The 58932-nt window shown below is 39.6% G+C and overlaps 1 protein-coding gene across 2 annotated transcripts; it reads left to right on the top strand.

Annotated features, from left to right (window-relative positions):
* Positions 1-1268: 1268 nt before the first annotated feature.
* On the top strand, positions 1269-58652 carry srgap3 (SLIT-ROBO Rho GTPase activating protein 3). 2 transcript variants are annotated; one of them, XM_084928412.1, is made up of 22 exons: positions 1269-1882; positions 17964-18159; positions 27075-27237; positions 30834-30896; positions 37851-38036; positions 40245-40373; positions 42639-42860; positions 42938-43039; positions 43665-43862; positions 44002-44086; positions 45876-45903; positions 47060-47162; positions 47939-47999; positions 48590-48667; positions 48770-48904; positions 49306-49411; positions 50109-50336; positions 50519-50592; positions 52998-53178; positions 53302-53451; positions 53545-53854; positions 55026-58652. In XM_084928412.1, exons 1-22 carry the CDS (start codon positions 1819-1821, stop codon positions 55470-55472), a joined length of 3309 nt encoding a protein of 1102 aa, XP_084784538.1. In that variant the 5' UTR covers positions 1269-1818; the 3' UTR covers positions 55473-58652. The 2 variants fall into 2 exon arrangements, with proteins under 2 accessions (XP_084784538.1, XP_084784539.1); XM_084928413.1 differs by lacking the exon at positions 47060-47162 and adding an exon at positions 47638-47668 and having other exon boundaries at positions 1270-1882.
* Positions 58653-58932: the final 280 nt, after the last annotated feature.

The raw sequence follows: 58932 nt of genomic DNA, 5'->3' as shown, positions 1-58932 counted from the left end.
TATGCCATTTCAATGTGAGTCACGTAGCCTGGTTCTTCTGAACCGAGAATAGCTAAGGTGACAACAATCTGAGTTCCCAGAACTGTTAAAAACAGTGACAGATCCAAATGACAGTGTCTGTCAGAAACACACTCAGTCTCTGTCACAATGCTTATCTTCATGACACAAATGCAAGGAACAGGCTGCAACACTGTCATGGCACAGGGATCTGTACAAGCATTACTTACTTAAAAACAGAAACTGAATAAATTTGGACCATATTTGTTTGTTCCTTTACAAAAAATTAACAGTTCTTCTCCCCTATTTTATTTATTCTTGCTTCTACTGATGTTTCAAAGGCTTACTGTAGGAGACTAAATATATTGTTGTGACTGATGCCATTATTGTCAAAGTTATCTTTAATTATCAGAAAGAAGAGGTTAAACGTGACTAACATGGACGGGAGGATGCATCCTGGCAACACAGTTTTGCTTTCACCAGCTAATGGCTTGTGTTCATTTATAGGTACCACATCAGTGCCATCCTGATGTGTTATTGAGCCCTTAAAAGACCAGGCTTCTCACATTTCAAAGATTAACTCTTACAATCTCTGAAACAGTAGCCATGGTGAAAGTAGTGCAGAGATAAAAATATGAGGTTTCCATGCCAATGGCGAATAATTGGGGGATGATTGCTTGGTTAGGTTAGCACTGAAGCTGTGAGAACAACTGAAACAGGAGCCTGAAGGTGGTGGTGGGACACCTTTAGTGTTGATAATGATGCTCTGTGTGCATGCAAATGTTTGAGCAATAAGAACAGAACAACAATAACTGACTGTAAAAAAAAAATGAAGGTGCGGATTACAAATGTGGTTGAATGAGGCTGCTCATGCTCTGAGGATATAAACCATTGTGTGGTTGCAGGGTTGGAAGTAGGCGAGAAGTAGTTATAGTGAGGTCTCCAGGAAATAAAGATTTGAATTTATAGAAACGTTGCTTTGTGCGCGCGCGTGTGTGTGCACAGCTCCACGTATTACTGATATTATGGTCAGTACTACACAGTCACATTATGGGGGTAGCGCCATTCTTCTTAAGGAGAAGACATGCTTTAAAGCAAAGAGGTAATGGTTAAAACTATAGTTTTTGTTTTCCGAACATTAATGTGTGCCAATGTGTGTCCCCTGAAGTCGTGGATAAACGCGTGTGTGTGAAAGAGAGAGAGCGAGAGAGAGGGGGCGGGTGGAAGAGGAAGGAGGGATGGTTGATAATGTGAAGGGGGCTCACGTGACAAGCTTTTAAATTCCTGTTTCCCTGCAGCGCAATTTGTCAGTCTGAATTGTGTGTGGCTGCTTCGCTCTTGGTACGCATGCCTGCTTATTTTGGACACAGGAGGTACTAGGACTTTCCTGTTGGAAACCTTCAGGCGTCTCCTTGCCCCCTTCATCATGTTGTTATTATAGTTTTCAGTCCGTTTGTGTGTGTGTGTGTGTTTTTCCCTCACCCTGCTGAAGGCTTTGGGTTTTTGAGCAGCAGGAGAAGGAGGACTCCTGGCAGCAGAGAAAGCAGTCAGAGAGAAGAATGCAACACCGGACTGCTGCTCAACTGTCATTTCTGCGATAGGGTGATTAAACAGCTGGAGGAATACAACTGCGGGATACAATAGCACTCAGCCTCATTATTACTGTTTTTTTTTTTCACCCTTACCGATGCATGGTCACTAGAAAACAAAGGAGAAAAAAACGGAGGATCGCGTTGCAACGTTGCAAGTCGGAGATCAACTGCAGAGACCCCCCCAAAAGTCGTCGACGGACAGGGGCTCAACCCCATAACCCGAGGAACCATGTCATCCACGAGATTCAGAAAGGACAAGGAGATCATAGCGGAATATGAGACCCAAGTGAAAGGTGCGGTGTGAATCTGATGCCTGTGTCCGCTCTGTGCGGATCGTCTGTCCGCCGATTCTGTTCTCTCCACGGGCCAGTTTTAATTGGCTCGAGCCCTGCCCCCCTTTCCTCCTTTATTTGTATTTTTAAAATAGAAAAAATTCAAAGCAATATCCTTTATATTGCAAACCTTATAGCACAGATTGACCTCTCCCTCGAGATAACAAGCAAACCGTGACAGTCAAGTAAATGACAAGAGCAGCAGACTATAGTCTTCTCTCCCGTGTGCAAAGGCTTCTGTCATTAATTCACCATCAGCCAGTGGGATGTCTGTAAGCTGAATGTTAATTTGTCATCATGTGGTTAGGGTCCAGGTTCTGCACGCTTTGTTGTTGCTGGGTAAAATGATCCCTGTGCAAAGGATGGAGGTTGGACTGCTTTTATTATTGCACCTCATTCTTTCAGATTCTTGAGGGGGAAGCCTGTGTTTGGCTTGCTGTGGTTTGTGGTTGGATGATAGACTAATATTTAGGAATAGTAGGTTATATATTATAAATCCATATTCGGTGTGTTATAGGCTAATCTCATATGATGACATGGTGGCTTAGACTGAATGCACATAAGTACCTGCTCACCCTCCCCATGCTTTGCCTTTGATTCCTTGATGGTGCCTGTGGTTTGACTCACTGCTTTCACCTGACAACATGGGTAACACACGCTCTTTGATTGCATGCCAGCCTTTATCTAAAACTCATCCGGCACTCTTTAACTATAACACGAGCCTATTAGCATTGGCAGTGCAGTGTTTCTCTCACTGTATGACACCTAGGCTCAGATGGACTCTGCTGGTTTTGGAGTGGTTCTGTACCATTTAATCCCGATTTAATAATTTAAAAGAAAAAATCAGAGGATAACCAGGGCAAATAGCTGAGGAATGAAGACATCAATTGAACACACAAGCATAGGGTGCTGACCATGATTGACTCTGGGGTTCAGTTTCAAGGCCGTAGGCTCACGACTGGCACTCTCACTCTCTGTGGTTCCACTGGTGCTAAATGTCTGATGATCACCCTTTCAGTCGTGTACCTGTCTGGACCACTGGATGCTAAGTGTGAGAATCTACACTTGTCACATGGTGTTGAAAGTGGATCAGCGGATTCATTTATTTATTTTGTTACTTTCAACCATTTTCTAACTCTTTTTTACTGTTATTATGTTTTTTATTCTTTTGTCTTGTGGCCTTGGCTGATCATTGAAAAAAAACTGCCTGTAAACAACTGAGCACTTATCTGATTCTCTTGCTTTCCTCTTTACCCAAGACATTTTCTGATAATTCAGGCGTCAGTTTAGTACTGTGACAGAATTGCTGCTGTTTCTTAGATCCAGGCCCTGTCTGCTGCCTCTTTGAATTAGACGGGGCCTTTCAGCTGCGTGAGAAGGAAGGATGTTAATTTATGATGAATGCTGCTTGTTTCTCATTCACAGCTGGTGTGTATCATAGCCTGCAGACAGAGAGGGCTCTGCTCTTGACACACACCGCCTCACAACAATGGTAATGTTATGAGCTGAACCTGGCAGTGAGCGCACGGTAATGAAATTCAGATTGAAAATCGCTCCTGTCTTACTCTGAGTTATTGCTTAATGGCTAATGTGTACATGGCAGAAGGGGCCAGATCATCAGAGTGTCAGTGATGGGTTAATAACACGATGGCGGGGTTGCTTTATTATGTATGAGGGCTTATAGATGGGTGACAAAAAGATCATTTGGCTTCAGAAACAAAGAAGAAACCCCATCAGTAGGTTCACTGTGGATCAGTACTGGGGTTGCTTAAATGTGACCGGTGCAGGGAGCTGGCATGTCATATCAAAAGTTAATCTGTTAGAGTGCAACAAACTACTTTGCTAAAATCTTAACTCCTGCTATTAATGAATTCTTGACAACCCTTGAGGCCGGCTGCCAAAGCTGAGGCCTCTGAAGGACCTCTGTGAGACGGGGTTCACTTTGTTCAAGCTGTTCAGCTGGTAGATCTTGCATTAGCATGTCAATAGAGACGGTTCATACACTGCATTTACTGAGGAGTTTGGACTTTTGTAACTAACTGCCGTGTGGTTACTGGACTGCAGCTATTCTTCCTCCTGTTTGCCAGTTTTATAGGCAGTTTGTGAAGTGGGCTAAATCACCAGCAGCTGTCTTGACATTTACAATGGCAGCTTTAGGGATAAACCCATGCTCGTCTGTTATTATGTACACATAGAGGCTACTTTTGGCTGCTCCGTTATTCACAATGGGTCGCTGCAGCGGATAGCTCTGCACCTTTGATTTGGCAGCTTTTTTTTTTTTTTTACGCCCTTCCCAAGGCAACCCCCAAAGGGTTTGTGTCTCCTCCCAAGATGAAACTGGGATATTTTGCTTGTTAAGCAAACATGTGAACAACTACACTTTTGAGCCACCGTTATTTTATATACATGTATGTTTTAAAAGCTTTGCAGTCATGACAATCATGAGTTAATTAGCTGGCTTACCAGAGAGAAGGTGGTGATGAAATTGCTTTGAAGCCAAAAATTGAAAGTCAACAGCTGAGCACTGTTTTCACCGTGACTCATTTTTATTTAACTAGTCTGGTGTTTTCTCTCTCTCTCTCTCTCTCTCTTTCTCTCTCTCTCTCTCTCTCTCTCTCTCTCTCGCTCTCTCTTTTTTGTGTGCTTTGACTGAAGTGGTAGCAGGTCCTGTGTCTCCCAAAATCCAGCAATGTAATAAATCACTAATTGGATGTCATGCAGTGCATTTTACCGTGTTGCCTTTATTTATCAAACTGTGCATTTAAATAATGCTGTCTTCTTGTATTTAACAGCTTAAACTCATGCATGGACAGTCTCTGAATGTCTGCAATGGTGACAGTATTGTTTTTTGTTTGTTCTTTTTGGTCGGCCCGTCCATCCATCAAATAGTTTTGAACACAATGTCTCTGAAATGGTTTAAAGGATTTTCTTCAAATTTGGTTAATATTCTCATGCACTCGAGGATTAACTGATTTGTAGTTTGGTGGTTTGACCTTTTTGGTCATAACCTGAGAAAGAATTAATTATGAAAAAGATTCACTTGCATGTTGAGTAATATGGGGCTACAACTTTGTATTCTGCCATCTTCAGCTTCACTGAGCAAACATGAATTCACTTACTGCCTTTAATGAGGTTCTTTCAGTGTCTTCTCTTATATGCCGTGTTAGTCTGGACGGGCATGAATGTAAACTGAAACCTGACTGGTTTGCGGAGGCAAAGAAACGTGATGCCTTAATTCTAGTTTCATTTGATTTCTCAGTCTGGTAGCTTATATCCAAAGCTTCATATTTAACCTTTTAATGGTATGATGGTAGTCACTTCCAAGAAGTAACTAATGCCTTGCTCTTACACAAGCATCCGATTCATTACTGACAATACATCCACACACTGAACGGGCATTTAGACACTGACACACTCACCAATGCTGAGATGATAAAGTGTTATTGAGAGGAAGTATGGAGCTTACCAAAGATTGGAACTGGTACCATTTGGTTCTAGTTGTTTAGTTTCCCTTGTCATGAACAGAGGAATTAATGCAAGCATGGTCTCATGGAAAACTTTAGTGGTCTACAGATGTACACAAGGTATGACAGCTCATGTTCATGCGGTACGTTTCAGGTGATTCTGAAAAGGAAGCATGGTTTACCACCTCTCGCTTCAAGTTTCTCTTTGCCGTTTGTTGCTAGCCTCTGCTAGTTTCATTCTACCTGACTGAACACAGTCAAGTTTAGACTCCCAAGCAGAACCTAATGAATACCTGAAAAGAATTTGACCAACATTCGCTACATCGTTTGTTACACAATGTGTTATGAAATATTTTTCTGTGTTTTTTGCAGAGCACAAACCTGTGTGCCTCATTTACAAATCAAGCACTGCATTGCAGTATACGGCAAGGTAATCACACACCTATATGTGTGTAATTGTGAGGTGTTATGACATATTATTGGCAGTTTAAGGTCAACAATTAGCTTCCAGATTAACACATGTGCTGTTACAAAACACAGTTTTCACTGCTTGTGTGAAAATAAGACTTCAGTATGCCATGTGTTATGAAGCACCTTCTAATGAACCCCGAAGTGTTGCTTTGGTTAAACGCTGATGAGAATTATGTGAGACACTAGGTGTGTCTCTGTTTGTTATTGCCCCAGGCCACAGACAGCTCTCTGCTGAGTGAGATACAAATCACTGTTCTGGTTGCAGTAGCTGAATTTGTTGCATTTGTGTATTGTTTTTGTCAGTCTGAAGATCAGAGTGTATTGTCATCATGCTTAGATTTGGTTAGTTACCTCTCAGCACCCTGCTGAGTAGCAAGAGTGTGGCAGGGTGGAAACACACATGTAGGGAGATGAAGAAATGGCTTCACTGAGTCACTGGCTGAGGATCCTCCAGCTGCCCACTTGTTTGGCAAACCTGCTGAGCATTTGCAGAGCAAAAAGCATCCACTAGATATTAAGGCTGAATAAAATTTGTGTGGGACAGCTTGTTTGTTGTGTGGTCCAATAAATCTTGGACTTCATTCAGGGTTGGTTTGTTTGCATGGAGTGGCAGTGAATAGTCAAACACACAGCTCATTCGCTTTCTTGTTTAGAGTTAGATAAGATGGTTTGTACAACTCTGTGTATGCTGGTGTAGTGTTAAGATCCCCAGACCAACAGGAGATCACAAACCCAGCTTCAGGGAGGTCACAAGCTCCTAGTGTGGGTTACAAGCCTGGCTTATTGGGCAGGTTATGTGAGGAAGTCTGCCAAATCAAACATGCAGGTCCATGCTCTGGGATGTGGTGACCCTTTGGGAAATGAGGGAGCACCTGAAAGTACCCTCTTCTCTATTTCTAAGTATAAAGCTAGTTTAGATTAGCACATAAACTGGAAACAGCTTGGTTCTGTTCAAAACTAACAAAATATACACACTTGTGTCACTACTCATTAATTAACACATCAGATATTCTCTGGGAGGACAGTTTAGCTAAGAGAAGTTAGCGTGGTGCTAATTTTAGTTTACATTTACAGCACAGATTTCCAAAACACCGCACTACTCCTTAAACTAATCTTCCAACATTCTTTTATGGCAGGCCACCAAGCCAATCTTAGCCATAATTATAGAATCAGCTAATCTCAGTGTCAGGCCATGTTAGCTAAATGAGCTATCTCATTAAAGGCACTCTCTTTAAGCTGCTTTTGCTGTGCACCTGCAAGCTGCTTGGCAACCCACATCCACCTACTACTTCACATGTGCTCGTGGAAGAACAAAGCCACGCTGCCACATATATAAATAACTGCAGATGGAAACAAAATCATTTGTAAATAGTGCATCTGACTGAAATGTGTTTTTTCCTTTCAACATTTTATTGAATAAACCTGAAAAGAAAGCTGAGATTTTCTTTATTTGTTGCATTACTTATGGCAATGACACTAGTAACATTTAAGTATCATTTTTATCATTGCAAAATGTATGTGAAATGCATGAAGTTAGGCATATGATTATTATGTGTTGTGAGATTCTATTGCACATTGTGGGTGTCAAAACAATATAGAAAGTGAGAATGCAAAACAATAACTGTTTTACATAATGAAAAAAAAACACGCTATTGTAGCAGTTGAACTCTGACAATGACAGACTGTTGAAGTCAGTAATTGTATATAACCCTGTGAATTTGAATCAATGCATAATTTTGGTTGTTCACTCTATTTGTGTCCATAAGTAAGAAGTACAATATTCAGCACAAACTGTCCACTTGTGTTGCGTTCAGTGAACAGTATAATCATGTCATATTGAAGTTTTATCGTGCTCGCTGTCGCCAGAGTTTTGCTATAGAGCTTCCTCTTTGTTGACTCTTCTCTCGTCTCTATAAGCTCAGTATGATGAATGCAGCTGCCACTCGTTTAGCTGAGAGTTTGCTCTGTTCGTTTCACAGAAGACATAATCAGCCTTTCATAAAATGCTTAATGTCCTGAGCAAAGATTATCATTCACTACTGTCCCACAGTTTTTCAGTTCACGATGGTGTTGATGAACCAGACAAAGGTCCATTTAAACATGAAAAAGGTTTAATTCCCTTGTTAATGTGATGCAAGTCAGTGCATGATTTCATTTCTCAATTGATTCAGCTCTGAGAAGTATTTCTCAGTTAACACAGTATTACGAGTCCAGCAATGCACAACTGTTGCTTTTGGGAGATAAAAGCATACTGTAGTTGCAGTTTGTCCTCTATTTTCTGTCATGCCGGTCGCCCCCCTCAGAAAGACACAAACATGTCTTAGAGATCTTTGACGATTGCGTGCAGAATTTCAATGCTCTTATTTTTCTATTTTAAAAATTCCGATTTGTCTAACTCAGGCAGTCAGAAGGGTGTGAATGCTGAGTGTGTTTGGGTCACTTTGTAAACTCGCATTGCTGTTCCAGAGGTGAGTTATTGCTGATAGCAGTAGTCTTTACAAGAAAAATTTCAACATGCACTTCCTGCCAAGAGACGGTAACCTTAGAAACAGGCAGAAACAAGTTTGTGTAAAAATAACAAGTTTGAAAAAGTCACTAATGAAGTAATTAGTTCGGTTCTTGCCATTGCAGGTTTGGGACCTGTTAGATAACCTTATTCCATATTGGTGAAGCACATGTCCCACAGCAGACTTGAGATAATTAAACAGTGCACCTATTTCCAGCTAACAGATTGTAGCAGCATAAGTGGCACAGTTTCACGTGCTAACAGAAGCACAAAACTGTGGCTGCAACTACTGGTATTATATTTTTCTAGTACTAATTAACCTGGTAACCTAAAGTATAATTAAACTAAACTATCTTTAAATAGTTTGTTTTGTTTGACCACCAGTCCCAAACTCAGACATTAAGTTTAGAGCTTGGTTTTATGTGCAGACCCTTACTAATTTCAACCTATTTCTTAGTAGGTCATGAGTACATATTGATCTTTTTTTCATGATAGCCAGCAAGACAATGAAACTCATGTGTTTCAGTTCTCATGAAATGAATGTTTTCGAGACCTCTGAGAGGGGACTAGTCCCCCCAGACCACCTTGGAAATTTATTTTTAAAGCAAATATAATATTATTTCTGTGTTTTAATCTATCATCCATGCCCAGTTGTAGTTTGTTATAGTTTGTACAGTTCCTTAAGCCTTTCTGTAACTTATATTTTTCTTATTTCTTGTCTTCTCCTCATATTTATGTGCTCCTTGTGTATAAATGGGTATTTAGAACCGCAAAGTGAACAAAGTGAACCAGAGTCAAATTCCTTGTATGTGTGTGCAAACTTGGCCAAATACAGATGATTCTGATTCTTATTCTTGTTGCCTAAACCTAACCAAACCGCAACAGAAAGTGAAAATAATCATTTATAGGGTAAAAAGTCATACATTGCTGCAGATTGCAATTTGAATTATGGTGATTCACCGCCGATAGTACCAGAAACTTTTACAGCTTTGATCAGTGTGTGACAGCTCTTCTTCACATGCATACACATAATGAACACAAGGAAAATTCATGTGCTGAACTCAAATCAAGTGATTAAATTGTGTGATTATTCCAGGAACTGTCTTAAGATGGTTTTGTTATTTGCTGTGTCACTTTAGACAAATAGAGAGCAAAAAATAAAAATGCAGGTATTGCTTGATGTTTTTCTGTGATTGTAGCATGTTTGATGTCTTGACAGTGAAACACCAAAATAACTCAAGAACTTTGACCTGAAAGTTGCAAAAAAAATAAGGGACTTATTTGGTTGTGGCTCACCAGAGAGTCTAGTTAAAGGCCAAACTAGATGACACATCTCCTCTCAAGTTCTGCCTTTTTTTTTTTTGTCTTCCACTCTCAGTTTCAGCCAGTAAAGAAATGCAATACTCTCATGTGTTTGCCTCAGAAGTCCACACCATCCAACAAAAGCTCGGTAATGTTGGAAGATTCCAATCAGTTAAGTTGCCCATTGTCTCAACTGTATTTAGAAATACTCTTTGAAATTGCCTCATCAACTTCATTTTCAGATTTTCTCCACTTGTCAGTGCACACAGCTCGCACGTGTCTCTTCATTCAATGCTGCCACCTATTCACACCCATCAGATCCCACCTTTCCTCCAATAAGCATCTCCCCAGGGAATGGAACACGCCCATGTTGCCATGGCGACACCTCTCAGCCTGGTCCTGCAGAGCTGGATCATGGATACAGCAGATGATAGACAGCTCGACTCTGAGAGGGCGTGTGTCTCAAGCTTTCAGTTTCCCTGAAGTCTTTAATGATTTCCAGAAGTCTTTAGAGCGTGATCAGGAAGCCAGGGATGGTTTTCTTTGCTCCTTTTATAAAGCAACAGTTATAGTCTTTTTTTTAAATTGTTATCGTGTGTTTTCTTCAGTTTCAGAAGGGTTAAAAAAGACATTCTGCCCATTCAAATACAAAGTTATTATATCTAGTAATTGTTGCATAGAAAACGTTGATTTCCACAGAGGAGCATTTGACTGTAATAATGCAATGTAGTGAAAAAAAAAAAGCACGACACGAGGTAATTTGATAGATTTTTTTTCTTTAGAGCTGGATTGATTTTTAGTTTACTAGACAAAACATCCGGTGGAAAATACTATAAACCAGCAGATAATCAGGAAGGACGACTGACAAGTGACATCTTGCTGTAGGATACACCATCAGTTCCTCAGCCATTGATTGGACTCAGCTCCTGTTGTCTTATCTTTGTGGACATGTGCTGCAGCTTGTCTGTGCCGGAGACGAATCAGACGAGATAGAGACATACAGAGAAGAACCTGTGCTGACACTGGGAGCATGGCCTTGTGAATCCAAAATTGTGTTAATCATTAGAGGATTAAAACAGAACAGAAAAAAGGGGGATTAGTTCAACGACTGTAACTTGTATTATGAGACTCTGTGTGTGGGACAGATAGAGTGAAATAAGGTCTGTATAAGGGTTGCATTTGTCTGTTCTTTTCACACAAATTTGTCTCTGTTGTGTAGAGCCCAGATACTGCGGCGCTGAGTTGGGGATTAGAGAAATTTGGCTCAGAGTTGCCTTTGTGTGATGTCTATGTGTGTGTGTCTCATTTTTGTGTGTGTTTTACTGCATGGTGATCTGAACACCCAGGGACATTATTTTCAAAGCGTTTAATAGCTTCTGAGGCTCATTAAAATCTATAATTTATCCAAATTACGTTAGGAGACTCATAGTTCTTGCATCCTCAGACATTTTACCACTGCCTCATGTACTCGCCTGTAATTAACGACAAATAGAACATGTTCACTTTCAAACTTTTTATATGTGGGATTACGTTTTAGTTGTTATATTGCTCTTTAGGGAAATGACCAGTCTTTCCTGCTTCTCCTCAGTCACTTGGCTGCCCTGTGCAGCCCATCCTTCCCTGCTGCCCTCAGGATGCTCTGCAGAAAATCCCTCTCATTCACTGCACTCCTATTTTATCTCCGCTTCATTGCGTCAAGGCGTCACGTGGCCCTCCCAAACGGCAGACTTGCAGTAAAATGCTCTGCCAATGCATCACCCCTGATGTCCTGTACTGGTTCTGGGAAGAGATGCAGGTTTTATTTATTGATTCATTTTATGTGGAAAAGGGTGATGTCTTGTTCTCAGCTTAGCATACAGAGGGAATGATGCCTTAAAAGAAATGTCAAAGTCCATTAAATGTGGATCAGCTTTACACTCATGCATATGTTTAGGACATTTTTGTCATTGTTTTGCACTGAGTTGTGTTTTGGCTTTTGGTGACAGACATATTTAAGTTGCATCAGAAACCATGATTTCTGATCAGAGGGACTTTGAGATATGTGGATAAAAATGTAAATCTTTGACAGAGCAGCCAGTTGTTTTGGCTAACTAAGCCTGCTGGAACAACACATTGGAACTGATGTGCAGTCAATGTGGATGAACTGGCCACAGTCAGTGACCAGGTTATGTGACAAGATTTGCCCATTATTGAATCATTGAAAAAAAAAAATTCATTATTCCTTATTGATTACTTTACTTCTGAGTACTACAAATCAGAAACTGGAATCTTTATGGAGCTAAGCCGGTGATTTTAAAAGTATCAAATTGCTGTCTTTGAATAGATTTTTTGTAATCTGTGTGCAGGGAGTCAACAGGAAGTCAAGTGGGTCAACTAGAGGATGTCTCTAATGCAGATGTTATTAAAAATATATGTAATCTGGGCTTTAAATACATGTCATGCTCAGAACTATGTCACCAGAACCTTTAAACGCCACCCAAAATAGTCACAAATCAAATTTGTGTAATATAGCCATAGCACAAGCTGGTGGACATAAAAAGCTTGAAAGGTGCAGATCATTTCATACACATTTTATTTGAACCAAACTTTTTACAGACATGCCACAATTCTGTTCATAGATGGTCAGTTTGGGATTCATTTTTTCTGTGCGGCTAAGAGTGATTACTAGAAAGATGCCCTTACTGTGTTGTTGCATAGCTGCCAGCACAGGATTTTGTCTGTAAGGGGCCAAAGTTCAGGGATCTCCAACATCCTACTATTGTTTTTTGAAGATTTCCTGTTCTGTGAAGAGTTGAGTGTTCACTGTGCTTCAGTTCCCTTCCCTAAATGGTGTATAACAAGTTTCAGTGTCGAGAAGGTGCTATTCTGAAGGGCCTGAGCTTAAAATCATGAAGTCGGGAACATAAAGTATCTGTTGCTTCTATGTGCAAGTAGCAACTTTAGGAAATACAAAACAATTGCTCAAATGACTGCTAGAAGCTGCTACAAAAGGTAACTCAGTCCTGTGTTAAATCTCTAATTCCGAAGCAGAATTCAACATTTTTTTTAGAATCAACTTTTACGAGGGTGAATTTTTATGTATGTCAAACATCTAAAAATGTGCAACGACGTGAATTTATGCATGCAGGAATTTTTAATGACAGGTGGATGCTGGCTGTGTCAGCATCCACGTATCTGTTAACTTCACTTCAGCTCATTTGAATCATTGAAGTGGCTCTCTCAACTGTTTGTAGTGTTGGTGCCTTTTGGAGCATTTTTATGAAATTATCTGTAATAACCTGACTTGATGTGTAGTTAACTGTACTAAAAATGGCTCAAGGAGTTGGAAATTTGTGTGCTATTTTAGTCATATTATCACTATTCACGGATGTGTGACCGAATCTGTGGATGGCACGGAGCTAAGCTAGCTAGTGCTATTTTGCCATTTTGCGCTAGCAAATATGCTACATCTCTAGTTCCTATACATTGTTACTGTGCTATCAAATAACTGTATAATTGGACGCCTAAAATGGATTTGTATTTTGTCACACCAACTATGGTATGAATGGATCTTGGTACATGCTCATATATCCAGGTAAACAAGTCCCAGACTGCAGCTACTCCCCAGCTGTATAGTATTCATAGCCACTGAATAACAGTCATGACATTTTGCATATCATATCATGTCTCAGTGTTATGCTATGGTTCTGGTTTCAAATGTCATGCAACTTTACTGTTTATAAGGTTGTGGAAAATGTTGTGTCCAGCTGAACTGAATCAGTGTTATAGGATACATGAATCTGCACATATGAAAACGTTCTCATTCCAACATGCTTTAAGTTAATGTATTTAATTTTAGTACAGCTAGAACTGAATATCAAATGTCAGAAAAGTAACTGGTTAGAACTATTGAATGGAGCTTTTGGAATTTGTATTTCTTGTTGCAAAACATCAAAAGGAAGCATTTAAAAGGAATAAGTAGTCCTGATTATAGCTGTTATAGCTCTCTGGTAATGGGAGGCAAGTGGACAAATAGCAGGAGGAATATTTGCATAACAGAGAAAAATAATTTTTTGTCACTTGTTATTGAAATGGGTCAAAAGGTCCAAATTACACTTGTTTTCCCAAGAAAAAAAATAGTTATGCAATCATATATTCTGTCATCAAATCATTAGCTGTCATGAAGCTTACAGTGACTAAATTATCCTTAAGAAACCCACAGCCATTGTTTGTATTATCCAAACATAGTTTGACAATTACATTTAGGTGCTTCAGTCCATCATCAGCATTTCTGTCTGAAGAAGAGCCCCACCTCAGTTTCTAAAAGCAAAAGCAGAAATACTGCTGGAAATGATTAGGAAAAGAAAGCTTTCCCTATTTACAGTCATATTTTTGCTATAAAAAGAATTATGCTTTGAAAACCAGAGCAGCTAAACTGAATTTGGGGCATCTATATTTAACACTTTTACACCAAAGTGTGTGGGTTATAAGCCTGTTTACATACACGCCAGAAAGGAAAATACATTTGAGGTGGTCGTTACAGCTCAAAATACATTTATGCAATATTATTCTGATGAAACAGTACAAATGTGACTTCTACGTGAATCGTTTGACAACTGTAGAAGTATTTGATTTATTGACAGTTTCGTTGTGGTCCAACTCATGAACCGTGACAAAACCTAAAGTAACCAGGGTGAAGCCAGCCAAACAAATAGCATGGTGGAGGCTGATGGGATGAGCAAAGTCTGAAATAACCAACTCTTAAATGCGCCAGAGAAACAGGCCATGTACTCCCATTTGAACTGATTAACTCCACCTACTGGGAACTTGCAAGACAACACAGAAGGAGAAATGGGGAAGAACACAGGGCAGCTGGGTGTACTGTGAAGTGAGATTAATGGGTTGGTGATCTATGTTGAACTTAAAGTCAGACTTAAACATGTTACAAACGTTTCTCTCCTCTTACCTGGCTAAATCACCATGGTAATTTATGGTACACATAATCTGGTAAGGAGCAGGTTAATGTTCAGAGGTTTGTTTTGCAAGAAGAGCCACGTTTTATCACAACTGAAACCCAGCTCTAAAGTTACAGCAGTGCAAACTGTGTATCCCATCATCACTAAAATTTGCATAAATGCAGCTGGCAATCCAAAAAACAAAAAAAATGTGTAAATGTTTTTATTCTTAATTCTAACCTGCTGCTAAGTCTGTTCTACACTGCTGGAAGTGGTAGAACACACACGAGGAACATCTGTTCAATCAATCATTTCACATTGATCTGCCTTTGGGCTAGTAACCTTTAATCTTTAAGTTTATCCAGTTTAGTTTTTCACAGTTCTAATTAGCAGCTGCCACATTACAAATAAACTATAGGTCTGCGGGATAGATCGCCAGATTAGTGATTTTCTGCAGCATTTATCTCTTGTCTTATTTGCAACAGTGCTGCAGTTTTAATAATGATGATAATAATAATAATGTAAACTTTATTGATCCTCGTGGGGAAATTCCTCTCTGCATTTAACCCATTCACTCAGTGAAGCAATGAATGGGTTAAATGTTTTTTAAAGATATTTTTATGTTCTTTAAAGATTTTTCTCACTGTTTTATCATCATTGATAACATGTCAGCTGATGTGACACTCGAAGGTGTCATTTAGTGTGGAAGAGTCACATGATGAGTGAGCACACAGAGCTTGAAGCAGAAAGCCCGGCTTAACAGAGACTTCTGAGAACCACCATCTGATCCCTGTTATCTCCGACTAGCATTTGAACTCTGTCAAGCCAGCTAACGCAGACACAGTCTGGTTGTGTTGAACTTCCTTCATGGTGTACCCCTCAGGTTCAGCCAAGCCAGGAGGGCCATCACGGTTCGAGTATATAAATGTTCTTGAAAGCATTAGGGTTTGTGTGCCATACTAGTCACAGAGTATTTCATCTGGGCAATCAATAGTCTTTCAACAATTACATGGTAGAAAGACAAAGGATATCAGATATTACAGAAATGTATCTATCTAGCAAAAATATTAATGTGTTGTCTTCAAAACTGTAAGAAGGCATCTTTAAATTTACTGCACACACATATTCACAGAATTTTGCCAACCTCACAGACGGAAGCGAACTAAAGAAGGGTCCTTCTCTTTGAAGAAACCACAGCAAATCAAGCCATACTCAATGTGCTGGAAATACTTAGGGAATAATTCTTCAATTGCTCATGGTTTCTCAGAGGGAAGGGCACACTTCTGGTGTGACCTATTTTTCCAATCTCATCTGTCAAAAGCAAGGCTGCAGCTGGTGGTTCCCTTTCTGTAAAAGAATGTTTTTAAAAGTCCTCCATGTCACTCACGCACATTGCTGTCACATTTTCCTCTGGCTTCTTTTTTCTTGCCTTGAATTCTTCTGCACTGTTTCTGTCTTCTGAAAGTAATATATATATATATATATATATATATATATATATATATATATATATATATATATATATATATATATATATATATATATATATATATATATGATCCAAAAAACATAACTGAATGTTTGGCAAAGCATTCCTGACAGAAGTGAAGTAGTAAAATACTGTATATCCCTGAGCTCTGATTCAGTTCCCACTAAAAACAGAGCTTTAAGCCCTGCTGAGAGAGAGAGAGGGAGGCCCCCTGGATAAAGGGGAGGGCTGGGACAATGGTTAACCACAGAGTGAAGCATGCCGCTTGAGGCTGAAGCCAGGCGGCACGACATCACAGGGAGAGCAAAGGCTCCCTGTGCACAGCGTTACGGTTTCCCCAGCAGTCAGAGCCAACATATATCCATGATGAGGGCTTTGCTGTCCAAATTACACCCTCAGCAGCATGAAAACACAGTCTGTGTCACTGCTGTGGTTTCACCATTCAGCTAGCAGTTCGTCTGCCTGCAGAGTGTCACTGACACGGCTTTGATACTGTACGCGTGCGATTCATCCTGCCTTCATTTTAAAGGTTATAACTTGCAGTGACTCATATTGTAAATAAGGGATGTTGCAACATGACATGACTTGCATTAGGAAGTTCTTCTTCTTCTTCTTCTTCTTCTTCTTCTTCTTTTTTTTTTTTAGCACATTTTCATGCAGAAAAAAATAAAAGATCCTTTTGATTGGTGGAAAATCTTAATTGCCAAAAGTTAGCACAATGTGGCTCTTGGCTTTATTTAGTCATTATAGGTTAGGATGAAGTATTCACAAGAGAAACCTTGAAAGCTTAAAAATCTGTGGCAGCAGTACTGGTAGCTGTCATTTCATCATGTTTTTCATCTTCTTGAATCACACTGAGGGAAAAATAAAGTTAATCGAGAATATAGACTCATCAACAAAACTGGGATTTCTAGTAAAGGTTTCACATGGGTTCGTGGTGTTTTCTTCCTCTTTTCAAGTGAGATTCATCCTGTTTACTTGAGCTCCTTCCTTAACAGTATAATTCTACAGAATAGGCATCTTTCTGTTCCTGAGCTGAGGCGTCATTGTTGCTGATGACAGCACTACAAAGGGGAATTGAGTTTTGCTTGTGGCTCCCACCGGCATGAAGGGTCTGTAGTCTGGTCGCTAACATCGTGTTCCTCTTGAGGCGAAATGTTGCTACTTTGTCCAAGTGGGGGAGTGAAGCGTTTCTCATTAAATCAGTTTTATTTAGGTGTACATGAGAGGTCATAAACATAGGTCAACTTACTGGCTTCTCTCTCGCAGCTGACTCTCTTTACCGCTGCTCTGCTGCTTTCAATTATTACGAGCAGATTTCTCTAGGTTCCAGAAATGCTGTAGTTTGTTCATTTGCAACTTTGTAAACCAAAGCTATACTGCCACGTCCTTTTTAGAGAGAAGAGGCTTTCTCCTGGAAACCCTTATAAACAAGACATACTTGTTTAATCTTCCTCTAAAGGTACTGTCAGGAAATGTTAGCATGCTAACATTTAGCATGCTAACTGAGGTCTGTAGAGTATGAGATATAGCTCTTAGTTTCCTCAGTTTCTTTGAGCACTGCACTGTCTGACATTAGGGTGAATTTCTTGGCACACCCACTCTGGGGAAGATTGTGTTAACTCACACCTCAATGCTCCAGACCAACAAACTGCCAAAACATATTATTTATAGAGGTGGTTACTCCTGCTGATAATCAGTTAATCAGCATCGTTTACTTACTCTATTAATTCCTATGGAAGCAGTAATGGTTCACTTAGTTTTTTACAGTACTGCCTAGAGTCATATTAACATCTTATTTTTCACATTACTGTGCTTTAATTTTGTGTGTAAAAAGTCAATTAAACTCCTTTTTGTTTGGTGTTTTCTTGTACAGAGATCCGTAACCAGCTGGTGGAGCAGTTTAAATGCCTGGAGCAACAGTCTGAATCACGTATCCAGCTCCTGCAGGATCTGCAGGAGTTCTTCCGTCGCAAAGCAGAGATTGAACTGGAATACTCCCGCAGCTTGGAGAAACTGGCTGAGAGGTTCTCCTCGAAGATCCGCAGCTCCAGAGAACACCAACAGTTTAAGTGAGTTGAAGCATTTATAGCTGGTACTGTTTAATGTATATTCTTCCGTGCATTGGAGTATTTGTGTGTTGTTGATTGGAAGCAGGTGCACTGTCATATTTTCTTTCCTTAATGTTGTCTAAGTTTTTGGCTTCTTGTTAGATTTGAATTTAAATGGAATTTCATGACCTACTTGCTTTATTTCCTTTATCATACGAATGTCAAGTCACTTTTTCTCCTCACTAAACACTTCCTTCCTTGATGCTAATCACATTGCAGCATTATATAACAGAATGCTCCCATTTGTTTACGTGCTGTCAGGGAATGTCTCTTATTACAATCTTCGCCTTTATGACAGCTTCAAAGGTCAGATTATTCTAGCTTCACAATGACTGCTCAGTTCATTAGAGGTTTCAACTCTTGAATGTTGGACATACTACATGTAGTTCACTCTTGCCACTATAAATGAGAACTTAGCTTCCTAACTTTTTATCAAAAATGTAAATTAAATGTGCATAAATGTGCTGAGTAGCAATAAATTAAAAGCCATTACATTTTTACCCTCATTGTGTATTGTTGTTACCCCATTGGCTCGGTGGGCAGGCGGACACCAGAGTTTGTGAATGCGATAATATGAGAACAAGACGATGTAGGAGTTTTAAATTGATATCACCATACCATCTATGAGTTTGAATCCCAGTGACCATGACCTCAAGGTCAGAGGTTAACTTTTCTAAAAGTCACCTAGGATTTTCAAATCAATACCATAGATGCATCTACTAGGAGTGGAGGCACTGGTGACTGCCAGTGTTTTTTAAAGACGGGTCACAGGAGGGAACATTATAAATCCTGTAGCCAAGTAGAAAAGCAAAAAAGGCAAATATCGCTAAATGTCATCAGATCAAAATCAGACCTCACGTAGCTTTGACGTATTTAGATTTGAAGTTCTGAAAATACTGAAATGGATGCCAGTGAGGAAATAAGGAATCGTCTGGCCAGAGATTACCACAACACATTGGTGCATGACTCACGCAGGGCATGAAATTGAGTTCTGCCGCTCCCAAAATCAAGCACCTCAGGCGAGCAGGCAAGCTTAGTTCAGTTTGGTAATGGGAGCACTAACCCAGCTGTGATCTGGCAGCAGATCTCAGACATAAATCTGTACCAACATACGCAGTATGTAGTCAAATTCTAGCTTCTGATTCTTGCAAATGGGAACAACACAAATGGATTTCCAATATTTCCATAAGAAGGTCTGTTTAATTCTCAAAAGTTGATAAAGAAATATTAGTGTTTTGCCTGATTCTTAAAAATAAAACTGATTATTTTGTTCAGGTGTCAAAACCTTTTCGAGAGAGGTGTGTAAATATCCTGCATTTGACACATTAAGTGCAGCAGGCTATTAGTAATAACAGAATCAGTAGGTAAAGTACTGATTTCACACAGTTAATACTGGTAGGGTTATGCTTTGATGTATTATTTATTGCATGTCATTGATGCATTACTGTGTAAGCAGCATTTGAATAATATAACTGGTCGTGGTAGCTGCAATGTAGTTGCACTAAAACTATTTCCTGTTTTGCTTTTTTTATCCTCTGAAAGTGTGAGTGCAAAAAGGTGACAAGTCAGCTCAGTGGGTTACTAATAATATATTTATATTAATCTTGCTTTGTTCAGTTTGGTAGTGGGAGCACTAACCCAGCAGACGTGAGGCATAAATCTGCACCAACATACGTAGTATATATTCTAACCCTCCACCTCTGATTTTAATTATGATGCCTAACAAAAAAACTTTTTTTTGTTTTTGTGTGAAAACATTGTTTGAGAGAATTGTGTAAACATCCTGTATTTGACATACTAAGTGCAAAAGTGTATAATTAATAGCAGAATCACTAGTTAAAGTTTAAACAGATTATATAAAGTGAAAACTGTTAGGGTTATGCTATTGATGTATTATTTATTGCTTGTTGCTGATGCATTAAAATGTAAGCAGCAGTTTTGATAGTATAACTGGTCTTGGTAAGCAAAATGTAATTGTGCAAAAAGTACATGATTTCCTGTTTTTTAACCCTCTGAAAGTGTGAAAGTTGAAAAAAAAGTCAATGTATTGGGTCACATGTAATACATAGTAATACATATGCAGATAGATGATTAAGTTTGTGCCTCGACTTGCGTAACTCTGTGTGCACAAGGCCATATAGTGTGTGTGTTCTTTTTTTTTAGCAGTATTGTACAGTGTTTCTAAAGCAGATGAGGATTTGGCTGGATAATTGAGCTGTATGAGTGTATGAATGGGTGTATGTTACTCTGAAGACAGCCTCACAAAAACCAGCACTGCTAGTTCGAGACATTGGCTTAACCTTTTGACTCCACAGCTGATCCATGCAGTGATGGACAAGTGTTAGAAGAATAATCCTGAGATATCCAGTCTACTTATGCTTTCTGCTTGTGGTGAGCCGACAGGTGTTTCAGTGCAGTGTCTGGGCAGAGATCTCCTGCACAGACATAAACAGGTCTAGAGTAAAATGATATTTAAGCAGACGTGACATTTTAAAAGCTTATTAGACTAACTGCTAGAGAATACTCTGGACTCTGTCTGAAAGAACTGATGCGCTCACAAACCACTAACGGAGGAAGTGTGGGTGGGGAGGATGTAAGGTTCACTCAGGCCACACACACTTTTGTTAGACAGAAACACGTCAGGGCACAGTAAATTCAAACTGTCCCATTCATCAACCAAAGTGAGTTCATAAGCTTTTGATAATGACACAAAAAGGTTTATAACATTACCGCACCTTCTTCCTTGAATTCCCAGTCTGCAGGCGGACAACCACAAATCCTGGTAATCAGCCATGACACACCCTTCAGTCAGCCTTTCCTACTACTTTAGTGTAGTTAAGTTAATGAGGAGCCACTAAAACACCAAATGGGCAAGAAGAGCACTTGTGCTTTTCTTTAAAAAAAGAGAAAAAAACCCACTTTGGTGGCACAAATCATGCAGTATTCAACATTAAAGTCACAGAAATGTACATTATGCCTTTCACTTATACTTTTTTTTGGAAAAAAAATGTTTTCACTCTCGCTTAGATGACCATCTTTCATTGCAAAGGAAGCCATGCTCAGGAAACCTTGTGCTGTACTGCTAAGGGGTGCTTCATAAGCAGCTTAGTGGACATCAACACAGCGGTAAAATGGCGTCATTCTGACCAGGACAGACTTCCATATGTCCTGGATCCCTGCCTACAGCTGCTGGCTGAACCCTTCCAGTGCAGATTCATTAGCAAGCTGAATGCCACTGTGATTTACAGCTACTGCAGCTAAGGCTACACTGCAGCAACCCAACCGAGAATTATTTTGCTCTGGCGCTTTACCCCATTTGCCTCAGTGAAAAGACACACTGAGAGGTTACTTAGGTGTTCTGTGCTACAGTTAGGGTGCAAGTGCTTTTCTTTCTCTCACCAGGGTGCTCCCACATCCTCCAGTGTTGTTATTAAAGTGTTTGGACTCTATTTACCATGTGCAATGTGCATTTTTGTTTACGAAATACTCCGAGATGCTAGAGAACTGCATAGATGTCAAATTGGGCAATGCTTTTAATGCCTTTTTGGTACAAAGTGATCGTGCTTAGTGCCGTACGGAGTCACCGCCTATTTTATTTCGAGCCAGGAAAAACCCTGCTTATTGGAGCCTTAGAGACAACAGCTGACTTGATTTTATTTATGGGACAGATGTTTACGAGTAAATTATGAGCAGGTTTTATAAAGTAACCCATCAAATTAGGATGGATTGATATTGTATGTCTGTGATATAGATAGGATGGCAAATCATGCAGCACTAATATGGATAACAACCTTGCTGTGGAGATGAAGCTGGGGTTATAGTGGTGTCTAAGTTTGTGTGTATGCTCATTAGGTTTGAGAGGAATCTGGGGGAAAAAGTCTGATGTCTTTATTGAGATCTTTGTGTATATCAGGCTTTCCTTTTAGTAATGACCTTTGCTCATTCAAAGGACGTCACGGTTCAGATGTCACAACTTGAAACTGTATAGCTGGATATTGTCATGTTTCAGCATTACACATTTTGATCCAGCCTGTGCTCGTAACAAGCTTCTCTTTGAGAAGCCTCGAAACATGATGATGCTCTTCAGTTATGATTCATCTCATTTTAGGAATGCAACAACCTTTTTAATTGTGCTTTGCAGGCTTGGCAGACAAGCATCAGCCTAGAGCAATGACTTTAGTTCCATTGGTTTTTATAAGTATGGCTACTCTGGTGGTCTGAGGTTCAAAGAGTAAAAGGTTGAGTTGTATCTCTTGTAGTCAGTGCACAGCAGTTGGTGTGACGCTTTTGCAAATCAGGGTGTGCGGATCAATAGAGTAGCTGTTTTGCAGTTTGCGTTTCAGATCTTGTCAAAGCCCCGTGTCCTCTTCGCAGGCACTGCCCCATGCTCTGCCCCATGCTCTGCCCTGCTCTGCCCCATCTGTGTGTACAGCTGTGCATTATCAAGTGCTGGCAGTGTGTCTCCTCGAAAAAAAAACCCAAAGTAAATGGTGTGCAAATCAGCGATGTAGCATATTTAAGCTGTGCTGAAAAATGGGGGCAAAAGAAAATTTAAATGGCAAAGCAAGCTGCATGTGCCCACGTGTCCCTTGTCTTTTGAAGCTATTTGGCACTTTCTTCTTTTCCTTGGCTGTTTCATTGATAAGCAGCAGGCAAGCAGTGTGGAGCGGATTAAAGGCCTTTATAAAGCTGAGCCCTGGTTTGATAAATACACACTTCCTTCTGGAAATCCTGGCTCAGACACATCAGAGGCTCTTGGTGATTAGATGGTGGCATTCAGAGCAACCGTGACTAAAGCACGGCCACTCTTCTATACAATACTCACTTGTTCAGAGTATGTATATTAAGGAGACAGCCTGCCATCATTTTATCCTTGAATCAGAGGATTATTGCTATACTCTCCAAACACGTTCTCTTTTTTTGTTTCTCCATTCACTTCCACTGACACTGTGTCTCATCTTCTTCTTCATTCTCTTTGAATTGTTCACAGATCATGCTCAGTGTATGTACCTGCATTACACGGGGAGCAGAGTCTAAAACTATGCAGACAGGCAGACAGGGCTTTGCTGAATGAGACGAATATAACAGGATGCCAGAAAGCTGCACTCGTCCTCCTCCTCCTCTTCCTCTTTGTTTCTCTAGAGACTGTCAGGGCTCATCATTTGCCTTCTTCTGCATGTTAATGATATTCCTTGTATAAATACAGAGGGCATGAAGCCATTCAAAATCAAACCTTTTGAAGCCTTCAAGATTAATTGACCTGCAAGTTCTCACTTGATATTCATCCTTCTACAGGAAATTGGCAAGAAGCGGGTAAAACGTAGAGATTGAGGAATGAATATTTTCTGTCTTTTATGACTGATATATCTCTGTAGAACCAGTACAGAAGAAGGTTGTGTCTCAGTACTGTAAAAAGTGGAGGAGCTACATTTAGCACAGAGTTAACAGGCTCTGCTCCCACACAGACCTAATTACTGACCTTATGCTCCTAATTTCTGTGAAAATAGGGCACCAGTGATAAAACAAGGAGGTCTTGTGTCCGTTATCGCTTTCTTTTTCTTGTTGCCAAGGTTTTATGCCACAACATTAAAAATCTGTGCCCTTCCATTTTCATGCCTTCTTATTCCTTAATTGAGAGTCCTCCCCTGCACTCACACACCAAAAAACATCCTTCTACATTTTTTGAAAAACTCAGTGAATGAGGGACATTGGAACTGGGTGCAGTGATGTTACATAAAGCAAAAAACTGAGTTTTAAGAATTGGGACAAGTTTTAAAGTCTATTTGGTACGACCAGTTTATTCTTTAAGATATTTTGATCTCTCTTAGACAGTTTTCTTGTAATTTCTTTAAGCAGTCTTCAGGAATAGTTCTCCAGGGTTCTTGAAAAGCAATCAAAGCTCTTCTTTGGATGTTGGCTGCTTTTTGTTGTGTTTTCTGACAAGGTGCTTCAATAATGTCGAGGCCCTGCAGAAGCCATTCTTAAGGAAGGCAAATTGGGAGTAATCTGCCAGATTACACAAGAATTGTACTGAAAATTAACAGGTCTTATGATCTTACGAAGTGATTAATCCAACTTGAAAGTTTTGGTTCAAACTGTCATCACTAGTCATGGAATGGCTTTGGGGAGCCCAATCCATGACTGATAGCAGTCACTTGTCTGTTTTTCTTGGGATACTGATACTGAATTGACAGGATGCCACAGTGATGCTTTATTTTGTCTGCCTTTTGTCCCGCTTTCCAGACGTTTTCTTCTGCACACCAGCATGCTTTGGTGTGCAGGAAACCAGAAACTCTTTGGGAATCACCTTATTTGTGCAAAAAACATAATTTTATGCCTGTCGAACTGTGTTATCTTTGCCATGTTTTTGTGAATTAAACTGAAGAGATGGTAACAGAGGATATATTTATGACAAGCTGCTAGTAACAAACTGCTTAAAGATACAATTTAAAACCTGTTTTTGTGCTAAGTTTTTGTTACATATAGAGTTCAGACTGGTTCATCTCTTGAGTTTATTTTTTTTGGGATTCATAGGTCGGTGGTAAGAAGACTAACAAATAAAACTTTATTCTGAAAATGGTCAGGTACAAGAATTGGACTGAAAATCTGTGAAAAAGCAATTAATATACAAAGAAAGCCTTTAGGTGCCTTTAGGTGGACTTAAGTGATACTTCAGTCCACTTTAAAAAGAAAGTCTGGTTCTTTGGAAGCTATGCTTTTGCACAGTATTGTAATACCTGACAAGGACCTCAGAAAAATAATTTTACTGACTGTGCTACCATCAGGCTTTTTAATAGCTAACTATAGACACGGCCCTACTCATGCAAGCAACAGTATGCTGGGCATGGTAGTATCCTCAGAGCATTATAACACTGGGCCATGTATGGTTACATTAACTTGACTCACAGGCACTAATCTCTTAAGATGTTTTCACACATGGACTGCAGAACCAAACTTTGTAACGGATAGAATAGCATATTAGCCATGGCTATTTTGTGAGTATTTGCTATATGTGAGAAAACATGGGTCTATCGATATTCTGCAGAGTTTATATGTGAAAACAGCTTTTTTTTTTTTTTTTTTTTATAAGCTGTGTGCTTAAAGTCTGTTGAGTAAACTGCAAATTGCTATTTATTTCAGTGTGGCATGAATCTGGTGCTCCAGTCAAGTTGAACAGATATTAAAGGAAAAAGTAAGCATACTTATAGACCAAAGGTCCACTACCGCTTTAAATCATCATAGGCGGGCCTGGGATTTATGCCTGTAGGAAGTGTTCAGTGCTTGGGTGGAAAGCTGAGGTGGATAAAAAGAACTAAAATTGGAGCTTGGTTGTGCTTAGGGATGAGATGAAGCATCTCTGGCCACTTTCAGGGATTAACAGTGAGTAGAGGTGCCTGTTCCCTAAACCTCTCAACCACAAACAGCAATTATACACCAAGGACCTGCTTCTCTTATGGGAAGATAGGTCAGTCAAGAAGAACTGGTACAAAATGAGGGATGGTGAGACAGTCAAAGTAGGTCATCCCAGAGGAATGACAGTGAATATGGTCTTTATTAGACCTACTAATGTTGGGTTTTACTATGTCCCACTTGTCCTTTACACAGTCTTACAAATGAGTTCATATCACTATAATAGAGTTAGTTAATTGCTGAATAATTGTATTATTGCTTTTTAATTGTCACAATCAAGACTGAAATGTGACGTTTGATTAACACTTGGCTTATATCGGATCTTTACTACTCAGTTTTTGTGGTTTTAAATGAACTGACCTACCTTTTGGATAACGTGCATGGATACACTATGTTCAGTTTAACACTAAGAGGCAGGGTGCACAGTAAATGGACAGATCAAGTTTACTTCAAATGCTATCCTACTTTCTGCTCCACAAGGATGTTATGAAGATGATGTGCTGCTGTTTGTATCCTGTCAGCCTCTTGTAAGTGTGTTTAGAGGCAGAGTTAAGTAAAGAAATAATGGTGGAGGAACTCTGGAGTAGCAAGATATCAGCTTCATTAGATGCGATTAGCATTATGGAAGCTCTCTGAAGGGGATGTCTTTGATGTTGGTGCTGCTCATCTTTTTCTTCCCCTCAACAGTGAAACCCAATCCTCTGCTGTGCTCTGGTTCTCTCCCTTCTATGCTCTTACCCCCCTCCCCGCCCCACCCCCTTTGTCTCTTCCTCGGGGTTGGTTGATTGATTAATGCTCAGATTGAATCCAGACAAGGGTATGGGTTTGAAGGGATTGTGCGTGTGTGTGTGCAGTTGTTCAATGTCTATGTGACTTGGTCTTGCGATTTAAAAGCACCCGAGGCCAAGACAGTTTAAACTGATTATGCAGCAATCAGGGCCTGTGACTCTCTCGATCGCTATGGTCACGAGCATTATAAATTTAACCACTTGGTGCCTTGCTAGCTATAGCATTGCTTGGAGTGTCTTGGAAAGCAAAAAGGACGTGATAGTGAGAGGGATTAACACATTCAGTTAGGTAAAATCTTTATTATTATTATTTTTTATCCTAACAATAATTTTGTGTTAATCTTTAGCCAAACTTTGTTGTATCTGGCTGGTGAAATTCCCATCAGTTTTAGTTGCACAACAACATGCAAACTCTACACAGAGAGGCCCCAGCTAACCATAAACATGTTGTCTATATTGAGCTTAATAGTTTATTATAAGCCATAGCTAGCTCTGAGTTGTGGATAGCTTTAGGTACAAGTGTCTGTTCTTAGTGTGTCTAAACTATAATTTTACTAAATAAATCTGAACATTTGAAGCAAAACTTTTTTTTTTCCAGTTTATAATTACCACCTGTGTGAGACCTGATTCTGTTCTGAAAAGCTCTTTAACAGTCCTCTATGTCTCTTATTGTCCCAGGAAAGATCAGCACTTGCTGTCATCCGTAAACTGCTGGTATCTGTTGCTGAACCAGACGAGGCGTGAGAGCCGTGACCATGCCACCCTCAGTGACATCTACACCAACAATGTTATTGTCCGCCTGGCCCAGATCAGCGAGGATGTAATTCGCCTGTTCAAAAAGGTAAGACCATCAATCTCCTTCCTTTTTTTCCTACTTTGTTACCAATGAAAAGATTTCAGTATGCAGCCAAACCTCCGCTCCGCCTTTAAGCTTTAATTTTGCTGATTAAGTGCATTAAGTGTACATGCAGTTCGTAAGATGTCTAGGTTTTGCACGGCCTACGGAGCAGTAAAAGCAGCTTGGGGGACAAGCAGAGACTCCCTGGTCTAAGAATCTACAGCTCGTACTAGTGTGAGCAACACCTGGCTCTCTGTCAGCACATTTTAGAAATGACTGAGGCCCTATCCAAACACCAGAAGGTTGTTTTCACCTTGCAGGCTTTCCTGTAGTGAACTTAACTCTGCTTATGAGGTTTGATTCTGATGCTCTGTTTGTGTGTGTGTGTGTTCTGCAGAAAATCATGAATGTTTATACTAAAATAAATGAGCTTTGGTTAAATGTGAGACGGGGCGAACAAAGACAAAATGTAATCTGTAAAAACTTTACAAATAGTTTTTCAAGTAGTAAATAAAATAGGAATTTTGTTACAGGTAAGATCTCTGATATTATATGAATATTAGTTTGTTATGCTACTGTTGATGGGCTGGTCAGAGTTAGAAGGGTGTGTTCTGATGAATGTGCTAATAGTCAGTGGTAATATCATTACAAAAGGTGTGGCAAGTATGAATGTACAGAGTGCAATATTTTCCTGTTGTCTTCTCTATTCTACATCACTTTTAATTTCAAACAGAATACATTAATAATCTTCTTTTTTCGTGCCTTTTATTGAGGGAAGATTTTAAAAATGTACATTCACTATAAAGGGCTCTGTAAGCGCCACAGCTCTTACAGTGTATTGCATCACAGTTTTTACTCACTCAATGAAACCTTCTTCATCCCCCAAGCCTCTGCAGTACACGCTGCAGTCTGTCTCACCTCAGAGCCACTGATGCATACAGATGCCGTTCACCAGCTGCTGGAGCCCTCTCAGGGTGTATCCAGTTCATTACATTCAGTTCAATGATTGTTTGAGAAGAACTTATTGCTTGTGATCCAGATAAAAACAAAGCTGCAACATCAAATCCCTTCTTTATTACCAAGGCTGTGTTTATTTTCCTCTTCTGAGCGTACTTTATAATCAAGTTGAACTGTTACAGAAACATTTTCTTTTGAGATTCTTTTATAATTATAATTAGGTTAGTTTGTGACTCATGGCTTGCAAGTTTTTTCAAGCACAGTTACCATAGCAGACCAGGGTGTGGACAAAAAAAGGTTACCTTTCATATATCAATGAACGCCTCCGATCTGTGGGTGGATGTGGTTTAAGTTGAGTGTTTGTACTTCTTTTACCTATGTTGTGGGGACATTGCATATTGTGGGGTCCCAGTATGAAAATAAGCTAAAAATAAACTCCGGCAAACAAAATGTGTTAAAGTTATGTCTAGATTCAGGGTTAGAGTTAAGCAAGCAGTAATTATGCCAAGGGTAACAGTAAGTCTCCAGAAGAGAAGGGCAGGAGCAGGTCCCCATAAGACAATGAAAGTAAGTCAGTGTCTTGCTGTCTGAAGTGATGAAAATACTGGGTGTGTTTGTGTGTTTTTGCGTTCAGCTATGCTTTGTCATTGGTGCAGCAAGGTTTCATTATAGCAAAATACATCCGTTATTGATCTGACAGCAAACGATGCTTTGTTCAAATATGAAATGACTGTTGCTGAGTCATTATCTTCCATACACCAGAAAAAAATGAGTCAGCTGTTTTCACTGTTAAAAAATGTGTCTAAGAAAAGTTGTGCACATGAGGAGATACATAATCTTTTCTGCTCAAAGTCATTGCCGTATTTGACAAACCACTTGTTTTGTTCATTAGCAATCAGCATCATAACATGATGTTTGCTTATTAGTATGTTATTGTGTTGCAGTTTATAGCTGAAATGTTCCCAGTGTTAATGGCTAAGGTGACACCTTCCAGGCAACACACAAAACAAGTGTCAAACAACACAGTATCAGAGCTTAAAGGTTCTGGGAACTGTTTTGGGTCTCGTTTGCACACCAGGTCTACTGAGGAACCTTGGGACTTCATGTACCTCTTGTTTTCCACCACTCCATTTTGACAGTAGGATTCAGCCTTCAGCAACGTCAAGCTTAGTTTGCTTCTCAGAGCTTAGCCCTAAAACCTCTGTTATAATTCACAAGTAGCTGAATTTGATTTGATGGTCAGGTAACATATTTCATTTTGGCTGTTTATTCTAGAGACATTAAAACACCCAGGTAGTGATCGTTCCTGTTTGAATCATGGGTTACTGAGTTTTAGCTTCCTTACTCAAAATGCCCACAAATTCTGCCGGCGGTGGTGCAGTGAGTTATCTCATAGCAAGAATGTTCTTAGTTTGAAACACCTAGTTGTCTTCAGCCTTTCAATATGTTGTTGCTTGTTCTTCCTGTGGTTTGTAGCTCTCCTCCCATAGTCCAAAGACGCGATTGTTCGGCATGTAATGGCAGTAGGCGTGGAACTGGGCATGAGGATCTTTCTCACTGCTTCTCATGCTATTACCAGTGGTATACGCTCCAGACCCCTGTGACCCTGACTGGGTAAGGGTTAACAAAATGAAGGGATTGAGAACAAAACTGGTTCTAGGCTGAAAATCTACGTTTTCATTCAACACCTACCCTGAATGTCAACTAAAAAAATACCTACGCAACCCGAAAAAGCATAATTTTTGAAAATAGAACTCCGAGTTTTGTGACATCAAAGGACAACAAGAGTTATTATAATGAAAAGCAAATTCAAGTAAAATTATCAGGAAGTTTAAACAGTTTTATATTTCGGGTTGTACTGATGTTTATCTGTGTCATTCTTTTTTAACACTTTCACGTCACTTTGTTAGGCTAGGAAGGTGTTGCCTCTGTTTTTGAATGTGTGAGACCATCAAACTGAGATATCCTGTTGTTGTATTCTCACCTCAGAGTCTTCATATTAAGTCTTGTTTCCCCCACCACACAAACAGGTGTCAATGCATCGACTGTTATTTATTTCTACTTCTATTAAAAGGCATGTTCTGTGGTAAAATTCAAGTTGTAAGAGTATTAAAAGCTGTAAGAAGAATTAACTGAGATATTTTACAAGCTGTTGCATTGTTGAGGACATAGAATTGATCTGAATATGCAGTATCTAACATGTAATGTAGTGTGCATTAACTGCAGGAAATTAGAATATTGCATTTCCTGCAGTTAAATTTGGTCACTGTTGACTGACAGCAGAGGTTGTGGGTGTCCTAGAAAGGTGGAAATGCTTATATGTTACTGTATTCTGAAAATTTGTTTGTAATAAGCACAATTACCCATTCCAAAACACTCCACTGCTTGCACATTTTGAAATATATTTGTGCAGTTGTGCCTATTCTCACTTGTATGCGGGGTTCAATGAGAAAAGACAGTCAGATACACCCTCTGCACCAGTCTTTGTGGTCATCCATCTAATATTTCTTGAGTTGTTTCTCTGTGACTCACCAAAGTCACAGCGCCAGCATAACAACTGGAGTTTGAAACATCGGGTCACTGCTGATTGCTCAGACAGTATTTGTTTTCTTACCCCTGTTCTGTCTTCTTGCCGTTTTCAGAGCAAGGACATTGGTATCCAGATGCACGAGGAGCTTGTGAAGGTGACGAATGAACTCTACACTGTAAGTAATAGACTGTGTCTCCTGCAGATCGATCTCTCACACCTCATCTCTTCACTGAGCTCTCCCAAAGTTCTTTCTCCTCACTGTCTTCCTGATGTTTTTTCATGTTCTTCTGTATTCCTTTGAGTTAAATAGCTTTCAGTCATGGTTCGTCTCTATTCCCTTTGCTGCACCATAGTAGAAACTCTTATTAACACGTGCATGGATCTCATCTTTCTGTCTTTACTTTCTTTGTGTGTTCCTGAAAACATATTGGTTCCCTTTAGTGATCATGGAAGGGTTATAGTGACCTTGCAGCCTTTATCTTTCATTCTGTCTTCCTTATTAAAAAGAGAAAATGCCTTTCTCCCTTCAGATTTATGGATTCAGTTTTTTGCACTCCTTATTATGGGACTGCCTTTAGCCTTGGACAGGATCAATGAAACTTATAGAGTTGTTCTGAATCAAAAGAAACCAGTTTATGTTCTTATAAACTTTGTTTATCTTTTCTTGTATTGTTAAATGGTCAATGTCAGTGTCTTCCCTGAGTGTTCATTGCACTCTGTTTACTGTAAACTTTCCTGTTATATATACTTGCTTGAATATTCAAGATTAACGTGTGTGGTAGGTATGAATGAAGAAAAAGAAAATTTCATTTTTCCCCAAGGTTTACCGTTTCAGGGCTCAAATCACTAACATATCTGGTTGATTTCAGGGTTCACATCATTGACTGCATCTGTGAAGAGCTGTGAAATAATTGCCTGCTGACACATAAGTGTGCCATTTTAATGAAATGTGTTGGAGAGAGTAGAGGCGCTCATTAATTTTAGGGTCACCTATTGTAGTCAGTTGCTTTGTTGTGTTTGATACCAACACTTTGTATATATGCAGCAATTCTAATGAGCAGTTTGTCTGCTGGTACAGTGCGCTTCTTATTTATTTATTTATTTATTTATTTTTGTCTTTGTAGAAACACTCTGCTTCATTTTGACCGTAGCCCGTGGTTTACCCCATTTTTCTCGAAAAAGCTGTTTTTTTCCCTTTTTTTTTTTACCCTTCACTTCTGTTCAACCACATTTTTATTTCATACCAAGCAGCTTTCTCATATCCTGCATCTGCTTCCCATATGTTTTAATTTAAAACAGGTTAATGGTGAAATGTCATATTGATGGATGCTTTGTGATATGAATTGTAACTATAGTTTGAAAGTTTTATCCTCAAAAGGTCCAATATTATTAATATTTCATTTCAGCTATGAAATGTCAACTCTAGAGAACTTTGTCAGAAATCAGTTCAGTATAATAAGAGCTCGATATTAATGAAAACAGCATGTCTACAAAGCCTGGGTGTCACGCATGCCGCATTGCTGTAACAATAAAAGACATGGGCTATGTCATTTTACATATATTATGATTAATGTTTCTAATTAACTGCAGTGTATTGGCAGATTTATCATAACTTTCCTCCACAATATTTCTCCAACCATTTGCAGTTGTACTGTCTTCACTGTACAGTCATTAGCAATAGCTTACGAACTGCTTTGCTTATGGCAGGATTTTCTGCAAGAGACCGTGTTGATAGATTAACGTATGTCTGGGATAGCAACAAATGGTACTCGCGCTGCGCTGTTAGTGTGATGAAAGTCAAAACCCCAAAGGCAGTGCTGGCGACCATCATTATTTAAGCTATCTGTAGATTTGGACACAGCACACAGTGTTCGGGTTCGCATGTGAGGTAATGACAAGTTCATATGTATAAATTACATGCATGCAAATTTCAGAAGGACCGTGTTGTTGGTCAAATGTTTTAAAAAACAGACCAAAACTACTATTTTCTGCATAAGTGGTCATCTGTGTCTGAATAAATAAAATGATTCTCCCTTTTCAAAAGTAAATGCCTCCCAGACATGTACAGTTTGGTTCGAAGTGTCAGTGCACTTCAGGTTCACTGTGGCAGACGTTTTACTATGTATTTCTTTTACCCACTCACTCTTTCTGGCTGCATAATAAGACTCAGATGATCCGTCTTCTCATGCTGCACTTGGCCTCAGCTACAGTCTGGCTGAAAGCTAAGAACTCAGATGCTGACGTATAGCCTCATTCTTTCTACATACGAGAGAGAGGTTGTGGGAGTTGTGTAAAATTTCACAGCTTAGGTGGTAAATAAATGAAATGCTGGAGCAACACAAATATGTCTCAAAAGTCATACTTTGGCACATTTTTTTTGAGCAAAATAATAATAATTTTCTCAAAGGCTGTTCTCTCTTTCCGCTATAGGTCAACTTTTCTTTTAATTACATTGTTTTTTTTTCTCATTCTCTGCTTATTAGGCATTATCCTGTTATTATTGTTTGTAATAAGTCGAGCTATAAGCTCCCCATTTTAAAACCTTTAATTTAAATATTTTAGCTTTGTGAATCCCACTAAGAAGTCAAAAACACTGCTTTATCATTGAATTTACTGTAAATGGGACCATAGTTTAGAAATCGCTGAAATTAATTTATGAGGCTAGTGACTAAGTACAGAAACTCAACAGGAAAATGTTTGTTGGTGGTATAAATCTTTTTTTATTTTGGTATTACCTTTGATAGGTCAACTACTCGTTATCGCAATTATCTAATCAGCCAATCGCATGGCAGCAGACATGTAGACATGTGTACATGTAGACGTGGTCGAGACGACCTGCTGAAGTTCAAACTGAGCATCAGAATGGGGAAGAAAGGTGATTTAAATTCCTTTGAACGTGTCATGGTTGTTGGTGCCAGATGGTTTTTCCCATGCAGCCAACTCTAAAGTTTACAAGTTTTAAAGAGAATTTGTTGACGCCAAAGGAGAATGGTTAGAGTGCTTTGAGATAAAAGGAAGACAACAGTAACAGTTTACACACTTTGGGCACAACTGAGCATCGTTTAAATGGCAAAGACAACCTGAGTATTAATGCGGTGTCCATCCCTTTATGGCTACAGTGTACTGATCTTCTGATAAATGTTTCCATGTCACAAAGCTCAAATCATCTCAAACTAGTTTCTTGAACATGGCAAAGAGTTCACTGTACTCAAAAGGCTTTGATGGTCACATGATTTCAATTAACAGAGCACCCTTGAGAGGTGGTAGAACAGGAGATTCTCATCATGGACGTGCTGGCCCTTAAAAAAAGATTCAGATTAAAGTCATTTTCTTACTGGCTTCACTTTTTGGACTTGAAGCCCATGACCATCATTGTATACATATGTTTTCATTCTGCATTGCCACCATTTATTTAAAAGAACAATTTTATTTCAGAGCTGAAAAGTGGTGTGTTAGAAATGGTTTCTCCTTATCACCAAAACCTGTAGCAAACACTTTCATGGCAGTTTAAAGGTTACAAAACATGACAGACCAGTCTCTTTCCCATCTTGATGATCCACAGGCAGCAGTATTTTGTTCTATTTTAGACTAGACCTTTGTTACTTCATTGTTCAAAATAGCTAAATCAATAGCGTTGCCACATGGTGGTTACCTCGTGGTATTTTCCAACACTTTTGCTGGTTGCCAACAAAACAAATTTTGCTAAAACAAAACTGTGAAATCCCATTTGGATCTCTGGCAGCTTGGTGAGAGGTAAGGGGAGGAGAGGTATGACTGTGGGCTGAAGCTGTTGTTCAAAATATTGTTTTTCAAATATAGTGCGATGCTGAAATGGGAGTAAAAAAAAGCACTCGAAGATCCTGTTGTCTGCAATTTGTCATTAAAATAAACCCTAAAATAAAAAATGTTGAAAAGGGCCTGATTGTCCTAAAGATTCGTGCACTTCCTGATATTGCTTTCAGCAGCTCGGCCCTGTGAAATTTACTTTTGTTTGCTTGTACCTGTGTTAATTTCCTGGTATACGAGCTTAATATCCCCAAGGGGATAAATAGAGCTATAGTGTATCTTATCTTTCTGATCCTTGTGCCTGATGTCTGCTCCTTAGTTTCACACAGTTATTCTGTTGCTGACAATATAACAACAGTGGTTCTGAGGTTCTGTCACAGGTGATGGTTTGGATCTAGTTTTCATTCCTCTATTTATAAGAAAGTATGCTTGCCCATTCTATGTTTTAACATATAGACATAGGGAAAAACCAGGTCTTTAAATTAGATAGCTACAACTACAGATGAATAACAGCAGAAGACATATTGCACTGTGCCATTATGTATTTGACAAAACCTATGTTAAAATGCAGCTGAAGCAGTGTCTTCAAAGACACACTGCACATCCCATAATGAACCACCTCATTTTCTCAGTCTTTCACATCATTGTGGATGTTAATATTTGGGCATTGCAGAGGTTTGCCTTGCATTCATTATGAAAAACTCCAGTCATCCTCTGACTGTGTCTTTCACCAGCTCAGAGACTCTGAGGTTCTGAAGTTAAGTAGCCCTAGGTTGTTGTCAGACGACTCAACAATGCACACACCTCCTGTAGGCACAGCTGAAGCTTGGTCTTCCTGCAAATGACTCTGCGTTTTTGGCTGCGGGTCTTGTAGTCAGATGCTTCAAAGTAAATTTGAAATGCAGCACATGTTCAGAAAATAGTTTTGACAGCATGTGAAAGAACGGAGTGTTAACCTAATTTCTGTTGTCTGTGAGTATCTAAATTAACACCTAGCTGTGACACTCCAAAAATAGTGTAGGATTATTTTTTCTTAGGTGTTTGCCTTACAGCTCTTCACCACTCGGTGCTATTTAAATAAATTATTAAATAATATTACCTTAAGCAACTTCTGTGGTAAAATGGTGCCTACACATTAATGCATTAATATAAGCAATATGATGGTGGTGGTGGTGGTGGAGCAGTGCTTAGTACTGCCACCGCAGGAAGTTGACAGAACAAAGTGGAGTTTGTGTCTTCTTCCTGTGCCTGTGTGGGTCTCTCTTTGTGCTAGGGATGATGCAGATTTCTGCAAAATGACTTACTTTTTCATGCTTGAGCTCATAATATTTAATAATTATTAATAATAATCGTACTTAAAAGACAAAATAAATGTTGAAACACACCTGTAGCAAACACAATACTCAAAAACCAGTCTTCTCAATACATCCGTCGACATGTGAGTGTGTCAGTGCTAGACTCAGGCATAGAAAAAACAGCAATTGTGTTTGTTAAGACTTGTAGTAAGAAAGGACTTTGCTCAATTAGCATAGAAATGCACTATATACGTTTACAAGTTTACATTTTCAAATTTCCAATGGACAGACTGCTCTCCAGTCACATTAGTATCATTTGAGGTCAGTGAAAGATTATAGTTGTAAGTGACCCAACAGCAAACATGTGCTTTTGATGTGCAGTTCTCACGCAGAAAAGAAGAACCCCACTGTTTAAGCACAGCATCAAGCTGCTTGATTGCAGGAAACAAATAAATAACTGTTTATGCTGACTGTTTCACATCCTGCGGTGTTCATAGGAAATCATTAATGGGTGAAATGTTTGAAGCTGCAATTGTCATATGGATGTTTCATTAAGAGAATTCGGATTGGGCCTCCGAGAGACTCTCAGCAAGCATCTGTGATGAGTTAAGAGGGACAAGCGGTGCTCCTGCGTTGTCTAATGAGGGTTTTCTGCCACTGCAGTCGTATCCCCATCACGCTGAACAAGGGGAGAGGGGTGTAAAAGTTTAAGTGTCTAAGTAGAGATCAAAGTGAAGAGGTACACTAATTCCAGGGAAGACAGAATAAAATGTCATTCTGCTTCTCCAAAGAGTTGAAAATGTAGAAGGATGAGGTAATGAGGAATTAGTGTAGGAAACAGGCCAGGAAAGCTACAGCGAGGAGGGGAGGAGGGGAAGAGGGGGCAAGTTGGAGATTTGACAGCCAAGTCTAAACCACAGACAACTTTGGGGCTCTGGATCCACTTAAAATATTCCACATGTAGTAACATCTGTGTTACTTCTGTACTGATGACCCAAACTGATCCTCCTGGCCACCACGAAAAGGCTCAAATCAGACCAGATTTTGTAAAGAGACAGTGAAGATTTTCTTTACTGACTCCCCCAAACTGTGCGTTGAAGTAAGGCGCTGAACCCCAAGTTTGCCCTGATTCATCCGTGTGAGTGTGAACATTCGGTAAAAGTACTTAGGCACAGATGGAGCAGAAAGCACTATATAAATACCAGTCCATTTACCATGTGATTAAAAATACAGATGAATACATACTATTACTACTTACGCTGTATTATTTTATCTAGGGTGTTAATTAACATTTTAATACTATATCATTAATTAATGTTAAATGGTAAATAGCTCATACTGAGAGTTATTTGCTCTGTTTAATAACATGGCACCAGTAGCCAGCCTCTCAGCAACAAGGTCCAGAGTTTGAATCCACTGGACAGCTCAGCATGTTCTCCCTGTGCTTCTGTCTGAGTACCCCAGCACCCTCCCACAGTCCAAAGACAGGTTAGGTTTAATTAGCAACTTGAAATTGGCCATGAGTGTAAATGTGCGTGTGGATGTTTGTCGTTCTCTTTCTGTTAACCCTGCGATAGATCAGTTAGCCGTCCACAGTGTACCCACCCTTCACTGATAAGATTTATTGATCTCACAAGGGAAATTACTGTGTTACAGGAACATGATAAAGAATAAAAATAGTACAGAATACAATTTAACAAAAAAAAAAGCATTGTTAATGTAAAAGTGCCACAAGCACATGGTGAAGGTCTTATACTGTGAATGCAAAAAACAAAGAAAATAAACAGCAAAAATGAGGTTCAAGAAGAGTAAAAAGTAATATTGAGATTGTGCGAGAGAGTGGTGCAGATCTCAGTAATAAATAATGTTTACACTGTGAATTTAAAAAATAGCTGCAAGAGGAAAATACAGGGTACTCTGGAACATAAAACCAAAGTATCGTCAGGTATTTGTTACCCACAAACCTCTGTAAGTTTAGCTCGTAACTTATACTGTAAAAGGCTGTGATGTTCAGCCACATAAAATCATCTGTTATACTCTTCTTGCAGGTGATGAAAACATATCACATGTACCACACTGAGAGCATCAGTGCAGAGAGCAAGCTGAAAGACGCTGAGAAGCAGGAAGAGAAGCAGTTCAGCAAGTCGGGAGATCTCAACGTCAACCTCCTCCGGCATGAAGACCGCCAGCCGAGACGCAGCTCCGTCAGGAAAATCGAGAAGATGAAGGAGAAGGTGTGTGTGTGTGTGTGTATATATATATATATATATATATATATATATATATATATATATATATATATATATATATATATATATATATATATGTATGTATGTATATGTATATATATATATATGTATGTATGTATATGTATATATATATATATGTATGTATGTATATGTATATATATATATATATATGTATGTATATGTATATATATATATATGTATGTATGTATATGTATATATATATATATATATGTATGTATATATATATATATATATGTATGTGTATATATGTATATATATATATGTATGTGTGTATATATATATGTGTATATATGTATATATATATATATATATATATATATGTGTATATATATATATATATATTCATATTCAGATCTGTTTGTGCTGTTAAATCCTGAATCATCAGTTTTACATTTAGGTTAGGAAAAACCTTTAAGCAGTTTCTCATCAAGATCAGTGTTGGCGTTTTGTTAATGGTAAGCCAGCTTTCTTTGTCAGGTTTACTTGGAAATATCGAGAGATGAGTAGACCAGCAGCTAGACAGAAAGTCTCAGGAGCATACTGTAGGTCTGCAGCCAGATGAGTACTTTCGGCCAATAACCCCACTCCCTTTCCATCTTATTCAGATTTCTAGCTTGTGAAAAGTCTTCTCCTGCCAGCGGTGTTGGGCTCTCCGGAGCATGCTGAACTTTAGATACCCCTATGCATTTTTTATTCTGCATCTTCGTCTTAGATTTCTTCATGCAAATGAAATTTCCATCATCTCTCAGGTGCAGAAAATCAAAAGGCTGTCAGTACGGCAGTGTTTCTCCATCCTCAGGCTGGTATCCTCAGAGATGCTGCTTAGCTTGGAAGCCACAGACTATTTATAACACAACGTGGCGGTGAATTTATGTTTTTTTCCCGTGAATGGTTTCCACACTTTTGTCTCATTATTCTACCGGCAAACACTTGGAAGAGGAAGACGAAGGAATGCAAAGTTAAAGTCTTTTCCTGCTAAAATTTGCATCACAGTGGCTTAGTGAAATCAGAACTAAAATGCCCCTGCAAAGTACAAAAAAAGAATATAATTGTGAATCTTTTGTTGCATTTCAAACAGCAGCAGTGGTTTTCTGGGTTGAGCCTGAATCACTGGTTTACTGGTGTGAGACAAGTTTTTGCAGCATTTTCGGCATAATGTAACAGAAAAAACACAAAACACTGTTTTCAGAACATTATGTCACTGTGTCATTTCTTTTCCTCCTATTTAAGTGCTGAGTGCAACTGCAGGTATTTATTTAAATTTTCACTGGAATACAGGCCGACAGAAAGGCAACCATGTCGGCTAAATTTGAAAATACCTGTTTGGTTTGTTTGATGTCTACATGGTAAACAGGTAGAAGCAACACATGTATTTATGGCTATCAATTATATAAACGAATATTCATACCTAACATCTTAAAACGTCTGTTTTTATAGAGAAATGGTTTAATAATATCATAACTGGTGCTTTTTTGAGGTAGAAATGAGTAGTTTTGTTCCCTATACATAGACAAGCTAGTATTTTTTCGCAATAATAGCAATAAACTGTATATTAGAGATTCTATAAGATTTATAAAATTTATGCAATCATTGTAGCATCACCCTTTAGTTTTTTGTTTAGTTTTTTGTGAAGCCTTTGCCTTAGTCTTATATAGCCATACCTTTTTTTTGTGGTGGCCAGAAAATGTTTGGAGTGTAAAGCTATTAGTTAATGCTAGCATGCTTGGTTAGCAATATGTATCCATAGACTTAAAACCATTACAAAAGGTGCATTTCAGAAAAAGAAATCTATAATTTTGTATCAGGATGTAAATATGATTGTTTGTATCATAAATGTTCTTATTTTAACATTAGTCTGTGCAGAGGGACTCACTTTTGTAACAACCCCTAAAGGTCCATTTAAGCTACTTTCACATTGGCCTAAATTTCCAGCCCCAGGTTTTTGCTGTTTTTCGGTCTTGATGCAGAGCTAAGCAAACTGGCTGCAGCACACAGCCATAATAACTAGGTGTGAGCCTGGCTGTGCCACTTAATACATATTATTATTATTATTAGCTTCTCTAGAGCCTGTTTCTCCAAACTTTCTCTTCCATCTCTACCTGTCTCATGATCCTCCCTACAGCACTGATGTGTTTTTTCCCCTTTGTCTGCTCTCTCCTCTTATCTCCCCAGAGGCAGGCCAAGTATTCAGAGAATAAGCTGAAATGCACAAAAGCTCGGAATGACTATTTGTTGAACCTGGCAGCAACAAATGCTGTGGTTGCAAAATATTACATCCATGACGTCTCTGATATGATTGATGTAAGTATGCACTAAGCACATGTGTTTGTTTACCTCTGTCAGCTGGGATTTCTGATGTCGATTTAACACCGTAGCACTGTCACTTTTCTCTCCATCTGTTGGCGTGTCTCATTCGCTCTTAGCTTGTAAGCTGCTTGTTTTCAAGCTGCTCTGTTGGCCCGAGTAAAGTCTACTTAGCACCTTTTTTTTGGGGGGCGGGGGGATTATTAATAACAAACCTAACACTGATATGCTACTGACTGACTGTTGACATTAAATCTAGTTTAGCAATGTTCTGTACTTCAGCACAGAAGGACATTTTTGACTGATGATTTCAATGGGCTCCATCAGTGTTGACAGAATTATTTCTGCTCAGTCTGCTTGCTCTCCTCTTCCTCAGTCTTTTTGTGGTTCATTTGTTTTTGTTGATGCTGCTTTTGGGAGCTTTGCTGGGACAAGCACAGCATGTCCTTGTAACTGTCTGCCTCTAACTGTCACCCAGGAAAAAAAACATGGCCCAGGACAAAAACACATACACACAGAGGCACATTTTCTTCTGGTATCTGTGGGCTATTCTTTCATGAATCATAATGTAGAACACAGGCTTTCTGAAGCTTAAGCAGCTGCACTTTACTTATTACAAATGAAAACTCAATTTTCACTGATAAAAAACCCATCTCTCCTCATCTGCGGTATGCGAAATGTGATTTCTGTGGTTGTTTTTGACAATTCAAGCTAAAAGTTATTCACATTGTTAATCAGAAGCCTTGCTGGACAGTCTCACTATCTTTATTTAAAAGGATGACTTTGTTTAACAAACCACTGTTGGTTGGAAGTCAGTGAAAGTCAGCTGGTGAAAGCAGAGGCTCTGTTTATGCAGGCATGAATCCAATTAATGTGGCTGGCACAAGCCTCTCAACCTCGGGTGACCTGCTACCCATTATGGCTCAGAAAGCAGATGAAGAAGCTTTTAATCACCATTTTTGACCAACAACATTTGAAATATATGAAAAATATATATATAATATATAAATTCTAAATCTGAAGGTCACATTGTGTTTTCCTCATGTCTCTGAGCTCCTGGCCTGTTTGTTACATTTTTGCCCGAGGCCAGCTCACCATACGGAGCTACATTAGCCACGGTGATGGATGCACATTTTCCTGGACGGTCGTGATAAGACATGATTTCAGTGGCATTTCTGTAATATTACACACATGACTTGTGGCTTAACCTTTGTTGGGCTATATGCAGCTCAATGGTGGTACTTTGGCATGCTGGGAACCCGATTTGTGGCTGTGGCTGCCTTTTTGCTGGGCAGCTCTTGCGTACTCAGTGTCTAGAAAATGAAAAGTCCATGTCATCCTTAATCCTGCTGGGCTAAAAGGAGTGGGATCATGAGCTCCACTGGTTTGTCTGCTGCAATCAAGTGAGAGGAAAAAAGGCTTAGTTTGTCATATGAGAGTCACAGCCCACCACATAAGAAACTTTGTACTCTTCCTATGATTATAGTGCGGTGCAACTGGGAGTTAATAGTACTTGTAGCATTTTATTTAGATTTTATATGAATGTAAGGATATGAGTGAATGTGTTCTCACTCTGTTTGCTTAGTTAAAAAGAAGCTAATTCACTCCCTCGAGTGTTTGGTCTACTGAGCCAGTTTGACTGAGTGGTGCAATGAAGCGCGCAAACTGAAGAGACTACTTCCTCAGTACTAAAGAGTGCTAAAGAGCGTCTACTTAGTGATTTACAGAGCTGTCAGTTGCCTCAAGCTCCCTCTAAACCTCTGCTCTACTATTCTCTTCTTAATTAGGTTACTTCTTACAGCTCTGTGTGATAAGGCTCTTTAATTATCCCTGATGTCCTACTGTGCTAGCTGCTGTAATTCTATGAACTGTACTTCTTTTTTTTTTATTGTATCAGGTTATAATTTGGAATTTAGTCCATTAAATAAATAACTGCAAAAATACTGAATATAATTAGACTTGAATGTTTCACTTTTACATTCTTATTCTTTCACATATATTGGCGTATTAATTTATAGCACAATTAAATAGTATATCATGGTCAGTATATCATGGCATTGCTGTTGCCTGTGATTGTTAGCAGACTTTTAACTACATCCAATTTCAGACGGGAACTTTTCACTTAGCATTACTGTGAAAAATCAGTTATAGCTACAGACCACATGCAGTGGTTCCTTTTTTCCACTAATTTTTTGTTTTTACCATTTTGCTAACAACTACAGTTTATTTCTAAGTTGTTAATCTAGTATTGTGTCTCTGCAGTGCTGTGACTTGGGCTACCATGCTAGCTTGGCACGCACCCTCAGGACCTATTTGTCTGCGGAGTACAACTTGGAGACATCACGCCACGAAGGACTGGATATCCTGGAGAATGCAGTGGACAACTTGGACTCCCGCAGTGACAAGCACAAGATCATGGATATGCATAACCAGGTGTTCTGTCCTCCAATGCGCTTTGAATACCTGCCACACATGGGAGATGAGGTGAGATGCTAGAAAATATTGCAGTTTAATTATTATTTTTTTTATTCCTTTCTAACCTGTTTTTTCTCCACCCTCAGGTGTGCCAAGTGAGCGCCCAGCAGCCGGTTCAGACCGAACTTCTGATGCGCTACCATCAACTGCAGTCTCGCTTAGCAACACTAAAAATTGAAAATGAGGAGGTGAGGGCCTATGAGCTGTGTCTGTCCAGCACCAGTAGCCCTCTCCTCCCCCTCTTAAACAAAAAGCCCTCACTCATTTTCCCCAAGGCCATCATACCATCGGAGCAGGATGGCCACATCACCATCTGTTCTCATTGCAATTACTCTCCGATGACCCCTCTCTCTGCAGGGGCTGGGAATATATTTAGATTGTCACACTGCCAATGTTGTGTTTTCTATGAAGTTATATATGAAATTGTCTCTTTTCTTGATGAAAAAAGACCTTTCTCATTAAGAAACGCAGACAGAAAGGTGGAAATGGAAGCGATAATAACCAGGGACTGTTTAAATTGCAAGCGCCAACAGCTCTGTTTCTTCCCTGTCTCCCAGTGAATTGTGTTCTGGAAGATAATGAATGCCATTAGGGGAAATGGGCTTTATCAGTCTCAATCCTAAACAAAAAGCCTCTCTCAATAATTTCATGAACAGTTTGTATCTGTGCCAGACACTCCTCATTTTCCTGACTAGGCCTGATGTATGCTTGACCTGTAGCCTGGTCTAAACTCGTATTCTGATGCAAAACAAAATACATGGTCAACACAGGTTACGATGTAATGCTTTATGGGTGACCCTGCTATCTCTCCAGGTGAGGAAGACTTTGGATGCCACCATGCAAACACTGCAGGACATGCTGACAGTGGAGGACTTTGACGTGTCAGATGCCTTTCAACACAGCCGTTCCACTGAATCCATCAAATCTGTGGCCTCTGAGACGTACATGAGCAAGCTCAATATAGCCAAAAGGAGAGCGAATCAGCAGGAGACAGAAATGTTCTACTTTTCAGTGAGTTCATCTCTCGGTCCAAAGTCATGGCCTCTGAGCACCTTTTCAAAATAAAACCATCAGTTATCAGCTGAGCAGAGGAAAAAGCATTTAAGCTGATTTCAATGGCACTGAAATGTTTCTTCACATCTCCATCTAGAAATTCAAAGAGTACCTGAATGGTAGTAACCTCATCATTAAGCTGCAGGCCAAGCATGACTTGCTGAAGCAGACGCTGGGGGAAGGTGAGAATCCCTTTCTCTTGATTTCTCTTTGGTGTCTGGTAATGGCATGTGCATGAACTAGTGTTTTGCTGAGTAATGACCCACAGAAAACTGAGAAAACTGTTGATTTCGGGGTTATAGTGGTGCAGCTATCAGGAAGCGAGGTATCGGAGTCCAGAAAGACACCAGACACTTTTTTTAAAGATAGAAAAAAAAAGATAGAAAAGTACCACCTGAAAGAGCAGACCATATCCACTTTGAGGTATTCATTCCACCTTCTATTTATCTCCAGTGGTTAAAATATTATCCGGTTAGTCTCTGTATGGTGTAGCCGCAGGGGGGGGGGGGGTTCTATTTCCAGGCTGCAAGAGAGAGGTTTTCTTGGCTCCCCCTCTTCCCCAAGGGTCCCCTTGTCACCTCGGCTGTGAACAGTTTATGCCCAATCAATCAGCAGGACCGAACTGAGGCCCATATCTGCAGCTGCTCCTGCACCAGGGGTTCAACTAATAGGAAAGGACACAAGGTGCAGCCAGCTGAGGCCTTGAGTCGTCCATGCATAGATTTTCACACTTATATTCAGGTTATATTCATTATTTAAGCATTTATTATATTTTCAGGACCTGAGATTGTTCCTGTGATTACATTCAAGTCATGTGGCAAGCAATCATCTGCACACTCTTATACCCATAAACAATCACATTATCATTCAATGTCCGTGGTGTCACAGCTGAGAGAATGTATGAGCAGAGCATATGGCGCCTCCAGGTACCACCCATGTTTAATTATTCAGGTGATCAATCAGGGCCGAGTCGTGCTCATTAGCTCGTTGCTTCACACCCAAGACTTGCGCGTTTGTGTATGTTTGTGTACGCGCGCTTGCGTGGGAGCATGACAGAGGGGAACGAGATGAGACTGGTGAGTGCCACATGGCGTTTACATCTTGCTGCATGTATTAATAAAAACATAATGTCAAGTGTTGGCACTAGACAAGATTGTGCTGGGACATCTGCCAGCCCTTCTTTTCCAGATAAAGACTCACCAATTTCCTTATTCTGTAAAATATGATTTGTTCTTGTCATTTTTTATTTTTATTTTTTAGAATAGATATGTCACAGAGGAATCAAAAATCGATTTAGAGTTTCTCGCTCATGCTTGAGTGAGGAATGCTTGCTCTGTAATTCCAAGGTTGCTCAAAGGTAGCGAGGTCTATCACTCAGTGGAATGATTTCATACCAGACTAACTGTTGGTTCCTCACTTTAATGCTCCAAAGACCTGCTAGCAATGAGTTAGCCTTCACTCTTTCTTCCTTTGTTAGTCAGAGTAAATATAGAATAAATAAATAATGCTCTCATTGATGCCATTGTTATCCTTCTCTTTTTAAATAATTCTTTACATGATATCTCCTGTTCTTAGGTTTATCAGAATGCAAGGATAAGCATACGCATGTGTGGTTAAAAACCTATAACAAAAGGCTCAGTGAGCCAGCAAAGACATTGTTCAGTCTCAATACTGAAGGACCCCTCCCTACCCACCATACAAACACTGCAGCTGCCACCCTCATTTCTCTGCTCTGTAACCCTTTAGGGCCCTCTGGCTCCCCTGAGGCTTTAGCTACGACTGCTCAGGAGCTTTTTCAGTGAATGGTGTTAGCACCAGTTTATTCACCCAGCCCTCAATGGCGATGTTGTTTGTCATGAATCCCTTTAGTGAGGCTAGACACTGACTGGAGTCTGTATAATGTGTACCAGAAAGAAACCAGTATATAACATCTCCCTCGTGTGTGTGTGTGTGTGTCTTTTTCCTTCGCAGGGGAAAGAGCTGAGTGCGGAACAACAAGGTAAGCTTGCACTTGAAGCGAGCTGCTTCTAATCCCTGACTCTCTGCCACAAAACACCTGCTTATTCCACTCATTTCAGAATTCAAGATATTTAATTCATCTTTAGAAAAGAAAGGAAAAGAAAATGTTTTTAAAGAATTCCTACCGGAAAAATAAATGACATGTTTGCGTGTATTATGTAGTCATGAAAGTATTTAACATATGCAAAAAAGGTACAAGCTGCTTTTTTTTTTTAAACATATTGTTTATTGTTATAAATATTAAAATGATATTTCTTTGCATCTTGCTGAACTTACCCAAAAGGTTGTTTCCAACTTTCTGTGGGTATATTGTGGCCATATATGATTTTGTAATTTATGTGAATGGATATAACAGATTTTGCATTTTGATGATTTTTTTAATGACAGATGACAAATTTAAGGAAAATCCAATATCTAAACAGCCACTCAGTAACTCCAACAGAGAGAATACCACTCTGCTAAAACATATTCCCTCATTTTGTGCTTTGAAGAGGATGCATTGGTGTTAAGGTTTTGCATACTGTGAAGCTCGCTTTTGTACTTTTACACTCATCACACTTCTGTGACCCCTCGTGCCCCATGAATGGGGCACTTTAATATCGGAAGAGACCATCAGGACAAAAACAGCTTTGTGCTGATTTGCAGTGATCCTTCCCTACAAGAGGAAAAGATCCCTCACCACTTCGGGGAATTGAGGCCCCAGGATTTTCCTTTAGTTTGTCCTTTAGTATGTTCTTAAATAAAATGACATCAAAAACAATTTGTGTCATTTTCATTAGTGTTCACATAATATTAAAGATGATGCAAAAGGCATTCAGTTGGTTGTTTAATCACATGTCACATTTGGTTTTCTAGGTCTGTATTTTTATTAACTATAAACTGTGGAAACTTAATTACTTGCACTTAAGCATTTAAAAAAAAATACTCCAGTCTTGGTCTTCCAAATCCATTGTTAGCAATGAAATTGCTTTTTTTACTCTACCGCTTGGTTTGTATTACCGCAATCAAACGGATGACAAAGCTCTGTTTTAGAGCCAGATTTTTAATACCTGCTTTTGAACCATATTTTTTCTATAGTTTCACACAATGTGGTCTTTTGTTTTGTTTGTTTTTCTCCTTTTGTCCGTCATTTCCAGGCCCCCCACCCTTCCCCCTAAACCACAGAAAATGCGGAAGCCTAGGCCACGCTCCGTGTATAACCATAAGCTGTTTAACGGCAATATGGAGGCATTCATCAAGGTACCCTCTGGTGGTGGTGTATGACCGAGCGGTCCCTGTGGAGCAGGAGGGGAAGGCAGCTAGAGCCTTCGCTCTCGTTCTCTTCCTCTTTAGCCTTCTGTTCCTCCCTCATCCAGCTGCCCTTGATCATGATATAACGCCTCTGTTTAACCTCTAATCCGTTTCCTTCCTTCCACGGTTCTGCCGGTGCAGACAGACAGAGCGGCAGTCAGCTGTCTCTTTATTTCCTTCCAGAACAATTTACCATCTCTGGCTTTTTTTCTTTCTTTCTTTTTTTGTTGGACTGAGGCAGGAGTCGGCAGTATCTCTGCTTTGTCCCTCACTGCACCCAATCCTTACTGCATTTCTAAGGCTGTGCTATGACCAGTCCCTGTAATTTGCTTTTAACTTTCAAAGGACTCAGTTGAGCTTTTCTAACCTTTTTGTTGACCCTTCTTCCTCTTCTTCTTCTGTGCTTTGCTGCTTTCTGTCCCAGAGGAAGAAGGAATGCCCGCGCCCGCATTCAGGTACTGCTATAGTGAGGGAACATGACAAACTAAAACTTCCGAACTAATAGTAGCCATTTATTTGCTGCTGCTTCTGCTCTACCTGCATGCTATAAATCTTCACAACTGTTTGTGCAGTTTTTGGTATTAGACTACTTCTGTCTTGTCATGTTTTGCTTTTTTGTTATTATACTATGTGATAGAGAGATAGATAGATAGATAGATAGATATCCCTTATTAGATCCCTATAAAAGCAAAAATTCATAATGTATTTATTTCTTTTCTTTTCAGGATTCAGGTCAACCAATTCCACTTGTTGTTGAAAGCTGTATCAGATACATCAATCTATATGGTAAGTCTTTCATCAAGCCCTTCTGCGTGATGGGGCAAAAATAACGAGAGTGAACTGTAAAGTAAAGTCCTTTGAAAACTTCTTTAGACTTACAAGAAGAGACATCAGCAGTCTATTTTCACATATAGCTGCTGGTAGAAGCTTGCTCTGCTCGCCACCGCAGCGCTCAGCTGCTTACCAGTGATTTCACAGGCTCATAACAATAGGTCACACACTGAGAGTTTTGAAAGTGCCATTGGTCTTTGTTTAGTAAGTTCAGCCAACTCACCCCCACCGCCCATAACTCCTCCCTGTCTACCTTTCACATCTGTCTTCAGCTCGTTGGTTTAGCCTGCAGGCCTTTCCCCTGGATCTGGACCTAATGAAACTACAGAAAACTGATTAGAACCCTGTAACTGGAACCATATGGTGCAGACTCACTGAGGGGCCCTCTGCTGGAAAAATACCCATCTCCCTTTATGACTAGATTACATTTCCTGCTCTGTGTTATGTGTTTCCAGTGGGCTTTCAAAGAAGCTGGCAGTGGTTTTGGAGATAATGGCAGCTAGTGTAACTCTAATTCAGTAAATTCTGGGTTGTATTTCTTTCAGGTTTGCAGCAGCAAGGCATATTTCGTGTGCCAGGATCGCAGGTGGAGGTCAATGATATTAAAAACTCATTTGAGAGAGGTTAGTCAATATTTCAACATGATCTGTGGGATGAACTACCTTGATACGTTTTTCAGTTCAACAAATGCTGCCGCTGAAAGCACTCGTGTGTTTCTTAATTAGGTGAGGATCCCTTGATTGATGATCAGAATGAGCATGATATAAACTCAGTGGCAGGCGTCCTGAAGCTGTACTTCAGAGGACTCGAGAACCCGCTCTTCCCAAAGGAGCGTTTCCTGGACTTCATCTCTACTATCAGTGAGTTAACAGACCTTGCTTCAAGCGTTTTTCACTGACCTTCACAGAAAAGAGAAAACACAGTGATAGGTAGATGTTTAGCTTTATTGGACTAGAGAAAGTCATGCCGTGCTGCACGTGGAAGCAGTCTAACAGTAACACCAGCGCTTTCTGCTTTGGGGTGCAGGCCACATAACTGTGCCACGTGCAAGTTCACCACAGGATGATTTCTCCACTGTTTCAAATAATGTGATCACTCACTGTGGCTTTGGGCTGGTGAAACGCATGAGTGGGCATATTAAATTGTCAAATAGCCATTTTCAGAATCTCCACCACCTTTTGCCTTGGCACTGTAGCAGCTGTTTGTGTCTCTCTCTTTTTTCAGTGCAGCATCTTAAAACGTCTCTGTTTCTGTCTTTCAGAGCTGGAGTCTGAAGCTGAGAGAGCACACCACATCCAGCAGATTATTGTCACTCTTCCTCGGACCATCATAATCGTCATGAGATATCTTTTTGCTTTCCTTAACCAGTGAGTCACACATTTCACTGCTTTGGGTCTCCCAAAACAGTGTAAAAAGATGAGTTCGGCGGTTGTTTAAGCACCAGGATATGACACTGAATCTTACACCTTTACTAATATGAAAATTACAGAATAGGCATACAATATGGAAAAGTTATTTATAGGTTTCCATATTGGAATAAAAAACCTTTCTTCTGATAATAGATGTTATCTGTGCTCCTTTTACTGGATTTAGCTGATTTAATTGTCAAATTTGTTGGAGCCACATGAACTGCAATGATGCTGCTCAACCTCAGCTTAAGTACAATGTTCAAGTAGACATTTATTATGGCTTCCTCTTGATGATTTCCTTTTGATGACTCGATGATTTCGTTATTAAGAGTGGGCTGTGCGGTGTAAGTTGATTCCTTGGAGAGGTTGACTGATCAAAATGTTTTTCAAGCAAGCTGCAGTGATGACTGTACGTAAAGACTGAAATCAGGTGAAGCCAGTGACTCCCTAAGAGACGTATCTGCTACTGCAAATTCTGTCAAAATAGACAAAATAGAAAGAGAAATTGAATCGTTTCTAAATGAACTGATGAATCTTAATAATCAGATTAGCACATATTTATGTTGTTTGGTTATCAATAAGGTTTTAGCTAAATAGATGTACAGTTTGCATACATAACAAAAAATTGTGACTTCTGTCCTGTGCCGTCCGTCAGTCTTTCACAGTACAGTGACGAGAACATGATGGATCCATACAATTTAGCTATCTGCTTTGGTCCAACTCTGATGCCCATCCCAGATGGCCAGGATCCTGTAGCATGTCAAGCTCATGTTAACGAAGTCATCAAGACTATAATTAGCCACAATGAAGTCATCTTTCCAAGTCAACGAGAGCTGGATGGCCCAGTCTATGAGAAGTGCATGACCGGGGGCGAAGAGTATTGGTAGGTATTGTGGTACAGTGTAATACTTATGTGATACTATAGTGTGTTCAGCTCTGTTTTGCATTGATTTTAAGGCTGAATTGTGACAGTAAATTAACAAATTCACTGTACAAACATGATTTTTTTTAATATTTTTTTTATCTACATATTAATGTCTTTCTGGTCTGTTTTTGTTTCTCTAGTGACAGTCCACACAGTGAACCAGGAACCATTGATGAGGCTGATAATGGGACAGAACCACACACCAGCGATGAGGGTTAGTCACTTCCTTTTTTTTATTAAGGGCCTCGTAGTAATTTTTCTCCCACTGACCAACAGTAACAGGCCACCACTTGAATTACTATAAAAGGCTTTAGGACCTAATACCTTTATAACTAAGAGAATACCCATCAGCCTTTTCAGCCTTTTGTTTACTGCTGTGTGCCAACACACCAAACTAAGGTGTTGAACATAAAAAATTATCCTCCTGCTGAACATCTGCATTATTGTTGTGAAAGAGAGGCTATCAAGAAGCCATTCTTAAGGAAGGAAGACGGAGAAAAAGCTGAGCTATGCCACATTACACAAGAACGGGACTAAAAATCAGTGGCAAGGGGTCTTACGGAATGATAAATCCACATTATCCACAATAATCATTTAAAAAGAAAGACTGTCATCAGTATAGAGAGGTACAACAGTGTCTATAGCCGTATGTAAAACACGGTGGAGGCTCTGTCATGTTTGAGGCTACCTGATGGTGTTGGGGGATTATGAAAACTAGAAAGTACCATCAGATTTTGATCCACCGTGCAATACCATCTGGAAAAAGTCTGATTGGCAACAGCTTCATTTTTCAGCATGGTTATGATCCCAAACACACTGCCAATGCAGTACAAACCTATCTGGATAGAAAAACACCAGTGGAACGCCATCAGTCATAGATTGGCCTCCCCAGAGCCTGGACCTTCACATTATTGAAGCAGTGTGGGATCATCATGACAGAGAACAGAACAAAAGACAGCCAAAATCCAAAGAAGAGCTTTGCATGTCCATCAAGAACCCCGGAGAACTATTCCTGAAAATTACCTAAAGAGAATTTACAATAAGAGAGTTCAGGCTGTGCTGAAGAGTAAAGGTGGTCAAATCAAATATTGACCTTTAAGCTCTGTTCTTGCTTTATACACTATATCTCCATGCATGTTTGCATTTTTCAATAAATTGCTGCACCTTTTTTCCATTTTTGTAGCAAAGCAAAGAAATAAGGGCCAGTGAAGACTTGCAAACTGCTGTAAGCAGTCAGGCTACCTCTATGCCTATACAGCGTATAAACTTACCTATGAAGGGCAGAGCTGTTATTTTCACTTAGCTCTGATGTCAGTGGCCATCTGAACTGTGGTCTTGTGTCTGTAGTTAAATTCAGAACTTCAGCATAACGTTATCATTCTCTCACATTGTGGTAGATTGTAGTTTTAGACTTGTTGTGGTTAACTATTATTCTAATGCTCCAGAGACAACTATTTTTAAAAACAGATGTACTGGTCGTTTGCTAAGCAATTCACATTTTAAACATGTGTATAACAAGGATTTCACATAAGACATATAAGAATATATGTGGGATTTTAGAATTGTTTGTGGATCAGAAAGTCTTAAATATAGCCTGACCTTTTTTATTAGTGCTTTTGACTGAGAGGTGAGCGAGGCTTGAGCTGCAGCGGCTTCTGATCACAACAGCTTAAGTGATGTTTGAAGCTGAAGGCAAGTTGAGTAAAGAGTATTGGCATGCAGCACTGCCTCTTTGGTCTATTTGTGTGTGTGTGTCTGGCCACCCCACCCCCTGCTCTCATGCTTGTTCTTTGTTCAGCATTAGTCAGCAACTCTCCTGAGACTTTCTCCTTTGTGTAGTATTTCCCACTCTTAGCTTTGAATCCATAATCAGGGCAGGCACGTAAGCCAAAACACAGGTAAAACAGAGAATCGTATCTCCTCTCGGTGACAACAACTATCTGTGACATTCATCTGTGTTGTTGGCTCTTTTGGTGCTTTTCTTACTTGGTAAGACCAAAGGCTGGTTTCCTGATGCAAGTTATTCTCCTGCTGGCCTTAGTATTGGGAGTGAAGTGCTGTGTTTTTGCAGTTTGTCTCCTGTGGCAATGCTTCAGGTTTAATTTAAGAAATTAAAATATAGTTCTTACACGCGTTGCAATGACAGTGTCCTTATAGTTGAAATAAAACATGAACAAAGCTGCTTTTCAACTTTGTCTTGTGCTCTCTTCTGTAACACTCAGACACACCTCTAATGGGTTTTCAAAATAAAAGTACACTTGCAGGTTTTCTGGCTCATAGATGATTCCTGTTCAACATACAGTGAACTCTGATTGACCCCTACTGGCCTTTTGAAATCCACCTTTCAAATCAAATCAAACTCTCCAGTTCAATTACTATTGAAGCAACCAAGAAATGTTAGAAAACATAATATGTGCTTCAGTTTGTATTTTTACAGCCCACATACACAAGTAATAAAGTTGATATAAAGGAAATGTGCCTGTTTGAGGGATTTACCACAGAAAAAAGAGCTATGAGATACAGCTTACACAGTGCTGTCTGTCTCGTGGTATGACTAATCATGCTGTGTCCACTTTGATTCGTTTTTTTCATGCTTCCTTTCTTGTTTGTTTCTTTCAGAAGTGGAACAGATTGAGGCCATTGCCAAATTTGACTATGTGGGACGCAGTCCCAGGGAGCTGTCCTTCAAGAAGGGAGCCTCCCTGCTTCTGTATCACAGAGCATCTGAAGACTGGTGGGAAGGCCGTCACAATGGCGTGGATGGCCTCATCCCTCATCAGTACATCGTAGTACAAGACCTGTACGTGCCAACAGACTGAGCTTTAGTAGTTCTTTATCTTGTGTTAAGTACTGTAAGCCCTTTGTATTTGTTGTAGTCTGCATCCATAGCTTATTCTTAGTGCACCTGAATCTGCTCTTTCAGAGATGATGCGTTCTCAGATAACCTCAGCCAGAAAGCAGATAGTGAAGCCAGCAGTGGACCGTTGCTGGAAGATAAGGGTTCATCCAAAAATGATGTCCCATCACCATGCGAGCAATCACCGGATTACAACTTTGGAGGAGTCATGGGGAGGTACATTTAGAAATAAAGACCTTTCATTTTTCAAGTGTTTGTAATGTTGAGACATTTTCTTGACAGTTGATATGATCTGATCCATGTCTGCAGGGTCAGGTTGCGATCTGATGGAGCAGCAATCCCACGTCGCCGAACAGACACCCAGAGCCCAACAAGAGTGCCTGACACTCCACCACGGGCTGCAGCCTGTCCTAGCAGCCCTCACAAGGTATCCATCAGCAAAGGCCGCATGGAGAGCCCAGAAAAAAGGCGCCTTGGTACCTTTGGCAGTGCAGGAAGCATAAACTATCCAGATAGGAAGGGCTATCCTGAGGGCCACCCACTGAGGCCAGTGCCAGGGACCACTCGCCACAGCAGCCTGGGGGACCACAAATCACTAGACACTGAGGCTCTGGCAGAGGTAAGATTAAAATAAACAGTTTTAAATTTTAATTGACAGAGTATGTCTCTTGTCTCAAACATTAATAGGGTACAAGTGAGAACAGTTGACAGGGAAGCCTGTCTGAGAGCAGGAGATGTGACTGTATAGAGTATAAAACATGGACGTAACTGCCTGGTTAGAAAAAATGAAGCTAATGCCAAAGTGCATTAAACCTGTTTCTGTCTGACAGCCACCAGATGGCGATAGCTTAGATTGCAAAAAGACGTTTGCTATTATAGAAGTCTACAAGAAAAAGGCTTTCTGTCCTAACCTATGTGAACACTTTTCTTCTGAATTTACGAGTTCAGTCACTCACTTTGGCTCATGTTGGGAAAAAAATCTTCATGCCATCTTTCAAAATGGAGGATTATTTGTGGTATGAAACCACAAGCTCATTGGCTAAGGACTTGTTAATCACAAGTTGTTAGCCAACTAGCATGCGGTTTCACAGTCAGACCCACTAATCCTCATCATATCTAGTTTTTGCTAGCAAGATGGCGACGGCGGAAAAGCTTGATACTTCCTGACAGGTACTGATACTTCACAATGGATGACATCACTGTAGCCAACATCCATGTTTGATATTGTTGCACTAAGGTAGACCTGTATCTCTAAAACCGAAGCTAGAGCACACTGCTGGCCTTGATCCAGGTTCTCTTCATTTGCTAACCAGTGCAAAAATAAGCTTGCTTTAGAATTTAGGAAGGGTCAGTGTTTCAAAGGGTTTGGAATAACTAATAAAGTTAGGATTAGTATTAGGGTCTATGGGCAAATGTACAGATGTGCTGATGTATATACATGTAGCAATACACAGATGATCTGTATTGCTATACAGAGGGGCAGATATACAGATGTACTATAAACAAATATACAGATGTGCTACGTATATACAACACAGCTAATTTGCAAAATCTGAAGAGATGCTGGGCCTCGCATGATGCACGCGCCACCATCTTGAGTTTTTTTTCTACCCAGTATGAATATAAACAGGACAATAACAGTGGTATGTTTAAGCCATTTTATGGAAGTATAAATATATTTGACATGATAACTGAGCTTTTTGTAAACCGTGTTAAACAAAACTTTTTTAGGTAACGCAGTGGAGTCCTGGCTTTTATTTCTGATTTCTCTGTTTTTTTTGTTTCTTCAGGACATAGAGAAGACTATGAATACGGCACTTCATGAGCTGCGGGAGCTGGAGCGCCAAAACACCGTTAAACAGGCTCCCGATGTTGTCTTGGACACACTGGAGCCAATGAAGAATCCGGTTAGCTCAGAGCCCGGGAGTCCACTGCACACCATTATGATCCGTGATCCAGATGCTGCCATGCGGCGCAGTAGCAGCTCCACATCTGAGATGATGACCACCTTTAAACCGGCTCTCTCTGCCCGGCTGGCTGGAGCACAGTTACGCCCCCCGCCCATGAGACCAGTGCGACCTCCTCCAACGCAGCACCGCTCAAGCAGCTCCAGCTCTTCAGGGGTCGGCAGTCCAGCTGTGACTCCCACTGAGAAGATGTTTCCGAGTAACAATGCATCTGCAGGTTCCAATGTGAATATTTCCGGTGATGGCGGAGATAAGTCTGGTACCATGTAGCAAAGGTGGAAGCTTGTAGGCAAGAGGCCTGTGAAGCTTTCCAAGTGGGAGAAAAGCTTATGGAAACAGATGTTGATGTGTGCAAACCAGATACGGATATACTCCTGTCTGTTTTTTGCTTGACTTAATTCGTATATAAAGGATGCCACTAAAGCTTCTAAAGTATGTTACCATGGTAATAAAGCAGTGGCAGAAGCTGTAGAGGTGTGATAAAGCTCAGCTCTCTTTGAAACTTGATTTAACTAGACTAAATGTGTATAGGAATACGTGTATTTCAGTTATACCTCAGTTTTAACAAAAGTCTGTGGCCATGTTCTTGTTTCAGAGATGCAATGAATGCAAGTAAAGCAATACTTGTGTGAAATTTGGTTTTCTACCCATCACATATCCAGTCCAGCCGATCTTTCAGTCCCTCCTCTTATGTGAAAACGCCTCACGTCGGCAGTTGTTCAGGCGTAAAAATATGTCAGTTTGTCCATTTTGGGCAAAGGCCTCATGGCTGTAAATACAAACTTACTTGAAATAAACATCCTTTCTGTTTCTATTATAATACATTGGATCTTCAGCAACATAACAGTGAAATTTATTCCTGCATGCACAGATTGGGGAAAATAAGGGAAAGTTGCATCACTGAAAGGAGACTTTTAATGAAATGATCTGTGAACAAGCTTGCTAATTCTAAGAAATCCATATGACTTTAAACTCTGATCCACAAGAATGAAAAACTAAAATCAGGATTCAGATGCCCACATATTAAAAAAAAAAATGCTTTGCCACCATACATTGACTTTTCGTGTGGGTATCGCTGCAAAAGATGGAGCATCTTGGCATGAAGATGATCTGTGAAGTCTTAGAAATTACTAATCAGTACTAGAGTAAAATAAGTCAGCCTCTACCATCACGCATGGTTGAACAGCGGACAGATGTAACACGGCTGTTTCCATGTTTTATTTTGTTTTTCTAGTTGCTGTGTATGGAATGCAGAAGAATAATGCACCAACTAATGTAGGAATCCTGTGGTAAACTTGTACATAATATATAGCTAGTAATTTGTAAGTGTTATTTGTGTACAGGTTAATATGAAATGTCGTAAAGGGTTGATATGAATGGCACTTGTAAGGATTCTGAACCACCTTTTTATCATTTCCGGTAAAGTTCAAACATTTTGACTGAAAAAAAAGAAAAGAAAACAAAGAGTTCAGATCATCATTCACCTTAGTACTGTTCAAATGGTACTCATGTGAACGATAGACCACTAATTGCTGCTGGAAACAACACAAAGTATGTTTTTGACACATCTTTCAGTCTCTTCACAGTTCGCAAAAGGTTTTCAGGTTCAAGTCATATTTGGGTGATTTTTAGTATTATGAAAGAAACAGTGAAACTTCTGATGGTTCCTCTTTCACACTGAAAATGCTGTGCTCACCCAGAAAAGCTGGAGAACTAGATGTGTTAGCGTGCAGTCATCAGAACGGCCTCCTTCTTTCTGCCTTTTACATGATAGATTGTCTATGGTTACCGATACACTCAGATTGTAGACTCGTACTCTTAGTTGGAAGAAATCTAAAGAAGAACATTTAAGTATTTATATCTACTGTACCTCTTGTCATCCTGACAGCTGTAATCTAAAGACCCTGTAATCCGCATCCCAAAGAGCCTGCTCTGTTCTGCATGTCTTGCGCTGTAATGTGGGACTCGACGGTATGTGGTGCCTTGGCTTGGTGAAATGCACAACTTAATTAAAAATTGGACTAAGTAACTGCCCTTAGTATTTACGTGGGTTGAGAGTGATGAATTAAGATACTCATAACTGTTGCTAGATCAGAAGTGAACAAGAACTAACAACGCCTGATTGAACAAAAGCAAAATAACAAAAATGCATCGAATCTAACAAAATTATTCGCATGGAAATCACAGTTTCCCTGTCAAATGCAGACACCTGATGTAAAATGAAAATACTCGCTTGTTGTTGGTGTATTGTTTGCTTTTCGACTATCATATTATTTACCTATATACAAAAGTACAGGGTGGAAGGATTAGTAAGAACAGAGAGCTAGTACAGCCAGAATAAAGTTGATATAGCATTTAAACGTACACAGTGCTGTCACACCCTCTGCTGGTTCCTGCTGGTATTGCATAAGCAAGCGGCGGCTATTGCTCTCGATGGGCATTATGATCCAGATATCATCGCAATGGTTAAATGAATCCTTCTAGTCTTAACATCTTATTGTCCTGGTTATTAGTTTTGCACCAGTTGATCTACAGTATATGAAGTTAATGTTACAAAACGCTTCTGTTATTAAAATATGAAGAAAGCACACAATTCAATTTAAAAGGGGGGAAATAAATTACATTTAGGTAGATTATTATTTTTTGTTTTGTTTTTATTTATAGAATATAAGTGGAGCAGAAGATTTGAGTGCCTTTTGTGCACAACATCAATTTTTATTGGACTTTTACTTTTTTACTTTTTTAACTGTGATATGTGGTTAGTTGTCATGTTTATTATAAACTGATGTTGCCTTTTTTTTAATCTTTATTTTCTCTTGCTACTCAGTAGTCAGGCCAACATAAGTGTTATATTGTGTATAAAATCATTGAACTGCTCGTCTGTGCTTGGGTGAGACCTGAAGATCAGGAGCTATAAGAACTACTGTATACGTAATCTACTGGCAGAGCTCGGTAGAATCATCTCCTTTACTTTTTGGGGGTTTCCCTGTGAACTGCCTGTGCTGTGGTTGAGCCTTTAATTCTTGCCATTTTGCTCCTTCCCTTTCAAAAAAGACATCGCTGCCAGATGGACTCATATGGACCCTCTACATGAGAGGTTATAAAGGCACTTGGTGCACTCTCATCAGTCCCTACATGTGATGTTACAGTGACATTTTCTTTTCTGGAATGTGTGCTTAAATGGGTTACACTGATAGTCTGGTGACAAGAGAAGACAGCAAGCTATTAATCAAGAAGAAAATCCCAGTTTGAGAACAGAATATGGCCCCATCGGAGGACCGGAGTGTGAGTTGCTGTCACGCTGTTTACTTTCTCTTTAATTGTTTGTCTGGTGATGCTGTTTGTTGGTGAGTGTCTGGTGGGTTGAAACCTGTGATGTAACGTACATCATGCCACTGACTGGATGTTGAAAACTCCTGCATCCAAATAAAAACCATTATTGCTCTGTCATCCAGACTTTCTGAGTCACTGGTTTTGATGCTTGAAAAGAAAAACAAAACAAAGAACGTAATCAGAGAGATGTTTGTCTTCTCTGTCTTCAAATAGCCATACATCTTTACTGGGAAACCTTGTCAAGGCTAAACATTGCTGTAAGTGTAATATTGAGGTACGTACAACTTTTCAAAAAAAAAAAATTACTTTAGTATTTGGAGCAAATTATTCTACTATAACTATATATAGCTATAGAAATGACTAAAATGACCTTTTAGATTAAGATTTTACAAACCAA

This window comes from Perissodus microlepis, chromosome 5, assembly GCF_051167445.1.
Source record: "Perissodus microlepis isolate ML-2025 ecotype Zambia chromosome 5, ASM5116744v1, whole genome shotgun sequence".
Taxonomy (NCBI): Eukaryota; Metazoa; Chordata; class Actinopteri; order Cichliformes; family Cichlidae; genus Perissodus; species Perissodus microlepis.
This window is presented reverse-complemented; position numbering and strand designations above follow the sequence as displayed.

What these genes read in the sequence shown, in the direction of transcription:
- srgap3 (XM_084928412.1), top strand. Translation starts at nt 1,819, where the DNA reads ATGTCATCCACGAGATTCAGAAAGGACAAGGAGATCATAGCGGAATAT. An exon ending in ATATGAGACCCAAGTGAAAG is followed by an intron (nt 1,883 to 17,963) that starts GTGCGGTGTGAA and finishes TTTCTTGTACAG; the next exon opens with AGATCCGTAACCAGCTGGTG. An exon ending in TTTGGAGGAGTCATGGGGAG is followed by an intron (nt 53,452 to 53,544) that starts GTACATTTAGAA and finishes CCATGTCTGCAG; the next exon opens with GGTCAGGTTGCGATCTGATG.